At 51.0% G+C, this 58,043-nt stretch overlaps 2 protein-coding genes across 5 annotated transcripts; one reads left to right on the top strand and one right to left on the bottom strand.

The window, feature by feature from the left end:
- Positions 1–5,815: 5,815 nt before the first annotated feature.
- On the bottom strand, positions 5,816–50,862 carry NOD2 (nucleotide binding oligomerization domain containing 2). 4 transcript variants are annotated; one of them, XM_081031653.1, is made up of 14 exons: positions 50,777–50,862; positions 48,412–48,578; positions 41,906–42,084; positions 34,978–35,444; positions 28,246–28,351; positions 23,742–25,554; positions 20,016–20,099; positions 19,723–19,806; positions 17,190–17,273; positions 15,185–15,268; positions 14,633–14,716; positions 12,946–13,029; positions 8,969–9,052; positions 5,816–7,409 (listed from the first exon to the last, which is right to left on the bottom strand). In XM_081031653.1, exons 3-14 carry the CDS (start codon positions 42,012–42,014, stop codon positions 7,193–7,195), a joined length of 3,300 nt encoding a protein of 1,099 aa, XP_080887779.1. In that variant the 5' UTR covers positions 42,015–42,084; positions 48,412–48,578; positions 50,777–50,862; the 3' UTR covers positions 5,816–7,192. The 4 variants fall into 4 exon arrangements, with proteins under 4 accessions (XP_080887779.1, XP_080887781.1, XP_080887780.1 ...); XM_081031655.1 differs by having other exon boundaries at positions 5,816–7,166; XM_081031654.1 differs by lacking the exons at positions 48,412–48,578; positions 50,777–50,862 and adding an exon at positions 36,296–36,445 and having other exon boundaries at positions 41,906–42,005.
- Positions 45,937–54,262, top strand: SNX20 (sorting nexin 20). The gene is made up of 4 exons (XM_081031657.1): positions 45,937–46,107; positions 49,212–49,356; positions 50,811–50,962; positions 52,192–54,262. The coding sequence occupies exons 2-4, from the start codon at positions 49,221–49,223 to the stop codon at positions 52,858–52,860; spliced, it is 957 nt and encodes a 318-aa protein (XP_080887783.1). The 5' UTR covers positions 45,937–46,107; positions 49,212–49,220; the 3' UTR covers positions 52,861–54,262.
- The last annotated feature ends 3,781 nt before the right edge of the window (positions 54,263–58,043 follow it).

Genomic DNA, 58,043 nt, shown 5'->3' with positions numbered 1-58,043 from the left:
GAGACCCAGAATAGTGGTATGGTGCTTTTATTTGCAGCCCTTAATGGGGCAGCCTCTCATTTTACAGACGGGAGATGAAGGTCCAAGGAAGAAAAACAATTTGTCCCCACTCACCCAGGAGATGAGCTGAGACCCTGCGTCTCCTGATTTCAAGCCAGCGCTCTTTCCACCTCTGTGTAAACAGATTCTCCAGCCGAAATGCCCATTCTCTCTGCCTTCCAAATCCTTCTTCATTTAAGGCCCAGCCAAAGTCCACCCTCTTTGAAGGGTCTTTGCTGATGGCTCCAGGCCCCTCTTAATCACCTCTGCCTACGCCCACAGCCTGTTCCACTCATCCTGGCTCTGGTTCACACGACTGATGATTGCGTTATGGGGCAGGTCACCAAGAAACATAGCAGCTATAAGAGAGGCCACTCTTGGCCTCTGGCAAGGAAGGCAGACCTGAAAAGACTAATTACAAGGTCACTTAATTACCAAGGTTAGAGTGAGCCTCAGGAGAATGGCTCTGAGCACACAGAAAAGGGAGGGTGGGGGCACTCAGGGAAGTCCTGTTTGAGGAAGTCACCTTTGAGATGAAGAGGGAAAGATGACTGTCGTTGGGGAGTGAGGGGCAGCACTCTACACAAAGGGAACGGGCATCTGCGTGACATGTTGAAGGAACTGAAAGAGGCAGAGCACAGAAAGTGTGGGCACAAAGGGGCCAGTCAGGTCAGGCCCCAGGAGCCTGGCCAGGTACTGGTCCTCAACCCAAGAACAGTGGGAACCCTCTGAAGGGTTTTAAGCAGGATGGTCACCGTGATTCTAAACGGTCCGGTATAGTTCTCTTATTGCACACGGAAGAAGCTCTGTGAATTGAACGGAGTTCTCCCCACCATGAGCAGGGAAACTTCTGGTAGCCTGGTACAGGCCTATAACTTAGAGGAGCAACACCTAGTCAGGACTCAACACACCTCAGCAGTGCCGGTCATGGTCTATTAGACCCTGTCCCCTGCTTCCCAAATGGCACCACAGGCTACCTCCTACTTCCAGCATCACCAAAGTCAGTGTTTACGTCCTACTGTCCACTCGGCGTCTCCACGCCACACAGCCTAAAGTGAATTCCTAAGAGTCCTGCTCCACTGCAATCCTTCTTCTTCCCCACCTCCAAAAATGGCAACTTCCAGCTGTTCATCCAGCCTCCCAAGGCTACAGCCATTTCCCATCCCTCCTGTGAACAGGCACATCCAGAATGAACTCTAAACCATGGGCTACCTGGACCAGGCGGCCCCCAGGCAGGGGTACTGTACTGGTGCTGTCTCCATGCTTGCCCAGCGGCATCAGTGTTTCAACCACTGGGTGAGGTGAGACTCTGCCGTTCACAGATGCCCTTCTCTCTCAGGAGCGGAAACTCCAGGTACAACTGAATATTCTATCTGGGGCTGTCACTCCGGTCACCCAAAAGCTCTTTTTGATAAGATAAAAGGGATTACTTTAATCATCTTTCAACTCATCCATCTGAACTACAAATCCTGTGCTCTCCTGTGTGAGCTGTCTGCTGTTATTGATGGCAAATGATTGCTGAGGGATTTGAAAAACACACACATAGAGAAAAGGGGTCCAGTGTTCTTCATTGGGACCTTTGTGCTGCATCTGGAATCCCATGGTCCTGTGTCCCAGGAAAATTTCCTCCCTTAGGAAGGAGACACTAACGTTGTCAGGGAAAAGGTGATGTATTATTATAATCTGCCCTGACTTCTATTTTCTGCCCCCCTTAAGAAGGGTGAATTCGCCATTCATTCAGCAAATAGTCGAGAACCTACCATGTGCTGGGCACCAACTAGACGCTGAGGACACTGAAGGGAGCATGGCCCCTGCTCTCCTGTGCCATTCTAGGGGAAAGAAGAAACAAATGTACACCAAGTAGTACATGCTGAGAAGACAGTACTCAGCAGGGCACGGGAGAAAAGAATGGTTGGGGACTGCTATGTTAGGTGGATTATTCCAGGAAGGACTCCCTCCCTGAGGTGACATTTGAACAAAGACTTGTAGGAAATGAGGAAGCCAGCCCTGCCACCATCTAGGAAAGAGTGTTCCCTTAAAAGGAGCAGGTGCAAAGTTCTGGAAGCAGCAGTGTGCCTGGCATTGTCAAGGAATGGCCAAGAAGCAGTGTGGCTGGAGTGCAGAGAATGGGGGTGTGAGAGGCACAGGGGGGGCCAGGAAAAACACTGGAGTGGGCCAGGCCAGCATGAGACCTTAACTTTCACCCTGCGCCACATGGGAAATTCTGGAGAGTTGAGATCAGAGCAGGGGCTGGTCTGACTTTTGTTTTAATGAGCTCAGTTCGAGGGTCAAGGGCAGAAGCAGGGAGACCCGTCAGGAGACAGGTACAGCAATGCAGGCAAGGGTAGGCTCCAAAGGAGACCCTTGTTTCCCGGGGGTGCAGGAGAGCAGGTGAAGAGGAAGAGGGTGTGGTATGGAAGGTGTCAAGAAAGAAGTCGTTCCAAGTTAAAAAGGATGCAGCAAGCCTGAAAGGAAGGCTTTTCAGGGTGCTTGATAAGGGGAGGGGTAACGCTTACGTGATTGGACATGTGGATTTTTCTGTAAGTGATGACAGGTGGGGTTCAATTTAGAGCAAAACAGGGGATCCAACGATCTTGAATTGCCAGTCTGCACAGCTGCAGTTCCCCACCCCACCTCGTTCTCCAAGGGAAACTGCCCAGGCTGGTCCCCAATGTCATTCATGACCATGTTGTTCACCTGTAACCTGCCACTCAGGGCCCGAGGCTACGTGTACCCCCCATGTGCAGGCATTGCCAGGTGTGTGCCCAGGCTGATGTGTGCTGTCCCCACTGGACTGCAGCAATCCCGAGTGGGGAGGGAGGCATGAAGCTGAGTTGGTGCAATAATGAAATGATGCTGTTAGTCTCAACTCAGCTGGCTTGGAACCTGGTTCCACCTCCCACATTTCTGTGGTGTGTATTCATTTCAGCATCTGGCTTTAGCACTGTGAGGGGAAAAACACTCAGATTGTCTATTTTTTTCCTTCTAGGATGACGGTGCATATAATTAAAGTCTGAGGCTCTTCAAAAAATACTCCTGCTCTGATACCTTTTTTTCTGCACATAAGAATTATGTATTCTTAGCCACAAATGTGGAATCTGTCTGCTCCTGGATAAGCCACTGGTTCTAAGCACACACCTTTCACATAACCTCCCTATTAGAGAACTTGAAGATTAAGAGTCCTAGTTCACAAGTGACTTGCATCTAGAATGCTTCTGGTGGTTCTGCTGGATTTTCCAAAGTTAGGAAACGTCTCCTCCTCTGAGCCCCAACAGTACTCACATACCCAAATCTCAGTGACATTCTCACCTAGGCCTTCTTGAATAATAATCTCTCCCTGAGCGATGTCATCAGGCCCAAGGACCCCAGTCCCCTTTTGATGCTGACACCCATGCTATTTTATGTGGCGGTGATCTCTCCCACAGGCTCCAGACTCACGCCACAGCCTGATATCTTCACTTGACTTCTCCACCTAGCTGTCTCAGATTGCCCAATCCAAAACAGTCCCTTCCACGTCCAAACGCGTTTCCTACCTGTCTTTTCCAGTCTCCCAGTTTACTCAAATCAGAAATCTAGGAGTTGGGGCGGACAGGTGGCTCAGTTGGTTAGAGTGGGAGCTCTGGGCCAGGGGGCTGCTGGTTCGATTCCCACATTGGCCAGCGAGCTGCGCCCTCCACAACTAGAATGAAGTCAACGAGCTGCCACTCAGTTCCTGGAGCGTGGGCTCTCAACCAAAAGGTTGCCAGTTCGACTCCTCAACTCCCGCAAGGAATGGTGGGCTGCACCCCCTGCAACCAACAACGGTAACTTGACCTGGAGCTGAGCTACGCTCTGCACAACTAAGATTGAAAGGACAACAACTTGACTTGGAAAAGTCCTGGAAGTACATACTGTTCCCCAATAAAGTCCTGTTCCCCTTTAAAAAAAATCTAGGCATCATCCTTGATTCTTCCCTTTCCCACGTCCATCTCATCCAATCCATTTGTAAACCCTTGGGAATCTACCTCTAGAATGTCTCTGGAATCCATCTTCTTCTCTCCAACTCCCCTGGTGCCACCTTAGGCTGGCCAACTGCCTCTCACCTGCAATAGCTCCTGGATGGTCCTAGGTGACCTCCCCATTTCCTCTTCCTCTCTCCTCCACCCCTATTCATTCCTGTCCCTTCTCCACCCCAGAGCAAAAGAAATCTTCTTTAAAGGTAATTGGGCTGCATCCCCCTACTTAGAACTCGCTGATGGCTTGCCATTATTTTACAACCAAGACCAAGCTCTGACCACGACCAGCTAAGCCCTTCACCACTGACCCTACCTACGTGTTCAAACCCATCTGGCAACACTCTCCCCTCAGCTCGCCTCAAACCATATTAGTTTCCTGTAGCTGCTGTAATAAATTGCCACAAACTTGGTGGCTTAAAATGACGCAGATTTATTCTCTTATAGTCCTGGAGGCCAGGAGTGCAACATGGGTTAGAACCAAGGCGGCAGGAGGTCTGCACTCCCCACAGAGGTTCTAGGGGCAAACGCACCCTCCCCTTTTCCAGCTTCTAGAGCTGCATTCCTTGGTCCACAGGGCCCCTTCCTCCACCTTCAAAGCCCGCAGTATAGCGTCTTCCTTCTGTGGTCACATTGCTATCTATTCTGTATCTGCTTCTCTCTTACAACAGTACCTGTGGTGGCATGTAGGGTCTATCCAGATCATCTAAGATAATCAACCTCCTCATTGCAAGATCTCTCACTTCCTCACATCTTTAAAGTCCCTTTGGCCATACAAGGCAACGTTCACGGGTCCCAGGGATTAGGACCTGGATCTTTTAGGCGCCATTATTCAGCCTACCGCACAAACCCAGCTCTTCCCCATGACAGGGTGTCTGTACAGCTTGCTCCTGTGACTGGAATGCTCCCCTCCCCCATTCTTTGCACAATCAGCCCCTTTTCATTTTGGGGGCCGCAGCTCACTTGTCACCCACCTGCAGGTTTCCCTCTATCTTGGACCTTTGTTGATTTCCTCCTAACACTCACCAGTGGACCTTGTTTCATCTAGTTTCCAGTTGACTTGTTTTCTGCCTGCCTCTCCCTCTCCCCTCACAGTTCCTGCCATGAGAGCGGGAACCATGCCTGTTTTGTTCACCCACCGACTGTCCTAATGTAACTGGCTCAATCAATCATTGCTGACTGAAATGATGGAAGATGAATTGTAATCCAAGACAGCGTTCTTCAAAGGGGTTGCTCTTCCCTCCTCAGAGAAAGCAGGCCCATCTCCCCCTTCCTCCTGATGTCCTCTGTCAGAAACAATGGTCTGGACAGAGCCTAATGCCACCAACAACGAGAACCCACAGACACACTCACACGCAGGAGCCTGGGGAAATGCTGAAGCATGTAATGAGCCGGGCACACACGAAACCTTTCAAAGAAGTGGATTTCCCCTTTGGTAAGCAGCCACCTGAGCCCTTGCTCATTAAATGCAGACAAGAATTATTTGAACGAGGCCTACCCAGGAGGCTGCTGCCTGAGGAAAGCTGTTCCCAAATCTTCTCCATCCTTCTCCTGTGAAAAGACTCCTGGAGCCACTTAGAGTGAGCCGAGGAGGACCCAGGGGCCTTTCTCATTTGCAGGGGCCTTTCGGCCAGTGCTCTGAGGTTCCCACACAGCTTAGAACAGCACGCTGGGTTGGACTCTTCAAGCCGAAGCCAAATCTCTTTTGATGGCAAGCCTATTTCGAAGAATTGCTTTTGCCTTAAACAATACATTATCTGGTCAAAAACATCATTTTCCCGCTTCCAGTAGAAAATCATGCTTTAATATTTGACAAGTTGCAGGCACACTAAAAAATGTTTGGTCACAACAAGGACAGCTTTGGTGACTCAACAGTTTTCTCCTCTGAGATCATTTATGGCATAAAATGTATGGTTATGGTGTTTTCTTTATAAAAACATAAACTTAGGAGAATAAAACAAAGCAGTTTATAAATATTAACCAGTTTTCACAAATAATAATGTTGAAAATAATAACACTTGCACAGCCCTGACAGTTTACAAAGGCTACCACATGCATCCTTTTGAAAAATCCAGAAAAACATTTGCCTTATAAGGAAGGGCCTTTGATTTTGCCCCTGTAAACTTTTGATGTATAACTTTATATCCTAAAGCATTCTGGCACACACACACACACACACACACACGGAACCATTTCTTATGAATATATTGGAAATCTGCTGTCAGAGTCCAACTCACAGGCACCAACCAGAAACCTAGCAGGGCCATTCAAAATTCTGGTGCAGATTAATTTTTAAAAGCTGCATTGGGATGGGGAGTTGTTTCCAGGCTTAACTGAAGAGTAATTGACTTCACTGGAAGTAACAGTCCACGTGTGACACCAGCTGTCGGGGGTCATGTTAGTCTGGCAAATCTAGACTATCTCAGGGCCTAAATGGCTGTCACGTGTGCCCTCCTAATACTGTCTTCAGTACCAGAAAGGAGAACAGGGTAAATTGTAGGCCCTCCCACCCTGGGGGGTAGGCAGAGGGTAGCTTCAAAAGAAGTGTCAAAGCTGAGAAGACGGATATTTGGATATTCCCAATCCTCACCCACAGAGGAAGTGCCAGGAGGAACAGAGGAACCAGGTGTGGGAACAGCCTGGATGGTTGAGACTGGGCCGGTTTCTTCCTGTTTATCCCCTCTCATTGTGAGAGGAGTGGGAAGAGGCCATTCAAGTGGATTCATGTCTCTACACCTGAATTGGCACTCAGCAGTCCTCGTGGACCGCACTGACACGTCACCTCAGCTGCAGGCCGGCCCCCTGACATAGAGGGGCTGCTCCTTTTCTGCAGCTCCTCGGATTGAACCGAGGGAAGAACTTGATGGCAGAAGTAGGCCTTGGAAACGTCTGTCCTGAAGGACACTGATGCTCCTCCCTGTGCCAGAACCAAGGTGACCTACTGAGTGTGCCCTGGGCAGGACGGGGCTCTGGCAGGACAGGCCACTGCCACAGGTTATCCAACTTCTGGGGTCCAAACCCACATCCTGCGCACAAACAGAGAGCACGCTGGCCTGAAGACATCAAAGCAAGAGTCTGGTGTCTCTGTGGCTGAGCTTCTCAATTTCCTCGGGAGAAAAAGTGTTTCCTCGGAGCCTTTATGGGGATAAAACGAAGAGAGGCTAGAGTGAGGACGGAACCATAGCAGTGCTTTCCAAGGGGCAGTCGCGACATTCCAAAGCCACAGCTTGATGGCCTGTAGCTCCCCTGGGAGGGAAGTCTGTGCTGGCTCTACCTTCGGTCAGCCAGGAGGGCTCGTGAATCACTGTGCATGATGAAACAGGGCTCGGTGACTCTGCACGGGGAGTCCACACAGCACCCAGCCAGCCGGCCAATTCCCTAAGACCGGAGATTCTTTTTAAGGCAACAGCAGAATCTGTCAGGAATGCAGTGAGCAAGTCCTGGTGGCCCGCCCCAAGCGCCACCAACAGGCAGCAAATAACATCAGAACACTTAAAATATCAGCCTGATGCTGGCTGGCTCCCCCCAGACACTGAAGGTGACATTTCTTAGGACTATGCAACGGTTTGAAAAAAAAAAAAAAAACAACTCACGCTGTGCCCAGGACCCGAGGACCTCCCAGGAAACGTGTATTACACAATCATATAGCAGAAAATGTCTCTATCACAGGGCAGATTTTTACAAGTCTTTATTTTTAACTTCATCATTCAATATCTATGGTTACTGCTGCCTTGACAGGTTTTGTGACAGAGGGACAAGTCTGCATATTTAAAGCAGAGTCACAAGCTCCCAGGGATGAGACAGTAATACATACAGCAGCCCAAGGGGCCTGGTCCTGGACAACAGACTCGGCAAGGACCAGCCAGCCAGGGCCGGTTTGCCCCACAGAATGGGGTCAGTCCTTCCTCTCTACTCCGCTTAATTAGGGGCATTTTCAATGGGGGTCCAGAGCTGCCAGCTTTTTTGAGAAAACCCTGAAATATAGATTTTTTTTATGGGAGGAACCTCCTAGCTTTAAAATACAGATGGACCCCAACTTGCAATGGTTTGACACGATTTTTCAACTCTACAATGGTGCAAAAGCGATATGCACTCAGTAGAAACCACAATTTGGATTTTGTCTTTTCCTGGGCTAGCGATACGCAGTATGGTAACGCTCTTCTAACCCCGGGACAATGGTGCCCGCTGTAGGCTACTGTACGTGTTCTGAGCACATTTAGGCAAGGCTCAGCTATGATGTTCGGTAGATTAGGTGTATTAAATGCACATTTTCAACTTAGGACGGGCTTATCAGGACTTAATCCCATCATAAGTTGAGGAGCTTCTATCAGTACTGGCTTCTAACTCCGTGCCTGAAACATATATAGTGGCATTCCCTCACCACATGTTAAACCAGGGCAAACCTTTCTACTTCCTCTCTGAGTGATAAAGATATCCCAGGAAAGGAGAATAAACTTTCGAAGTGGTGACTCAATGGTTTTTTCAAATACATGGAGGAATATGGTTTTAAAATATAAGGTCTTGGGTAGACTGTGCAGTAGTTCCCACCCTGTGTGACTTCCACCCAGAGCTACACGGGGTCTAACCCGTCAGCCAACACCTGTGACAGCAGCTGCAATGCCCAGAAGGACAGCAGCTGAGTTCTTTTCTCTGTTTCACTCTTCAACCGACCTGCCGTTCCTACACTATTGCCTGGAACAGAGAGGTTTCTGAATAAATACTCGTGATCTTAAAATAAAAGGATTGGTCCCTGGGCTCAGAGACGTGAAGACATCTTTCCCAGAGAAAGAACTAGACCTGTCACAAGCAGAATGCCACTGAATGTCAGAGCCAAAAGGGATCTTAGAAATTCTCAAGTTCCTCTCTCCCCTCACCCCATTTTACAGATTAGAAAACTGGGGCTCAGAGACGTAAAGAGGTCTGCCCAGGGGCCTTACCAGACTTCCAGGATGGTGTCATTCCTTGCTAGGGCCTGCAGGAGGGCTTCTGCTCCAAGGTAGGTGACGCAGTTGTTGGACAGCCTGGAGAGGAAAACAGAATGATGAGCTTCAAGAATGCCCAGGTCTCCTCTTGGGCCAGACCAATTAAAGGAGGCTTTTGGAGTTGGCCTGCCTCCTGAAGCCCACCTGTCCCCTTGCCATGTCCCTCTCCTGTTGAGATTCCCAATGAGCTCATCTCATCAACAAAAGCTCAATACCTAAAGTGAAATGCACCCCTCTCTCTTCAGATCACCAGATTCATTTACCTAATGAAGTAGCTACTCCCTTAGAAGGTGCTAGAACACGGTAGTTAAAGATGTGCATTTTAATGGCAGACTTCCTGGGTCCAAATCCAACTTACACCACTTCCTTTTTGATCTCAAGTAAATTAGTCCCAATTTCCTCATCTGTAAAATGGACCTAAAAGAGTACCCACCTAATGGAGATAAGGATTAAACAAACAATGGTTTATCCTAACCGACTTGGCATCATGCTTACCTGATAGGAAACAACCAATGAACAGTAAGTAACATTTTCACCTGTGAGGGCCTTGGGGTGCATAGGGACATGGATTAGAGAAAACTTGAGGCTGGGAATGGGCAGGGGACATGGTACAATGTCAGGGACATCGACGGAAGAGCAATGTGCCCCCCATGCTGTTCCTTTGCTCATACTTGGCCTTCTAGATAATCTCCACTACTTGCCTTCCACCTCCTCCACAACTTCCGGAACTTACTATTCCGGAAGTAAGGCAATACTATTAATAATAACAGCCAAGAAAAAAATAAATTTTTAATGAAACAAAAAACTAGGAAAAAATGAAAAAGAATTTTTTTAAAAAAGAAAAAATAGTAACAGCCAATATTGGTGGAGTTTAGTATGTGCCAGGTCATTACCATCTCAGTGCATGCTCGTGAGGGACCCCCTCATTATCCCATTTAATGTCCAATCATTATTCCCATTTACACTTGGGACAACTGAGGCACTCATCCAAGGAGCAACAGCCAGTAATGGTGGAGCTGGGGTTGAAACCCAGACTGTCAGGTTCCAGATCCTGAACACTTGGCACTTGGTTAAAAGAAGGATGTGGGCATCTTTTGTATAGTGAAACGGGGGCGGGGGAGTTGGAGTGATACAGTTCAGTGATGCTGAATTATAACTCTTGCCACGGCAGCCTGGGACAACTCCTGCTGCCATTGCCTGGCATCCCTTGGGGTCCACTGGGGTAAGTCTGTGACAATGAGGAAGGACAAATTTACCACATCCACACCTGGTCAATCATAAGCTACCGCCAAAGGCTCCCCTGTGTGCAAAGCCTGGTGGCCCAGCTCAGACAAATTGCAGCGTCACCGGAGCTTCCCAGCCCACTCTGGCCCACGTGATGAGTGGAAGTGTTTCCCCCAAACATTTGGCAACTGCCTGGGCCCTGCAAAGCAGCACACACAAGTGTTGCCAGAGTGGAAGGCAGGCTGGCAGCAAAGCAGGCACTCTCCCAGAGGCAGCTGTCTGCCTGTCTCTGAAGCGAGTGTTTTCCTCGGGCCGTATTTGCCAAGGAAGATGCCATACTCCTCCCTTAAAAGGAGCCATCTGGGGATGGCTTGGCGTCCTCTGGAACCATGGCGGCTGTGGCACAGTCCCAGAAAGCGCCGACACAAGCCTGTGATGGTCGCTAGCTGGGCCCTGCTCACGTCCACCATCCCTCTCCCGCGGCGTGGGCCACTGCCTACCAAGTCCACCGCCAGGGGTCCCCTGTCTCTTGCCCTCCAGTTCTCGCCCCCCTCACCAGCTTTCTCCACTGCCATCGGCCTGATCCAAATCTCCTTCATCTCTCGCCTGGAAGACCATGGGAGCCTCCTGACTGGTCTCCCCGCTTCCATCTCACACCTTCCCCTCTCTTCTACGCAGAGCAGCAAGCGTGATCGTTCTATGATGTAAATCAGATCACATTTCTGTCCTCATTGGAACCCTCCAAAGGCTTCTCAGTGCCCTTAGAATAAAATCCCAAACCCTCCCCATGACTCTGAGGCCTCTGTGTCCCGTTCCCCCCCCCTCTGTCCACTCCCCCGCCATGCCAGTACAGTCATCGCACAGGCCCTCCTCTGTCCTCAAAGCCATCAAGCTTGTTTCTGCTGGATGGCCTTTGCACTCGCCATTCTGACTACCAGAGAACTCAGCAGGGACCTTGTTATTCAGGTTCCAACTCAGATGCCACCTTCTCAGAGAGCAGCAACCTCACCCTCTCCAGATTCTCCATGTCGTATCTCCCTCTGAAATTTGCTTTAGAGCCCCGTATTAACTCACAGAAGTGACCTTGTTATTTGTTTACTTGTTCATTATCTGTCTCTCCCATTAGAAGCTAAGAGTTATGTGAGCAGGGGTCCACCCTGTCCTATTCATCACTCTGTCCTCAGTGCCTTAACCAGTGCCTGGCACAGAGGGGGTACCTCAAGAAATGTATACATAGATGGATGGATGGATGGATTGGTGGATGGATGGATGGATGGATGGATGGATGGATGGATGGATGGTGAGTGGGTGGTGGATGGAAGGGTGGGTGGTGGGTGGTGGATGGATGGATGGTGGATGGTGGACGGTGGATGGATGAATGGTGGATGGGTGGATGGGTGGTGGATGGATGGATGGTGGATGGTGGATGGTGGATGGTGGATGGATGGATGGATGGATGGGTGGTGGATGGATGGATGGTGGATGGTGGATGGTGGATGGATGGATGGTAGATGGTGGATGGTGGGTGGATGGATGGATGGATGGATGGATGGATGGGTGGTGGATGGATGGATGGGTGGTGGATGGATGGATGGATGGTGGATGGTGGATGGATGGATGGATGGATGGATGGATGGATGGATGGATGGATGGATAGATGGATTGGTGGATGGATGGATGGATGGATGGATTGGTGGATGGATGGGTGGATGGATGGATGGATGGATGGATGGATGGATGGATGGAAGGGTGGGTGGTGGATGGAAGGGTGGGTGGTGGGTGGTGGATGGATGGATGGTGGATGGTGGATGGTGGATGGATGGATGGATGGATGGTGGATGGATGGATGGATGGATGGACTGGTGGATGGATGGATGGATTGGTGGATGGATGGATGGATGGATGGATGGATGGATGGAAGGGTGGGTGGTGGATGGAAGGGTGGGTGGTGGGTGGTGGATGTATGGATGGTGGATGGTGGATGGATGGATGGATGGATGGATGGATGGGTGGACGGCAAATATATGGATGGAAGCACACACAAATAAAGCAAGCATGCCTATCTGCACAACACAAGAGGAACCACTGAAGACGACCATCAGCAGTTGTCTTGCCTGAGCCAGAGATGGTCCCTGGAGATGGGGTGGGTCACTTCCTGTACGCCCCACAGAAGATGCGGTCAGCAAGCCGCCCATATTCTCTCAGCTTTCACCTCTAACTCTGAGGGCTGCTTGCTGGGAAGACCTCCACTCTCTGCCTGAGACCGTGCTACTGACCCTGGGAGTATGCTGTGCCATGTTCAGAGCAAAGAGGAAGTGCCAGAAAATTCGTATCCCCACAAGCACACGTCAACCTACGAAGGACAGGCAGATAGTGGGTAAATGCTCCACTGTCTCACAGCAGCACGATTGAGACCCAGTTGTCCTCAGTGATAAGTGGCGTGATAATACCGCCTTTATTGGTTACCTTCCCTTCCTCGCCTCACCTCACTGCCCACTCACCAGTGTTTGCCGGGACCACCTCCCAAGTACACAATTTGCACTGCAACCCCTGTCTGCATTTGGAGAAAACCCAACAATCCCAGCCATTTTCTGCCAGGCTACCCAGTGTGAATTAGCCAGGCTGGGAAGTTGCCCAGGTCTCTGATTCAGAAACACCACCCCCCACGCTGTCAGTACTGTCCCAGCTCCTGCTTACTGGCTCCTTACTTCAGGACTTTCAAGCTTGAATTTCTCTTAAGTCCTTCGGCAAGGAAACACACACCTTCATCCTGGAGACGGTTCTCCTCCAGGCTGGCAAGAACAAGAAAGAAGACCAAGTTGATACGATAACATTTATCATAGACAATGATGTCAATAAGATGAACCACATGACCCCCATTTAGTAAATCCAACATCTGAAAATCCACATTTACAAATAAAGGAAGGACAGAGAAGGCAGGGTGTGAGGGTCTCCATTCCAGGGACATTTGGGGGAGAGAATTCGCCTCAAAGCTCTTTAAGAAGTTCCCGCATGTCCTGGTAACTCAATATCCATGTTCCCTTTCTTTCTTATCAGTGGAAGCCGAATTTCATCTGGGGGCAGCCATGTGCTTGGTGAAGAAATGACACCCTGCACTGCAGCTATGGTTGGCCAAGAGACACCCACCTGGCCGTGAACACCTACGGGAATTTGAGAGATGGGGCTCCTGGGAATGCTCTCTCAAGGGGAGAGACACAGCTGGCCTGTGCCTTGTGTCCTTCCTGGATATTCAGACTGAATCCTGGAATACAGACGTAACATGGAGAGTGCTGCAGCCATCTTGTGGTCCTGAGGCAACCAACCCTCAGGATGAAGCCATTGACTGAGGATGTGACGAAACAGAGGGAGTCCCAACCCCCGCTGGCTTCGTGTAGCCGCCATACCAGCCTATGCTGCCTAGCTCCAGAAGGCTTGTACATGAAAAATACATCCTTTACAGTGGTTTAAGCCACTGTCGATGGAGGTTTTTCCCTCAACTTTCCCTCAAAATGTAGTCATAACTGATACACTCACAGTGAGGCAGTCAGTCCTCTAACGAGAACTTCCAAGAGGTAAAACCCAATCAGGATATAATCAATGGTACACTGGCAGAGCCAGTGAGCCCCGCCAACAGCCAAGGCCCATCCACCATATCCATCTTGTGACAATGCTCAGAGGCTTCAGTGCCCTTCTGCTTCCTGGAAAAATCAGCATTTTATCTTCCAGATGTAATCTGGAACTGCCCAGAACATGTCATAAGAAGACAGACTGGTGGCATCTAAAGGACAGGAAACTTGGAATCAGTTTTAGGTCAACAGTGTACGAATAAGTAGGACTCGTGGTTCATCTTTTAACTTCCGCCAAACTCCACTCCACTTTCCAAGGTGACCCTGACTCTACTATGGAGTGTTCTGAGGCACTCCCAGTCACTCTGAAAGGAGAAAACATTAGTAGCCAGAGTATCAGTCATAGTTAACCAGTAGTCATTGTAATAAACATATGAAGCTCTTTCCAGGAATTACCTCATTTAACTCTTACAAAAGTGTTTTACAGATAGAACCGTCCATACCCTAATTTTATATGGAAGAAACCTGAGATTCAGATTGTTATTGAACTCGCCTAAGATCGCAGTGAAACCCAGCCCACGTGTTTCCAGATTCTGTATTCTCAACCACTAGGCCATATGGAGGCAGTAAACAAATAAAAAGAAGGAGCACCTATATGCCAGGCTCGATAAACTTCATCCCACCCAGGACGTTTCAAGGCAAACACAATGACCCAATCACTCAATCATACATCTTTGTCATATCCACACAACTGCTTCCATGGATGAAGTCAGGGCATGAAGAAAGGCTGTTATCTGTCTCCCCAGAGCAGGGACTCCCCCAGACTCACCAGAGTTCCTCCAATGCCACATTCTTTTCCAACATCAATGCTAAGGCTTGAGCACCCACACTGCCAATGTTGTTCCCCACCAGGCTGGATAGAAACAAAGAACAAAAACGTGTCAGAGCAGGGAGGGACCTTAGAAAGACGAACCACACAGTCCCACTGCCTCGTCTGATCCCTTTCAGACATCACCAATTGATTATCATGCTCTTTTCCATCAAGCCCAAGCAGCCTTAGAATCCTTCCCAACGTGGTGTACTGGGCAGTCACTATTAATGGATTAGAGTTGGTCCTTGAGATAAAATGTATTTGATCCAGCCCAAGATCTTCAACTTACAGACAGGAAATCAAGACCCTTGAGAGGAGAAGAGACATCTCCCAAGTCAACCAGAAATACTTAAGTGTCCTAACTCCAAATGCAATGGTGTTTCTTTCTCATCCCACTGCCTAACATAGGGGGATAAAAATGAACTTCAAAGACCATCAAAATTGGCATAGGCTCCTTCCTCCTCATACCAGCTCCCCCATGACAACTGCAGGACCGACATTGATGCTTACCTGAGCCACCTCAAGCTCTGGTGATCACCCAAGGCTTCGGCCAAGGCCTGGGCCCCCTTGTCACCCACCTTGTTGCCCCAGAACCTGAAAAGGCCAACAGATAGTATCAGTGAGTACCTGCTATGTGTTCTAGATGTGCACATGCAATGCCCCTCCTCTCTATGGCCCCAGGCAGACAGGCAGGAACCCCCAACCCCAGAAAGGTCTAGTGGGCTCCTAGGTCCCCACTGAGTGGACCTGCCTCCATCTTTTTGGAGGGATGGCCAAACATCACTCAAATTTTTCAGCTGCTTTAAATCAGACTTACAGAACAGCAAAAGCAACCCTCCCCCCCATCAAGTACCCTTGGGGACAGGGAACTCACTCCCAATGGCAATTCACATGATTGTGACATTTAGATCAGATCTGCCTTCTGCTAATGGCACCCACAAGTCCTTAACTACCCTGTGGAACCACCCAGAACAAGTCTAACTCCCCTTCCACAAGCCAGCTCTTTATCTCATGCTCCTTCTTCACATTCCCGGTGTCTTTATGGTGCCTACCTTCTGCACCTCCTGGGCCATCCTCCTCAGACTCACTATAATTTGGAAACATCCTTTTTCAAAGGTGGAGCCCAGCTCACCCCTTATGACCCGGCTACTTGACACATGGGAAGTTAGCCTGGACATGTACGTGCACAAGTGAGCAAAGACAGCTGAACTAGGATGTTCACTGCACTTTGATTCATTAGGTAAATATTTATTGAGCTCTGGCAATATGCCCTGGGGCATAGGACACTGCACTAGCAAAAACGCTGGAAACCACCTCAGTGTGCGCCCACGTGAAACCAGTAAACTATTAGATTACGACGACGTCCAACCAGTGGAATACAAGGCAGCTGTTCTTTAAGAAATGAGGTCACATGAGGTGAAAAGATGCCTATAACACATTGTTGAGAAAAAGTGCAAGTTACAGAACAGTTTGTATCATATGATAGTGGGGGGGGGGGTTGTAGCACAGGGTCTGGCCCTGGCAGGTGCCTGAATAAACGTGTGTTGAAACATAAATACCCCAGATGCGCCAGATGTGACCTCAAACAGCAAAGAGCTCAGTGGGGCTCTGGCCACCCTTGTTCCAGACTCTGCTGCTTGTAGCACAGCTTAGAAGAGGTGCTGGTACCTCTGAAAACACAGTTGCACTTCTGGCTCAAACTGTGGGCAAGTTGCTGCCTGTGAGATGGGTTGGGACACTGGGGCCCTAAGGTTATTCTCTCTTCCTACAGTCTTGAGCTCTAAAACCCCCAGTTCTTGTCAAATGCACCCCAGTTGACACCAGGCCAGGACAGGGCAGGAGCAGGGCTGCAGGGGAGAGCACAATGCAACCCAGTGGGGGTGGGAATGGGGAGGCACGTGTCGCTCTGCCCAGCAAACAGGAAGCCCCACTCTGGGGCCCTGGGGCCCTCCTGGCCTGTGACTGACTCCTCTCTCCTCCCTGGCAAGACTGGCATGGCCCCCCAGCAAGCAAGAGCTCTGAAGGACCCGGTGAAGCCCCTCCCATCCCGGTTTAGTGGTCAGCCTTCCCCACTTCCTGTCTTTCCTAGGTCCTCACCGGGCTGCACATCTTCTGGGGAGCTTTTTAAAATTACTGATTCCTGGGCGCTAGAGATTTCATTTAATGAGTCTGGGCTGGGGCCAGGCAATGGTGTTCTTCAGAAACTCCCAAGTGGTTCCAAGGTACAGACAGAGGTGAGAACCAGAGCCCTAGGACCTGCGAGGACCATCGGGCTTCCTGCCACCAAATCGTGGGCACTGCCCTCCCCCAACCCTAGCATCCTGAACTTCCTGTTTATCAAGTGAAAAGCCAGTGATGAGGCACGCAAGGGCCACCCACTCTCTCCCTGCCTCGCCCTCCCCACTGGAGACTGTGCTGCCCCTGGGGCATTCTGGCTGAAGAGTTTCCCCTGCCCCTACATCCCCATAAGCCCCCAATCCCTCCATGCAGCCTCGGGCCCCAAAATCCAACCTACCCCAGGAACTGTAGGGAAGCGTTGGCCCTGAGCCCCTGGGCCAGCACCTGGGCTCCCACAGCAGTGATGTAGTTATTCCCCAGCCTAGAAGGGAAGACAGAGGAGGCTGAGAAAGAGGGCAGGACATGAGGACCGGGCAGTGCCCTGAGGCCTGGGTCTGGTGGGGGAAGTGTGGCCTGGACAGAGACACCTAGACAAACGCTTTGGGGACCTCTGTGCAGGAGGCAGGAGCCAGCCCTGCAGACGCAATCTGTGCTGTCCGAGCTCGGGAGCTTATGCCATGGGTCCTGCGACTTCATTTTATACCAGCCTATGGAAAAGAGGTAGTGCTGTTTTGCAAAGCAGTGTGACAGGTATGGGCAGGGCCTACAGTAGGCAGCGGTCCTGAAAGGTGGTTTCCCAGAGAAGCAAGGGTGACTCATTGTCACACCTTTTTCCTCCTGTCTCAGCCATCTGCTGGTGCCAGGCAGGTGTGTCCCCTGCAGCCTTCCCCATCCACCACCCTTGCTTCCAGTAGCACCCACCCTTTTCCAACGAGCCTGGGGCAGGCCCAGGGCTGGGAGAGAGGAGACGATCCTGCTAAGCCTTCAGCAGGGTTCAGGGAGGGGATTTCAGCAAAATCCAGACACTTCAGAGAGTTTCAGAGAGGCCCCCAGAACTCTCACCCACAAACTCAGGCTTCCTGGAGTAATAAGACACTTTCATCTTTTCAAAGAACTTTCATACACTTTAAGCCACTCCGACTCACAACGATCCTATAGGCCAGGTGTTATTATAACCCCTTTGAGAAGGGATGTGGTAGCCTCTCAGGTTGTGTAACTAGGGGCCCCAGCTCTGTGCTGGGAAATCTAGTGTCACCTCTGCACCAACGCCCGCTGCCCACAGCCTGCTCCCAACCAGGGACTGCGAGACACGAGACTCCTCTGCTGGGCAAGCATGCCTGGAGGACTCCCACAGCCTTCCCTATGCTCTCAGAATGGCAGTGAAGGCTAAGAAGCGTCCTCCCAACCCTCCTTTCTTCCCGTCCTCTCTCCCTCCCTCAGGTCAGACCTGGGCTGCATGTGACGACTCTCCCAGCCTCCCCCAGCTCCCTTCCCCATTTCCTCTCATAGGCATTTTCCTAATAAACTGGCTGTACACCTAGTCCTTCCTTGGAAGACTGGACTACATGGATAAACATGCTGAGAACTTAGGTGACTTCCCCACGATCTGTCACTCTCCACATAAAGCCCTTGCTGTCTTGCATATGTGTACTGGAGGTGCCAAAAAAATGTATGCAAGTGGACACTTTGGTCAGTGTTGCTCAAGCAGTAGTTCGCCATAATCAGAAGTGTCTGGATGCTGACAGTAACCACTTTGAGCACCTCTTATAATTACAGAGGTCAAACGTAGTCATCATTTGAATTCATCGGTATATATTGAGTATTACAATTTTAATATCGTTTTCCTTTTTAAAAATGTGTATACATTTTTTGGCACCCCCGGTATATTAACTCACTGAATCATCACAACAGCCTGGGAGATAGCTATTATTACTACCTCCATCTTACAGAAGGGTAAACAGAGGTACACAGGAGGCTGACCCACGGTCACCCAGATAATGAGGATCAAATCTCAGGGATCTTGGGTTCAAACCTCGGTCGGTCTGGCTCTAGAGCCCCAGGCTCTCAACTCCAATGCTCTGTTAGCCAGACACCCAGGCCAGGAGCCTTCCGCGTCCCCACAGTCACTCTCAGATCTGTGAGTGTGCTGGGACAGCAGGGGGTGGCAGCAGAAGAGAATCCTTTGTACAGAATGGCACCTCTGGTGTTGGCCTCAGTAGCCCTGCCTGAGACGGACCGACATGGTCAACAATTGAAAAACGGCAGCTCCCATCCCCAAAGCCAGCCCAGCAGGTAGAAAGAACAGATGGAAGCAACTCCTCGCTTTGTCTTCTTTTATTGCCTTGTCAATCAGGAGGCAAGAATATCTCAGAGAGAAAGAGAAGGCAGGTCAAGCTGGGGACCAGCTGGAGGGTGATTTAATGGTATCAGGTGGTGTCCGAGAGACTCCAGTTGGAGCCAGGAGGGTTGGGAGCAGCAGAAATACAGACTGCCCAGACTGGAGAGCAAATCCTACACCCACCAAGTAGCTGAAAGGAACTTCTGGGAGCTTTTTGGTAACTGGGGGCCACAGCTATGGTGGCAAGTGATTCCTCCGTCCCGCAGTAGGTGCTCAGAGTATAGCAGGAAACTCAGGAACCCAGAGAGCTTGTGACACTCAGACGCAGGGAAGGAAAAGGGCTTGGAAATCCCCTTTAGCCCAGGGGGTTAAAGGTCAAAGGGCAGGAAGCCCTCGGCAGAACGGGTCCAGAGTTTGCTAGGGAGGTCACAGCATTACCAAACCCTGTTCAAAAGGGGCCCCTGCCCTGTATTCCTCCAGGAGATCACAAGCCTGGTATGGGCTGAGCCAGGGCCGAGACCAGCCTATACTGACTGAGCTGACAGAGAGCAAAAAAGCCGGTTTGCAGGGAACTAGGAAGTCCGAGGCTCACCTCAATGCCAAGAAGTTCCGCCGGTACTCGAGAAGCCTGGCCATGGAGTATGCACAGCCGTCCGTCAATTTGTTGTTGAACAGACTAGAAAGTTCCGAGAGGAGACATGGAGACAAGGCACAGTGGACAGCGACCACCCCAACCCTCAGGACAGGAGTCAGCCTGCACCCTTCAGCCATGCAAACACCCCGCCCAGCCCATCACTTGCTCACAGCTGCTCCCAGGGGTCACGGCCTGGAGGGGCCTGGGGCTGCAAGGCCCAAGTTCATGGCCCAGCCCGACTTACTACTTACGCTAACTTCTGCAGCTGCTCACAGTGAAGGGCGTGTTCTATGAGCTTGCAGATGCCCCGATCTGAGATATTATTATCTCGCAGGCTAAAAAAAGACCAAATAAATACATTTAAAACAAAGCTCATGAGCGAGGGGGAAAAAAAAAATGAACAAAACCCCAAGAGACTTGCACTCATCCCCAGAGTGACAGCACCTGTGCTTCCAGGAAACGCTGCAAGGATGGAGAGCCTCAGAAAAGTGGAGACTCCCCCCATTCCTGTGCTATGTGGGGGACCGTGCAGGAAGTGGGGACCCAGAGTGCCAGCTAAAGAACACTGGAATCCCCAGGAAGTCACTGGCCTAATCTGGGGCACTGTTTCCAGCTGTGTGAAAGGGAAATGGGAATCAGAGCAGCCTCGTGGAAGGTTCCAAGGCGGGAAGGAGCATGGGAAAGGCACAGCAAGAAGGAGAGAGGCTACCCCTGGGGGCGGTGGTGGTGACCACCTACCAGGTGAGCACGTGGCAGTCCACGTGGAAAAGAGTGGCCCAAACATTGGGAACCCAGCGTGCAGCCTGTGGTTAGCAAGGCCCTGCGTCCAGCCCTTCACTCCAATGACACAGGCCCCTCTGACACGTCTCTTGGGTCAGTGTTTCCAAAACTCACCTGATCACAAGATCTTCTGAAAGTGTCTCTAAAGTACGGACTCCCAGGCCCCTCCCCTGGAGCTGGCAATTCCACCCGTGCAGGGGGGGCCCAGGGATCTGTGTATTTTGATAACTGCGTGTATGATTCTTCACCTTCAAATTTGGGAGGACCCGACCTAAATATTAATAGCTCAATCTCAGGAATCTGTCAGCAGAAGCTCTGATCCTGAGCTTTCACTCACCCCCTACCTGCTATAAGTAAGCCCTGAGGATTTAAAGAGACAGTGCGCATAAAGCTCTGTGAGCACCTGGCTCGCAGGTATGGAGGTCTGACACACGGGCGGGCGCTGTCCTAAGCACGTCCTGATAGTAACGGTATTCAACCCTCCCAAGCCCATGGAGTAGGCAGAGAGCAAGAAACTGAGGCACAGACAAGTGAAGTAACTTTGCCACAGTTGCACAGTGCCTCAAAGAGCTGGACCTACATGGTCTGCCTGCAGAGCCCGCTCTTAACCACATTGTACGGCCTCTCCCCGGGTGCTTTTAGACTGCGGGTCACGAAGCCGTTGGTGAGTCGCGAAACCAACTTGCAAGGTCACAAGTAGCAGTTTTGAAATAGAAGAAGAACAGAAAAGAAAGAGAGAGCAGAGTGTGTCCGGGTTAATAACTGACAGTCATTTTGTGCAGCTTTTGTTTCAGTTTTACTTGAATGTGCTCTTTCTCTCTCTCTCTCTCTCTCTCTCTCTCTCTCTCTCTCTCTCTCTCTCTCTCTCTCTCCTTCTCTCTCTCTCTCTCTCTCTCTCTCTCTCTCTCTCTCCTTCTCTCTCTCTCTCTCTCTCTCTCTCTCTCTCTCTCTTTCTCACACACACACATACACACACACACACACACACACACACGACACACACACACAGGAAATGCCCACGCAGCAACCTCACGGTTGTTCCCCTCCCCACAGGGGTGGCATTTTCTATACTATGTGTGTGTAGGGTAAGAAGCAGTAGAACTTGGTCAAGAACTTTAATGGCTAAGGGAACATCAAGCTGGTTCCCACCAACCAGCAGTGTCCACTGTGTGGTCTCTGGACCACTTGCCTCAGAATCACTAGGGATGTTTGTTTACAATATAGATTCCAGGGCCCCCACCCCAGACCTAGAAATTGGGAACCACTTCGGACAGGCCCAAGAATCAGCATTGCCACAGCCCCTTTGCCCCAGGGCCACAGGAGCTAGAAGGAAACCAGCCTCACCTTCCTCTGAAACTAGAGACAGGCCCCCAGCCTCTACTCAGCCCTTCCACTCACTGCGGGAGTCACGTGCTTTCCTCACGGAGGGGAGAGGAAATTCCTTTTAGGAATGGATCTGAGGATGGAGCTACAAGGACAACCCAGGCCAGTCATTCCTGACCTCTTGGGGTCTAAGGGCCGCTTGAAGAGCTAGAAAAATCCAGGAAAATGCATGTTCATATTTGTATCAGGAAAACAGCTCCCACACACTGGTCTAGAAATTCCTGAGTGAAAAAATCCAGGATTCCTCCTTGCTAGGGAAATAGAGTATTGCACTGGCCACTTCCATTCACCGAGCCAAATGCCCTCTCCACTTGTCTGCCTGGCTCTCAGGCCTGGAGGAGCTGATTCCCAGGGATGACTTGAGCAGGTACCCTGCTCTGGCTCCCTGCTGGAGGGGTGAGGGTTTATTCCCCAGATCCCACCTTTCCAGGTTGCTGCCACCTCAGTTGCTGTCAGGCAACCAGCTAATGACTACTCTTTCCCCTGCCCCTCAGGCCTAAGGAGGACGCCACCCCCTCCCCACTCCATCCCTACGGTCCTAGCCCCAGGACCTTGCACCAGCTCTTTCTGCTCTTCCTAAATCCTGCCCCCAAGCCTTTGTAAACAGTCCCTTTATTAAACTCTCCTCGAATCAACCAATTTAAGTATCATCTATTTCCTCCTGATATATTAATATTTATCATATATATTATATGTAATACACATATTAACCCGATATGATATGTTGTGTTATCATATCCTATTTATAAATGTAGGACCACAAACCCTATGTAAGGGATAACAAAAGTCACAGCACAGTTTCTACTAAATATCTATGTGTTTGCTTCACAGAGAAAAAAACTCTTGCTGCTTTGGCCTAGAGAAAGTATGTCATCCTAATATATTCAAAGAGAGATTTGTTCCTTGGTTAGGGTCAAATAAAGTTGTCTGAAAGGCTGTGAGTAGATTTTCCCTTTAAGCTACAACTTCTGCTTTCCTAAAGGATATAAATAGGGTGCAGGACATCCCCTTTCAAGGCTGAAAGAGAAGTTGGGGAGGCTGCAATGCGCTGGCTTCCTGACCTGGGCACACCCTGTGCCCTCACCTGGCCCCACACTTGGAGAGAGGCCCATGGTTGCCAAGGCATCAACGTTCCCAAGGGAAAGCCTCACGTCTTCAGCCCTGGGGCTGAAAGTAGGGTGGGCAACACCAAAACCTCATTTGGACACAGCGCTACGTAAGGAGAACTCTGCAGCCACTGTCTCTCTCTGGGGTCCTGAGAGTCTCAGCTGGGTGGGATTTTAAAGTTTCTGATGGAGCACAAGTCACTTCTGATTTGGGGCAGTTCCTAATAAGGACACGTATGACACAAAACTTTGTATGTGTCTTCATTGTTGTCATGGAGCCTCTGAAGGTTGCTCAATTCACTTGTGGGGAGGAGGGAGTTATATTCAGAAAGATGTGATTTGTGACTCCCAGCTCTGCCATTTCCTATGTGACCCTGGACAAGTTAGTTGGTTAATCTGAGCCTCAAATCTAGGACAATGGGGATAAGAATGTCCCTGCTGTAGCCCAGGGTGATTGTGGAGATTAAAAGAGGTAATTCAGGAAAGGGTGTAGCACAGTGCCTGTCACATAGGACGTCCTATGAAATATGGCTATCATTATCATATATTTAAACTAAGGCTCGGACTGGGGAAGGGAACCGGCCGGGGCTGCACAGAAGGGGTGTCAAGGCTGGGGCTGGGCCTGACTGCCTGGACGCCAGCACGGCGTTCCCACACCTGCACCTCAGTGGTGCGTTCCCATCATGCCCCGCACCCAGCAATACTCACTAAAGAGCCTTGCAGACGCTGAGGCAAGGCAGCAGCTGCTCCACGCCGATGTCACCCACAGAGTTATGGTCCAGCTGCAAAGCCACAGGCCACCGGAGGTGCCGTAGCACGAAGGCCAGGGCGGCACACTCAGCAGGGCCCACACTGCAAAATGTCAGCTTGAGATGCCCCACGTTCAGCCTGCGCACAGCCTCCCGTGCCAGCCGCACTTCCTGCATCTCATACAGGCTCCGGATGAGCCAGACGAAGCCCGGCATGGCGTGCATGCTCTTGGCCTCACCCGGCACGGCCGGGGGGATGGAGTGGAAGTGCTTGTGGAGGCTGTGGGCTAGACACCTCCGGGCACAGTCCCGGCGCCTGAGCAGGGCCTTGTCAGACGCCTGGCACTCGGCCAGCAGGCTCCGGTGCTCCTGGGACAACAGCCCTGCCAGGAAGGCCGCTGTGATTTGGAGGTTGTGTGGCTCAGCCTCCTGCAGCAAAACTGCCACGCTGTCCTCCTTGCACCGCGAGCCCGGCACACACAGTGTGGGCAGCAGCCTTGCCAGCAGCGAGTTCGCTGGCTGGTCACAGTTGAAGAGGTATCTGAGTGAGGACGGTGGCATGTCAGCACTGAGCGCGAGGTAGAGCGCGGCAAAAAAGCACTGGAAAGTGATGTGCAGGAATTCCAGGGGCGCCGTGCTGTCGGGCACAGCCCTTTGGGCACGGACCAGGAAGCCAAGAGAAATGTCCTCGCTGTCGACATGTGCTGCCTGGAGCTGCTTGGCTGAGAACACGTAGCAACACATGCCCAGGCCCCAGAGAGCCAGTCGGCCGAGGTGCAGGAGCGTGGGAAGCCTGCCTCGCAGCAGGCCGGCTCCCAGATGGTGAGGGGCTGAGTCTGGTGGCGAGGTGTGCAGCAGAAAATGCTGCAGGATCAGCAGGTACATATCTGTGGTGGTCGTGGGGGACCCCCCACCCTGCAGCAACAGTTCCTGGTGGCATTTGGACACCATCCACGAGAAGACGGGAAGGTGGCACAAACCATGCAGGGCTGAGGTCGCTTTGAGTAGGCTGATGAGGCGGTCGGCCACCCCTGGGTCGCGATGGCGCTTCCTCAGGTACAGTTCAATGCCATCTTCCGAGAAGCCCTTGAGCGTGAGCTCCAGGCGCACGTACTTCCGGAGGCATGCCGACACTGCGTCCGGACGGCTGGTCAACACCTTGCGGGCATTCTTTAGCAGGTTGCCCTGGAGAAGGTTGAAGAGCAGATTCTGGACCGACGTGGGGTGGGTTGGAGAGCAGTGACGCTCACGATCCGTGAACCTGAACTTGAACTCATCAAAGCCATCGAAGGTTAAGAGGACGCGGTCGGGGTGCTCAAGGAGGAACTGGAAGACGTCCCGTTGGCCAAGGTCAGGCCAACAGCAGTGTTCAAAGAGCAGTGCCTGCATGGACAGAGGTTTTGCCACACACTGCAGCTGCCGGCAGCTGAACGGGAAGACGAAGAGAAAATCCTGGAAGTCCCGCCCCGCAGCCCACAGCAGGTGCAGCTGCTGCAGGAGTGTGCTCTTGCCGCTGCCCGCCTCACCCACCACCAGCACGGTGTCGGCATCTTTGTTGAGGCCCTGGGAGCTGAAGAGCCCCTGCAGGCCCAGGGTGACAGGGCAATGCTGTGGGGGTCCAGCCATGCCCACCTCTGTCCGGATCTCCAGAACATTCTCTGTGTATATTTCCTCTAGGCAAAGACTCTCGGCCCCATCATAGGTGCTCAGGAAGCGTGACTGAGCAGAGACCGTGGTCCTCAGCTTGGACATGTACTTTTTACACGCGGCATCTAGAAGACACAGGAAGAAACCAACGAAGTGGAATGGGGGGAATATGGGACCTGAGCAGAGAGAAGGCTGCACGAGTGTGATGTTATGGGTGGGAGAGAACGGACAGCGGGCTCTGTACTCACAGGCTGTGGGCTTTGCGATGGTCACGTAACCTTGCCAAGCCTCAGTTTCCTGCCCTGTGAAGTGGAGAGCGGGTGGTCCCTACCATCTGAGGTTTTTACATGGACCAATTAAGAGAATGCCTGTCAAGTACTTCATCAGCGTCCAACACAAAGTAAGTGCTCAAAAGACGTTAGCGCGTGCCATTCCTATTACTGACATCGGGAAGAGCTGCAGATTAGAAGGAGCACTGGGCTGGCTCAGAAGACCTGCACCCTGATCTCTGTCCCCCTATCCTGACTAAGCGGCATTAGGTCTGTCCCTTCACCATTCAGCCTCAGGTTCGTCTTTCTGAAGGGAAACAGAAGGTGTAAGGGCATAACACCCAGTTTCTGAAGTCAGGCACACCTGGGTCCACCACTAGCTTGGGCAAGCCACTTACCACCTACAGTAGTCTTATCTGCAAAACTGGGGGCAATCCATATTTTGAAGGATTGTTTCAGGAGGAAAGGAGATAAAATCGAGTTTAAAAGAATGTCTGATACATGGTCAATTTTCAAAAACCAGTGTTTGTTATCACTGTTATTTATGGGTGTGATGGGCAGAACAATGCCCCCCAAAGATGTCCAGGTCCTAGTCGTCAGGCTCGCAGCGCGTGTGGTCTTACTTGCGAAAGGGATAAGGCAGATGTGACGGGGCGATGTCACACCATGGTGTGACAATACACGATCATCCTGGATTATCTGGGGGGCCCAGCCCTGGATGGCCTCAGGGTCAGTGGGAAGCCTGGGTCGAGCCCTGGGACAAGGTTTCCTGATGTATGTCCACTTCCACAGGCTCTTCATGCCACGCCCTGCTGTCCCCAGTGTAGCGTATGTCCACAGGGCTGCTGCATTCCTTTATAATATCAACCTGAGCAAATCACTTCTTCTGTCAGGTTAGTTCCCCTTTCAGGAAATGGGGAAGTAGTGGTCTATAGCCCATGGTGGTGGGACCTCAGAGCACGCTTCACCCCATCACGGCCTCCCTGCCCCCAACCAAGCTCTGAGCCATCTGTTCTCAACCCAAAGGCCAACAAGTAAGTTTCACAGAGCGCTCTGAGCACATCGGAGCTATATTTAGTCATGTAAAGGAGATACCCTGTGTCTGTGTTTCCTCTTCTATTCCCAGAACCGGTGATCATTGCTCTTACTGCCCTCTGGATATGCCAGGAGCACTGAACACAGACCACAAGATACATTTGCTCCTAATACCTGATTTCCAATGCAGGTTTTCCAGCCATCACCAACGATATCAAAATTCTCCAGGAAAAATAAAATGATCTCTCATTTTAAAAAGAAACAAGCACATACATGTCAGTCATCACCTTTAGGATCATCCCCTTGGGGAACCATGACCATGGCGTGGTGTGACAATACATGTCGGCCAGCTTGCTTAATGATATCAACAGCAAACATTACCCAAGGGCTAAGCGGGCACTGGCCCTGTGCTGTATGTCCCCTGACGTGCACTGATGTCTGTGCTCTGTTCTCAGCTGAGAGGGGACACACCCAGGTGCCAAGCACGGGCTTTCAGCCATCCCTCCCACGGGCATGCTTGCCACCCAGAAGGCAGGGCCCCAGGTGACAAATCCATCTGCCAGCCCCACGCACAGTTCAGTGACCCTCGGTGCCAATGAGCTTTCCCTGTGGTGATGTGGGAACAAGACTCAAAGAGCGCCAGGCTCGCGTCCTGTCTTTACAACTGATGCTCTCTTCCCCCCCAAAATGGGAAAGTGAGGGTGGAGACAGTCTAAAACCAGGCCTACCCTCCTTTACCTCCTCCCTTGCCCTCTGCCCCAGCTTTCACATTGGTTAAGCAGAGAAAACCACACCTGCTTCTCAGGGAACAGAGATTGTTAAGTAAAAGCACATGGCAGGATGCCGGGGGTGTTTGTTCAAGCTGTGCTATCTGAGCCTCTCCTATGTCTGAGTTGGGTTGGTGGCCATGTGCAGTGAGAGATACCCTGTTATCTAAATCCATGTGGTTTTTGACTTTCTGATAGTGAGTAGCTAAATTGCTGAGCTCAAGAGATAGCTGCCCTTCGTAAGGGGTATACATGTCTAATCACTGTGCTGTACACCTGAAACTCATATCGTATTGTCTGTCAACTGTCATTGGAAAATAAATTTAAAAAGAGATACCAGCCCTACCTCAAAGTATGTTCACATCTTTTCGGTACAGCTGAGAGCTTGGCTAGTAAGGAACACCGTAGTCAGCCCCTCAATACCCAGCCACTCCAGCAATCATTCTGCAGTGCCAGAAGTAGTAAAAGCTAACCCTGAAATGCACGTTCATCCTGTTAGTCTTCCCAATGGCCCAATGAGACAGTGGTGGCATTGTCCTTCAAATGAGGAAAGTGAGTCTTAGGCTGGCACAGCCAGTGAGGGGGATTCTAAAGGACGCGTCTCACTCTGAAGTTTGTGCTCTTAACCAAGAGTCTGCACAGCCTTTCCTTCCTTTTCTGATGAACTGAGAACACACACACACAGACACACACACACACACACACACACACACACAGAGACACACACACACAGACACACACATACCTTCAAAAGGCAGGGCCTTCAGGACTGGTAATTCTTCAACATGTTGTAGAAGGAAGGGGGCCAACCCATTCGCCTTCACCATGGCAAGGTCAAGGAGCCTTCTGGCCTGTGGGGAAGGCAAAAGTCATTATTTTTCCAGAAAGGCTGATGGAGACGTGTGGGAAGGTTTCTACCAATTATTGCAATTTCATAGGCATCTCTCTTCCAGCATAGTAAAAGGCCAGAAAAACAAACAAACAAAAAGGCTGAGTTTAAAGAAGTTGGTACAGTATTGGGTGGTGAAATGAACACTTGAACACATACATCCAATCTGGTTCCCTCTCGAAACTTGCTAAAAGAGTGAATAACAAGAAAGAAAGAGAGAGAGAGAGAGAGAGAGAGAGAGAGAGAGAAAGAAAAGAAAAGAGAAAGAAAGAGAGAGAGAGAGAGAGAAAGAAAGAAAGAAAGAAAGAAAGAAAGAAAGAAAGAAAGAAAGAAAGAAAGAAAGAAAGAAAGAAAGAAAAGAAAAAAAAAGACCATAAATCTCAAACCTACAAGGACAGGAAAAACAATTTTGGAAACTGGAAATCATTTGGAGAAAGGTGATTTGATCAAGTCTTATGGCTTGAAATACCATCTCTGCACCTGACACCCCCACATTCATCTCCAAGTTGAGCTGCTCCCCTGAAACTTGGACGTGCACATCTAACTGCCTACCTGCCATCTCTACTTAGATGTCTCATAAACACCTCCAACTTCCACATATCCAAAACTAGACCCATAATCTACTCACATGCGCCAAACCTACAGCTTTCCTCGGTTTAGCTAATGTCAATTTCAACCTTCCAGTTGTTCAGCCCCAAAGTTTGGGAGTCACTCTTGATGCCTCTCTGCAATCCAACAGCAAAACCTGTGGGCTCCACCTTCAAAATGTACCATATAATGCAAGCCACAAATGCAAGACACGTGTAATTTTAAATCTTCTAACAGCCACATTTTTAAAAGTAAAAAGAAAATAATAGATAAAATTAATTTTAATCATGTATTTTATTTAACCCAATATATCTAAAAGATTACCATTTCAACATGTCATCGAGCTAAAAATATCAGTGAGGTATTTTGCATTCGTTTTTCATACTAAGCATTGGAAACCTAGCGTGTGTTGTGCATGGACTCATCACGTTTCAAGTGCTCAGTAGCCACCTGTGGCCAAGTGTTGCCCACGTTGGACATGGAGCTATAGAGCCCCACCACTTCTCATCACCTCCTCTACTACCATGCTGGTCCAAGCCACCAGCGTTGCTCCCCTGGGAAATTATGAAGGCCAGCTAACTGGTCTCCCTGCTTCTATCCCCATCCCTACCTTCTATTCTCAACACCATAGTCAAGTGTAATTCTTTAAAAATAAACATGCTTTATTAGTATTTCCTATTCAGACCATACCAATCCTGTTACAAACATGCCAACAGTTCCCGTGTTTTTTCAGCGTAAAAGCCCAGGTTCAGCTGTAACCAACAAGGCCCTAAACAGACAAAAGTGTCTGTAATCATCTGGACCCCGGTTCCTTCTCTGGCCTCACCTCTTACTCTGCTTCACCTTTCTTATTCCACTCAATACACTGGCCTCAGGCTTTCTGAAAACAGCAAGCAGGCTTGCATCTCAGGGATTTTGCCCTAGCTGTCTCCCTGCCTGGAAAGACCTTCCGCCAGCTATCCACATGACCAATTCCCTCACCTCCTGCAAGTTTTTGCTCAAAGTACACTTTCTCAGCGACAACTCTCTGACCATACTCTTTAAAACTGCAATCACTTATCCTCTGCCCTCTGTAACTGTCAACCCCCAGACCCACTCTACCTGTTTTCTACAGTTTATACCACCTTCCAACATACTCTGTCATTTGTTTCCTTTTGCTTAGTGTCTATCTCCCCCACTGGAATTTAAGCATCTCCAAAACAAAGATTTGTGTCCATTTTGTTCACTGATGTATTTCCAACACCTAGAAGAGTGCTGGCATAGAATAGGCACTCAAGGACTTGCCAAATGAATGAATAATGACAGATTTAGAAGAACCCAGAAACCCAAGTCCTAAGCAATGGGCAGGTTGAAAATCACACAATGTACATCTCAGAATTTGTAAAGGTCTCTGGAACCAGGAACCTCTGGAACCAAAGGAAATCATTAAATTAAGTAAGGCTGATACAAAGTGGTTTATAAACAGATCTCTGGTTCCCCTTACCCACTCCAACCCACCAGCAATTGTCCCTGCCCTTCCTCTGCTAAGTGTGAAGATTTATATTCTGGAAAGGCTAAAACAAGGTTTCTGGACTATGATGGAGGTGGGTATCACACCCCAAACAAAAGGTTTAAATGACCATGTGCAATGCTGAGACTTCTCCCCACCACTGTCGCCGCCCAGCCCTCTCACTCACAGGATGCCCACAACTCTGGCAGGCAGGTCTGTGAAGTCTACACTGGGAACTTGGCCAACCCAGGAGGAAAATACTGAAGATACAAACTCTACCATTTCTCAAAATGTCTATAGTGGAAATTGAGGTAGACAAGTTTCAACTGCATGCTCTGAGTAAAACTTTCCAGTGAGTTTTAAAGTACTCTATTTCAGGCATGAACAGACAACCAAGGATTAGCATATGCCCAAAGAAAGCACAGAGGCCAAGTAAGTGGGAGAGGGGAAAGCAACTTGTAGGATAAAAAGATTATGCAGAGTGAACCACCCTCCCAAAAAAGCCACCCTATCATTATGCTCTTTCAGTAAGAGAAGATATCATGTCCATGAAACAAGAACAGGATGCTGTAATAAGGAACATTCAAAAATACCTCTTGAAAATTAAAAGAATGATGACAAAAATGAAAAATTCAAGGTTTAAACATACAATTGAGCATATCACACAGGAAGTAGAGCAAAAGGACACAGAGATGGAAAATAAACAAAAAGTAGAAGAAAATTAGAGGATCTCTCCAGGAGTTCTAAAATTGAAATAGTAGTAGTTCCACAAGCAAGAATAAAGAAAATAGAAAGAAACTAATGAAGAAAAACTTCCAGAACATAAAGATGAGTTTCCAGCTTCAAAGCGTCTCTTGGGTGCCAGCACAACGGAAGAACACTAACGCACCTAACTGTAAAATTTCAGAATGTTAGGGACCAAAAAAAAAAAAATTGTACAGGCTTTCAGAAAGAGTTATAAAATGGTTTTGGAGTTCTTCCAGCCATTCTTCTCTGGAAGAGAGAAGATAAGGGAATAACACTCAAAATTCTGAAGAAGGATGATGACGAACCCAACATTTTATACCTAGCCAAGCTAGCAACCAAATACAAGGGAACTTTTAGACAGGTAAGAGCTTAGAAATTTAAACTGCCATACATTCATTCTAAAGAATTGACCAGAAGATTTACCTACCAAAATAGAGCAAACCAAGAAAAAGGAAGACATACTGTTCATGATACAGGAGGACTATGAAGGGAAGTCTCAGGATGACGGTTCTGTACTACAAGTAGAGTGCCACCAGTCCAGCTAGAGTAAAGCAATGTGACTGAAGGCTCAGAGACGTTGAGGGCAGTTATTTTCTTGATGTCCATGTTCTAATCTTTATCCATATTTGCTGGTCTGCACCACAAGCTAGTATCATTCTTTCCCTCAACCCCTGCTGCCTGGGTCAACTGAGGACACTCATTTCTCCCCACAGAGTGTTTATCCCTATTCCTGGGAACTAGAAGAGCCTCTGACATGCTTACAACTAACCACACAGAATAGCCCACTTCCTCTGGCCAAATTCCTGCTGGACATACAGCTCCATGACCCACACCTGCCCTACCAGGTCTCTCAGCTGTGTCGAATCCTATAGTTCCCAGGACTCACTCATTACCTTGCCCACTGACTTCCCAGAAGGGAACCTTCTAAACTCCCAGGCTTCCCTGCTCATGGGAGCCTTCATCCAAAAAGGAAAGGCAATACTGCCCTTTCCTGACACAGCTATGTTTGTGTTTACTACTCCATTTTTATCTCAAAACAAAACAATACATTGTTTGGAGATTTCTTTCATAAGGTACTAAACCTATAAAGAAAAGCAAAGAAATGATTAATACAAAAGTCAGGCTCATGGTTACCACTAGTAGTTACAATTGAGGAAGGATACAGGTACTGGCAACATTCTATTTCTTCATGGGGGTGATGGGAACATACATGTTTATACCATAACATATGAAATTACACACTTTTCTATAGGCATGGTACCTTTCCTAAGTTAAAAATGTTGTGAAGGAGCCAAGCTATTAGTCTGATACCCTGGCCCTACCAATTTCAGCAGTTGTGTGAGTCAGATGGGCAGCTGGTGCTATAGCTGGTATTCTAGCCTCGAGTGTGCTAATGACTGTTAGGCCCAGCTGAGCACATTTACTACACAAAGCCCCCATATTTCATGACAGAGAAAGAACAACACAATCTTTGGAGACAAACAGGCCCGAATTCAAATTCCAGCTGCACCACTTCCTAGATGGGAAATTTCGGCAATTTCTTCATTGTTAAGAAACAGTCTAACCAAACAACCCCCTTGGAAGGTAGCAGAGCGGCTTAAATGAGATAATAAATTAAAAGGGGCTGAGCACAGAGCCTGCACATAGTAGACACTCACTCAGCAAAGAGTAGCAATGGTTATTTTAGGGACTTAATTCTTTAACTTGCATTGTGTTTCATTCCACAGCATTTTTCAGGCCCCAAACTGCAATCCATGACAACCTCCTCTTTATAGGAAATTAATAAGGTCAGTTTATAAGAGTATACAAGGCAGTCCTGGATTGGGAGATATGTTAGTTGCACATACCACGAGTACCACCCACACTGTCAATCAGAAACTCGGCCACTGAGGAAAGACCACCAAGTTAGAGAATCAAGGCCAGAGCTCAAAGAAGGCTCAGAGAGAGCTGGATTCTAGAACTTTGAACCTCAGACAGCCCAGTCCCTTTGAAACCTGCTATAATCCTCATATTTCTTGTCTGCCATCCTTTCCCCACGTTGGTTCGGTTCAAGCCCTCAATGTGTTTGCTGTCTCCTAGATCTTTCTTCAGATGGATTCTTAGCTCATTAAAATACAGCCTTTCTTCTTTCCTAAAATAACCATTTAAGGTTATAAATTTCCCTCTATGTTCTGCTTTAGCTATATCCCATAAGTTCTTATAAATCCTATTCTCATTATGATTTGGTTCTGAATATTATCTGATTTCCATCGTGACTTCTTCTTTGACTCATGAGCTATCCTTCAGGCAATCCAAGAGCACCCTCTATTCATGACCTGTCTCTTCTGGGCCCTTGGGTTCTCGGCCGCCTTCTCTAACCCCCTTAAGAGCATCCAGACCAGACCACACTGTGGAACACTCAGTCAAAGATGACAAGACACACACCTGTAACTTCCCCTATGGGCTGATTCAAAACCCAAACAGATCACAAAAGACCAAGGTAGGTACAATCACCAACCTGTCTGTATCATCCCCACAGGTCTAGGCTCAAGGAGATCGTGCCCAGTGTACAACTGTAGGTTTCACGTGCACTAACGAGAGGGGACCACATTATGTCTGCCCAGTAAGTACTTGATCACCTTGAGGCAGCTTTGAAACTACCTCGAAGACAGACTGGCTTATTCCACCAGGCTCAACCTATGTTTACCTAAACTCACTTGGACACCAAGTACTTTTTTTTTAAATAGACAAAAATAAAAACTAGAAAGTCCCCCCCACTGTGATACATTTCCAATTCATTCATTCAATAATTCATGTGTTTCGTCAGCAAATACTTGTTGAGTGCCTACTATGTACAAGGCATTCTGAGCACAATAAGCTTTAAGACAGAGCCTGGCACACAGTGGGCATCTAAATAGATTCTAGCTGAATAAATTAATGATGAATGAAAGAGTCAAGGCACTAGGCCCAGCACTGGCCCTCTTATCAACTGCTATGCGCTCACTCAAGCCACTTTTCTGGGCCTCACTTTCCCAATCTATACAATGAGATGTTAATGACTTCCATCTGCATCACAGGACGTTTAGGGGGGTGGGGAATAAAACAGAGAGTTTCAAAAATGCCCAATAGATATCTTTGTGTTCTTGTGGAATGGCATTTTCAAAGGCACTTACATTCCTACTCCGAGTGTGTATGATGCAATGCAATTTCCTATCAGAAATCCGAGGTGGGCATTTAAACTCTATTAGTGCACAGCGTGCTATGTTATTAAATGCAGATTTAATTTAATGAATATGTATGATCTGTTAAGCTGTTAATTGAAAGCAGACAGCAATAAAAGTGTACAGTATAAAATATCATGATAGCAGAATTGATAGCAGCCAATGGTAATACGAATGAGTGCTCAGTATGCGTCTGACACGGTTCTAAGTGTTACCCAAATCAACTCATTGAATTCTCCCAAGAACCTGACCGGCTTTACAGATGAGGCAGGAGAGATTAAGGGTGGAAAGTTTCCAAGGAAAGGCCTACAGTCACGCAGAGCAGGCCTGAGTCTGTCATTTTCGGGGAATCGGCCCTTGGCCACCAGGCAACATTTCCTATCTTTAGAAGTGGTGTAATAACAAAATCCAGAGCAACTTTGACCTGCCCGGCTACTGTTCTGGGGGCATTCCCAGGGCTCACGATTCCCCATAGAACCGACTTCATGAAGACAGCTTCGCCCTGGTGACTAAGCAGCACCCCTTTCCTGTGAACTCTGATTACCCAAGACGGAAATATCTCACCCGCTGGGATGACGTGAAGATGGGCAGCCTGATTTCGTCACATTCATACAGGCTGATGAAACCCCGCTCCTTTGCCAGGTCCAGCACACCCTCCACGTGGCTGTGGAGTCTCCTGACAATGGCCGGCCGATGACTCCGCAGGTCCTGGGCTGGGTGGGGTGAGTGGGGGTCCCAGTGGTCATGTAGCTTGGGGGACTGGCAGTCAGCCTGGGCCTCCTGCACAGCCGCGATGAGTTGTTCACAGCCCCAGGCACCCTTATTCCAGACAGTGTCCAGGAGACGCCTGGCCAAGTGGGAGAGGGGCTGGCCCAGGAGGCTGAGGCCTTCATAGTCCTCCCAGGAGAGAACTTCCCAGGACAGCAGCCAGTCCAGGATGCTCTCAAAGCCCTCCAGGGACCCCGAGACCAGCAGTTCCACCAGCTGGCTCCTCTGCGCCTGGAAAGCCTCCTGTGCACACATTTCACAGCCTGGGGAGAGAGTGAGGTCAGTGCATGACTTCTCCAGAAGCAGGCAGGGGTGAGGTGGGGGTGGGGGCAGTGGAGGGGGCTGGCCAGCTCCACCCCAAGTCCAAGCTGACCATGGTTCTGTCCTCAGACATTACCCAATCCAAGCTCCCCATGATATAGATGCACAAACTGAGGCCCAGAGAAGGCAAGAAACTGGCTCAGCGTCCCACAGAGAGTTTGAAGCAAGGAGTTAAATCAAGACCGCTGGTTTCCATATCCGTGCTTCATCCTTGGCTTAAGAAGTTTAAAAAGGTTTGAGCTAATATTAAGAGCAATGTCTCCCAAGGGATCCGGGAATTCTCTTTGAGGCAGTGGGACAGGGCTCTTTCATGCTGGCTGGATTCAGGCCACAGCAGCTCTCTCTTCGATGGCTAATGTTCATTAAGCGCATCCAAATTGCCAGGCACCATTCTAAGTGCTCTCCTGTGTGAATTCATTTACCCTCCCAATCACTCTGAAGTACAGCCATAATAAGCCCCATTTTACAGATGAAAAAACTGAGGTGCGGGGAGGCTAGGTGACTTGTACAAGGGTTCACAACTAGATAAGGTGGAGCTAGGATTTGAACCCAAGCAGTGCAACTCCAGAAGCGTGCCTTTCATTCCCTTATATTTTGGGGTTTCCCACAGGGGCCTGGAGCCCATGCCTGTGTGGGTAGCCCTCTGTAACCCCAAGGGGCAGACCCACAATGTTGCTATAAAGAGGCAAAGTGAAAGGCATGGTTCAAAACTTAGTTTCAAAGCTCATGGGCACACAAACCCCAAGCAACACCCCCACTGCCCCAGGATCTCACCTCCCTCCTACTCCCTTACCACATCACATGTTGTCGCCTCTGGACTCAGCCCTTAGCCTCTGGATTCTGGTAAGTGAGGGGAACAGATCTCTCTGAGCTTCAAGCTCTAGGAGGGTCCCCAAGCAACAGAATCTCTCAGCAGAGTCCCGTCTGCAATTGTCACAGGGTCCTGGAGCATGGGTTGGTGTAGCACCCAGAGAAAATGAAAGTGAAAGGGTGTGGGCATGGAAAAAGAAGAGGTATGCTTGCTTCCTTTTATAAAACAGGGGCATTCCCAGACAAAGGAGCAGACGCCAAAGAGCTTGGGGATTTTGCACGTTTCCTATGAGTTGTTTATGTGTCTCCCTCCCTTCTTGGCCCAAGTTGAAGCCTGGGTCTTACTCATTCTGGCATCTCTAAACTTGGCACAGGGTAGAGGCCTGAAGAGGCACAGTGAGAATGTTCATGAATCAAAAATTCACGGAGGGAGGGGAAGGGCTAGAACATTCTGTGCCTGTCCTCATATAGCAGCCAAGACAAGGGAAAGGAGAAAACTCAAAATGCTGCCGACACAGGCTGAAGCCTTGTGCCTGCCCGAGGAGGAAACTGAGGCAGCGAGGTTGCCTGTGTGTCTGGCAGCTTGGAAGGAAGGGTATCCCTAGTACAGAGGCCACAGCAAACCAGGAGCTAAAACAGGCCTGTCTGGCCAAACAGGCCTCCTCCCTGTGTCCACTTCCTGTGTCCACTTCCAAACAGCCGTGGAGAGGGCAGAGGTGGGACGGAGGGAAGGGGAGAATAGCAAGGGGCAGGAAGTGCTCTGGGCTTGGCCCTGGAGGGGTTCTCAGCTGTGGAAAACACCAGCCCCCCAGCACCCATGCCCAGATCCTGGGGAAATGAACCTCCCACCCCTCCCACATGGAACAGCCCAGAAGTAGGGTCAGCACTTTCCTTCTGACCCAACACGTGGAGGGCACGTGGGCAGCCAGGAATGAATGAAGTTGAAAAGCTGAGACAGGACAATGCCTGCTCCTGTCTGTCACCCAGGCGATGCCCAAGGATGGACAGCTGTACTCCCCGTACATCCGGAGAGCCTGGACCACCCTCTCCCTCATCAGAGCTCGGCAGGCATGGTAGGTCATCTTGGGAGGCCTGGAGCAGGAAAGGCAAGGCCAAGTGACAGGACTGACAGGCCCAGATCTGCCAGGGGAAGCTCCCAAAGGAAGAGCCGGAGGCCAGAGTCGGCCAAGCAGCTGCCCAGAACTAGGTAACTCTTGGCAATACTGACACAAAGCCTCATGGGAGACCCCATGGAACCTAAGACACACCCACCAATGAGCTCATCCACCAGGACGAGCTCTGAGTCAGCAGGGCCCTTCCTGAGCACACGACACTGAATCTGGGGCAGCTGACCGATGCTCGGGCTTCAGGTGAAATCTCAGCCTGCTGGGCCCCTGCAGGCAGAAGAGGGAGGGAGGCCCTGGGACCCCCAGCTTCTGAACTGTTCTGGCTCTTGGCTGGGCCCAAGCTTCCTCTGGGGCACTGGATCCATCCCCCCACCTCCTCCCCCCCAACCCCCAGAGTCATCCTCTAGTCTGGCCGCCTTCACCAAGCTTCTCTCTAAGAGAGTTTCCCACCAGCACGCAAACAGACTGCAACTTCATCCCAAAAGTAAAGCCCTCCCTCCACACCCACTGCCCTCTGGCTCCAATCCCATTTCTCTGCCCCTTCACAGCAGGACTCCTTGTCTGTTGTCTGTACTGCTGTCCCCAACGCCTCTCCTCCAAGCCCTTCCAATCCGTCTTCCCTAATCCCCAATTGCTTTTGTCACAGATACCAGTGACCTCTGCATGCCTTGATTGTCAGCCCTCAGCTCGCTTGCTCTGTCAAAGGCATCTGTCCTCATTGCCCCCCTCCTCCTTGAAGCACCTTCCTCATTGCCACCAGGACACCCCAACTCTCCAACTTTTCCTCCCATCTCCCTGGCTGCTCTTTCTGACTCCTTGGTCGGTTCCTCATGCTGGGAGCCCCGGAGCTCCCTGGTTGGACTTCTTTTCTCCATACCACTCTCTCCCTAAGGGGACTCACCAGCTCTTATAGCTTTAAATGCCAGGTATGTGGTGATGTCATCCAAAATGTTATTTCCAGCTCCAATCTCTCTACTAAACTTTTCCCAAGTGCCTCCTGGACGTCCACGCATGGATGCTAATGGACATCTCCAGCTCAACAAGCTTCAAATCAAACTCCAAATCTTCCCGTAAACAGCTCCCGTCTCAGTCGATGGCAGCTGCAAACTTCCAGGTGCTCAGGCCAAACTCCACCCCACCACCCGCGTCACCCTTGACGCCCCCTTTCTCTTGCATCCCTAATTCTCTCCACACTACTATCTTCAAAATATATCCCAAATCTGAAAATCTGACATTTTCACCACCTCTGTGCCCTGGGTATAAGCTCCCACGGCCTCTCCCCAGAATGACAGCAGTGGTCCCCTCACTGGTTCCCCTTCTGCTCTCACCCCCTATAGCCTATTGTCCCGTCCACAGCCAGGTGAACCTGCTAACCCCTAAGTCAGAGCAGGTGACAGCTCTGCTCAAAGCCCTCCAGTGGCTCTCTCGGCACTCAGAGTGAAAACCAAAGCCCTCCCAGTGGCCTCCTAGGCCCATGCAATGGACCCCGCCCCCCACCCTTTACCTCGTTGTACTCCTTTCCCACTCATCCCACACTGGTTCTTCACCCACCCTGCTCCAGCCACACTGTCCCCCTCCTTGTTCCTAGAACAAGACATACCTGCTCCTGCCTGTCATGCTTCTGCCTGAGGACCTTGGTACGTGCTCATCCCTATGTGGGCACACTGTCCTTTCCCCCAGATATTCCCAAAGCTCCACCCCGCACCTCCTTCAAGGCCTTGCTCAGTTGTCACCGTCTCAGAGAGGCCATGCCTGACTATGTACAAAATACACCTCATCCTTCTCACCTGCTTTACTTCTCACCACCTGATGTATCATGTATTCACTTATTTGACTGCTGTCTGACTCCTCTCTATAATACGAATTCCATGCGGGCAGGGAATTTTGCCGGATTTTTTTTATTGCTCTAGCCCCAGTGTCTCACCCAGTGCATTGATAAAGAGTGTTTGAATGAATAAAAGAATGAATTTACTTTGCATGGTTCCAGGAGGCAGAAGTGGAACCAAGGGATGGAATCTGCAAGCCACAGATTTTAGCTAGTTGAAATGAGAGCTGCAGGCCACTGAACAGCACCTCGTAAGGGAGTTGAACATCACTGAGCATACACAGCAGAGGGGTCCTGCACTGGGTGGGAGGTAGTGGGTGAGATGGGGTCCTTTCCAGCCTCAGATTGGCAAAGGGGACTTGAGTGACCGATAAACTTAGAGGCAGGAGAGCAGAGGTGATGGAAATGTCACTCTGGTCTTCACCAAGGGACCAGGGGAAAGGTGACAGGGCAGGTAATTCCCCTCTGTGGAATAAGGACCCTGTGGCCAGGGAATAACCCATGAGGAGACCAAGGCCATGACAGGGAGAAGCCCAAGGGCTCAGGAAGAGGGTGAGAAACCAGAGCCAACACAGAGCTAGGGATCCAGCGGTGGGAGGCCCTCTCTGAGGGGACTCGGGGGGCTTTTTAGTGCTGGAAAGCAAGTAGGACCAGTTAGCTGGCCCCCAACATGAGGAGCAAAGAAGAAGACCAATGGCACAGAGGGTGTGCGCTGGGCAGACCTGGTATGGGCCTGTCTATAGGGATGGGGATGAGCCATCCAAGAGTCACAGGCTGCAGGAAGGGTGAGAGGTCATCCAGACAGTTTCTCACTTGCACCCACCTATTCACAGGCATGGTAAGATGGGGAAACTGAGGCCCGGAGAGAGGAAGGGACTCACGGAGAGCAGGCCCCTCTGCGACCTGAAGCCTGGCCTCCTCATTCCCAGGTCAGCCCTGTGCCTCAGGGATTCGCATCCTGCTGCCTCTCCCTCCACACTCCCCACCACCTGAAAATCACTGCCTCTCTCCAGACCTCAAAGGCTCCTGGGGCCCCCAGAACCGCCCCCAAGCCGTCCCATCTTCTGTAGTCACAGCCCTCCAGGGGGCTCCCTAACTTCGAGACGCCCTCTTTCTGTCTACCTTCCATCTGGATCCCTGGGCCCCCCAAGGGGAAACCGAGGCACCCTCTCCCTACGCCCACCGGCCAGGACAGCTCCGAAGCCAGGAGTCCCGGGGGTGGGACCCTCCTCGGCGCCCGCCGTCTCACGAGCTGCGCCCGGGAGCACTCACCTCGGCCGGAGCCGCAGGCGCCCGGATTCCTCCGCACCGTCGGAGGCACGACTCTCGGCTAAGACCCGGCCTGGGAGGCTCCGGAGCGGGATCCGTCCCCGCGTGATCCCGCCCCGCTCTCGGCCCCGCCCACCTGCCAGCCAGCCAGGTCCCTCCTGTCCTGCGCTCCCTCCCGCAGCACCCGGGCGGCCAGGAGCTCTCCTTAGACGGGAGCGAGCGCGGGCAGGGAGGGGCGGGGCTGCCTGCAGGGCTGTGTGACCCAGGCCAAGTGTATCCCCCTTTCTGGACCACCTTTCAACTGGAGGGAACCTGAGAGTCTCTCAGAACAAGTCTCCCTCCCAACTAACTCTCTCTCTCTCTCTCTCTCTCTCTCTCTCTCTCTCTCTCTCTCTCTCTCTCTCTCTCTTTCTAACACACACACACACACACACACACACACACACGCACACACAAGGCATCCTGTGAAATGAAAACCTAGCAAAGCTCTGGGTGCCTGAATCACCCACACACCCTTTGATGGGTCAGTAAGCCCAAAGTCATCTAAAGCCGGATTATTATGATGTCCCAGAGCAGTGCTTTTCCGGAATGTTATGGGTTACATGTCCGCTGAGAGCAGACAGGGCATTTAAAGTAATTCTTGTTTTTCTTTTTCTTTTGATCGTTCTGTTTAAGCTGAGGTGAGACGTCTCAGTTTAATACAAACAGGGCTCCAACGCCTCTCTAACACTGACTGCCTAGTCTACTGGGCTCTGAGTAATACCCAACTAGAATTTAACAGCACTGTTTTGTTTCCATTCGATTGAATTTATTGTATGATTTCTGAGCAAGTGACACCTTCCATTGAAGGTATTAATATCAATGTTCCTTTTAAAACACTTGTATTTGGTAGTTTTTAAATGTGAAGTCAATTTAAAGAACTGACATTCACATAGTGCTTATTATGGACCAGGTTTTACATACATTAACTCAGGTAATCCAATCTCCGGGGTATTGACTGTCATTGTCCGCAATGTATAGCTAAAGAAACCAAGGCACAGAAAAGTTAATCGGTCCAAGTAGTGACACCAGTGCCACGATTTGCCCCCCAGCACCTGGCAATACTCTAACCACCATCCCACACTGCCTCCAGGTAATTACCTACACAAGTAGCACGCAGTGGACTGGGGTTGGGAAATGCTGTGTTAGAAGGACTGCAACTACCCCAGGGAAATCATTCCATATGGGGTACAGATCTGTCTACGGGCATGCTCACCACCTCTTCTCTATAACAGTGAAAAGCTGGAAGCCTTCTAAATGCACAATCACAGGTTACTTAAGAAAACTGCCGGGGCCACTGGAAAACGTAGCCAACTCATCTTCTCTCTCATACCTCCCATCCAACCCGGGAGCAAGTTTTCCAGCTGGACCTTCAAAATGCATCTGGAACGCAGCCACTTCTTACTAGATGCACCATGACTACCTGGGTCCCATGTCTCCATCGTGTCTCAGCTGGGTTCTGGCAAGAGCTCCTAGCCGTCCTCCAGGATTCCAGCAGCAGCCATAGTGAGTCTGCGTAAAAAAGAAAAAAAAAGGGTCAATTATGGGTCTCTCCTCTGCTGAAACCCCTGCAATGACTCCCACCTCAGAACCAAAGGCAAGGAAGATCCTGAGGATTGCTATTTGCACGCAGCACCCTCTTGGGGCCCGTCCTCACTCTCGCCATTGTGCACTATCTGCTCGAGCCCACTGGCCTCCTGGCTGCTCCTGGAGTAGGGCAGACCTGCCACCTCCTCTGGGCCTGCTGTTCCCTCTGCCTGGAATGCTCTTCCTCTAGACACCTCCATGGCTCCCTCCTTCCCTCCTTTCAGGTCTCTGCTGAAATGTGACTTTCTCAAGGAGGTCTTCCCTGACCATTCCCTGTCTAATTGCAACCCCCTCCCCTGCACCCTTCTCCCTGCTTAATTATTTTTCTCCATAACACTTATCTGCACACAACATACTATGTATTTACTTATTTATTGTCTTTGGTGTCAGTCTCTCACCCAAAAGAACATGATATCTTTTCAAGTTAGTGTTTTCTTTTTCTTTAGATAAATACTTAGAAGGGGAATTGCTGGGTCATATGGTAGAAGAACCTTTGAGACTTTCAAAAGGCTTGTGTGTGGACTTCCAATGGTAGAAAAATAAGATGGACTTGGCTGGGTTTTGTGTCTCCTACAAACACCTCACCGGTTTGGCTTTTCTTTGCACCGTTTCGCAGGCACACCTGCGAGTGATTAATTCTTGTCAAACTGACCAAAAATAGTATGTTGGTTTTGGAGTCTTAAGCCCGTCCGACGCCCAGAGCACTGGTGAGTGGTAGTTTATGGGGTTTGGTTACTTGCCCAATGGTGTGAGGGGGATCCTTAGTTTGCTTTCATGTTACAGTTAGGGAAATTGAAATTCAGAGAGGGGTGGTGGCCTGTCTAGGACACACAGTGAGTCAGGGCTGAGCTGGAGCCACAGCCCCCATCACCACTTTCTGCATGCCCCACTCACTCATTCATTCATTCATTCATTCATTCATTCATTCGCACAGCAATTAGTGAGCACCCACCATATGGTGGCAGGTGCTGCAGTAGGTGCTGGGGGCAGAGTGCTGACACAGACAAAGTCTCTGCCATCATGGTTTTGAGAACTGCAATAAACAAGTAAACAAACACAACAAGGATAGGACTTGACAGAAGGGCTCGGGGAAGGCCATTCAAGAGTCAGACAACCAAACTGCTCCCTGAGGATGAGAAAAGTCAGCCGTGGAAGGAACCGTGGGAAGGGCATTGCTGGCTGAAGGAACTGCGAGGGCAAAGCCTGTGAGTGCAGCACGTCTAAGGACAGAAAGCAGCCTGGATGGCTGCTGTGTGTAAGTGATGCTGGAAGGGGTGCCAAACAAGTAGGAGGGGAGCCAGCAGCAGACCAGGGAGCCTCAGGTGGGGCTCTGACTTTGCTCCAAATGCCGTGAGATGCCACCACAGGGTCCAGGCCATTTGAATTCCAGAAGAGTTTGAATTCTAGAAGAGACACCGACACTCTGAGATGCCAGCATTTCCTTTCCTGTCTCCCCAGGACCCCTTGGTGGCCCCTCTTCACCATCTACATTGGTTCCAGTACTACAGTGGGGACTGCTCACTCCTATGTCCCCCCACAATGACAGTGAGGCCTTGCCTGTCCTACTAGAGCTCTGTGCTAAGAGAAAAGCCAGCACTGGGCAGATGCGTAAACATGGCATCTTCCAGTCACTCTGCTCCAGCTAGGTTCTTCCTTCACAGGCCAGACACCCGTGTGTGTCCGGGGCTTTCCAACGAGTGTCCCTTGCCCCCAGAACAGGAAGCAGTGGCTTCCACGCTCTCTCCCCGATGGTGGCTGGTGACTGGGTCAGAAGTTCTGAGGGCTGCCAAAAAGGCCTCTGTGTCTGGCCCTGGCATCTTGAAGATGCCAGGCCCAGGCAGAGAGTGAGAGAGAAAATTGGAAAGCTGCAGGGTGGGCCCCAAAGAAAGGAAGGGAGACAGAGTTCCAGCCTCGCTCCCCACAGAGCCCATGTCCCCTCCCTACACCAGGCCACCTGCAGGGCAGTACAGCCACAGAAGAATGAGATAAGGCCCCTGAACTCAAGGGGCTCACCGGCTAGCAGCACGCTTCAGGCCCCCCCACCCCTTGAGCTAAACAGACCCTGATGTGTGTGGATATTCTGTCTGTAACCGCAATGGCACACTGCACAGCCGCGGACGGCCATTCCAATACACAAAGCCAGGAGGTAAACATGGGGGGGATAAAGCTTTGCACCCCGACCTCACACCACATACAACCATCTACTTGCATGGTAGCCCCGGATGAGACAAGCAAACTGAAAGCTTTTTAATTAATCACAATTGCCAGCACTTGTACAGTGCTTACTGTCTGCCCGTATGGCTCCAAGCGCTCTGCCCATCTTACCTCATCTTAAGCCTCGCCAGGGCCTGTGTGAAGTTGCAGAAGTAACGATAAAAAACCAATAAAGGAGAAATCCCTCGGACCTGGAGGTGTGACCCATGGTTGCATACTTTGAAGCTGGCAGCTTCTATTCATCAAAATACTCCATTAAGAAAGTGTAAACGCAAACCACAAGATGGAAAAGGAGACTGAGAGGTACATATACCCCAATGAATACATAAAGAACACCGAGAGACCGTTACGAAAATAATCCAGTCAAATAAGGAGCACTGGACTTGAACAGACACCTCACCAATGAGGATATAAAGATGGCAACAAGCCCATGAAAAGACACTCAGCATCACTAGTCGTGAGGGAAATGCAACTGAAAACCATGACAAGATATCACTGCACACCCGTAAAATGGCTCAGATGAAAGATACTGGCCACATCAAGTGTCAGCATCTAGGACTCAGGCACTGTCGGTGGGGATGTAAAGTGACACAGCTACTCAGGAAAACGGTTTGCCACAATCTAGTACAGGGGCAGTGATTAGACTCAGTTTCACCTCAAATAAACCTGTGCACTTGTGTACATGTGTAAGAGAGTTCCCAGCAGCATGGATCATGATGGCCCAAACCAGAAATAACCCAAATGGGCATCAATGGACGGAAAAAAGAGAAGTAATATAAATAATGATGTATTCAAATAATGGCGCCATACAACAATAAAAATGAAAGAACTCCAGCTGCACACACAAAAAATAGATGACTCTTATTCACATAAATGTTGAATGAAAGCAACAAGACCCCAAAGCATGAAAACACAGTGTGCATGCTTCAGCTTGTAGAGAATTCAAAAATGAGTAAAATGAAACTCTATTGTTTGGGGGTCTGTTCATAGGTGGTAAAATTATGAAGAAAAGCAAGGAAGTGACCCCTTCAGAAGCAGGACTGTGGTCACCTCTAATGGGGAGAGGGGGACCCTCTGGAAGAGACATGGTGGACTTCTGAGGGTCTACTGTTTATCTTGTCCCCACCTCCTGCCCCCAAAGCCACGACACTGGTGGCCAGGAATCACATCACTGCCCAGAGGTGTGGTTTCTCTGGTGCTTACTGTCAGGAGCCTGAGACACAGCTTTGCCCAGAGAAAGGCACCTAGTGAGAGGCACCACCTCCCTCCACAACCCACACTGGTTCTGGTCCCACCAGCTTCGTGCTCCTAGCCTCAGTTTCCCCATCTGTTTATAGGTCATGATGGCCCCCGATAGGTCTAGCTCACAGGATAGGGTAATGAACACTGCAGACCTTTGAGAGCTAATGTCCAAATGCCAGAGATAGTCAAGGACTCTAAGGGACAGCGAAGCCCAGCTGGGTCCCTCAGGGCTGTGGGTTCAGCCCCGCCCTTTATGGCCAGGCAGCCTCAGGATGTTTGTCACTTGGGTTCAATATACCATCTTTCACCAACCAATGGGCTGCGGAGACCAGGAGCAGGTCACACAGCCTACTTCCTATTTTCAAATGGGGAACTTAGAGAAACAGCAACCACTCGACTGTTCCCCGGAGCTTAGAACAGAGCTGAAGGGGACCGTGTGACACGCCTCCAGGACCCCTGGATGCCCACAGGCCCAGAAGCTTCAGGACAGAGGTCAGTGTTTGATCCCAAGCTTAGTGGGCATCTGCCCACCTGTGGCCTGAGCCCTGGTCTCCTCGACCCACTCTTAGTACCTGTTGGGGGAAGGGTGGGCCAGAGAAGGGTTGGTGACAGCCTCTATACGTGGGGCTTCTCTTAGCACATTGGGGCCGAGCAGGGAGCAGCTCCTCAACCCCCTATCGGCTCAAATCTTTTTGAAGCACCACTGCTTCTGCAGTCCCTCTTGAACCTGGGGAACCACACTTGTGTTTCTTAAAAAGTGATGCCAGAAAACCCCTGTGTCAGTATTAGTCTTGGGGGCTTGTGCAAAATGCAGAGGCCAGGGCCCGCCCCCAGACCTGGCAGATGGCACTCTCTGACGTTGGGAGCCAGAAAATGTGCTTTATTCAAGTCCCCCCGCCCCAGAAGATTCTGATGCACTCTCACATTTGGGAGTGTGCCCATCCAAGATCTTCTGACCTCCAGGTCGGGTCAGGGTGCTTTATTTTACTCCACTGGGGTCTCCCCACAGTGGACAGTCCTCTTCAGCCCCCTCAGAAAGGCTACATGCGCTCCGGAGGTGGCCCTGTGTGCCCATCAGAAGGACTGGACACGGCAGGCAGCCCTTTGAGGAAGGAGTGAGCCTCAGGGCGCCGGGGGGTGAAGGAGCAGTATGACTGCATGTGGAGGGTGGAGGGGGCTGGGAAGACATCCTGCCTCCTGGGTCAAGGACAGGCCCCCCCACGCCAACAGCACCAGCACTGGCAGTATTCAGTTGTAAAGTCTGGAATCTCTGCTATGCAGGGTGTGGAGAGGGAGGGAATGGTCCCCAGATCCCCATGTGTAGCTGTCCCCAAAGAGCTTTTGCAGTGACAGGACTGCTTTCCCCATTTCACAGATGAGGACACTGAGGCCAAGTGAGGAACGGGAAGCTGCCTAAGACTGTGTCAATGCAGCAACACTCGACTTTTTCTTTCCTGTTGCCCTTTAATGGGTGACTGCCAGCCCATCCCATAAAAGGAAAGGGAAGGGCACTGGCCGTGTTCGCTGGATTTGATTTTTAGTCTAAGCCCTGGGTTCATGCTCAGCTTTCCCAAGTCTTTACTAAAATGTCCAGCCAAGGCCATCATTCCTGGAGTCTCACAGGGTCTCCAGGCAAACAGCACCCTGCTTCTGACCTGGCACCAGCTGCCTGATCGGGACAGCAGGGCTGGAAGGGCTTGGATCACTGAGGCCAGTGCCACTCACCATCACCCATTTTACAGATGAACCAACTGAGGCAGGAACCTAGGAGCACTCACAGGAAACATTGGGCCTCAAGAATCCATGCTACCAGGAATCCATTAGATAAGAGAGTATGTAGGCACCTCTCTGTCTTGCCTGGGCACCTACCACAAAATAAGGAACCCACCCTAGCCACCCGTCATCTTGCCAGCAGGACAGACTTCTCAGATGGAGAAACCAAGGCCTGCAGATATTAAATAACGGGTGGTCGGGACAGAAGGTATGACTCCTCAAGGGGAGACGAGAGATAAACTAGGTATGCAAGCTCTAGTATGCTCAAGCATCTGCAGCCCTGAGACAGCCCTGCCCCTGCCTCAGTTTCCCATCCGTAGAAGGGGAGGTTAGATGGAGGGTCCCTGAGAGCTACCCAGTGGACAACTGCACGGAGTCAGCTGGAGAATGCCACAGGGTTCCTTTCACCAGACACAGCAAGAGCTGCCCCACAGAAGCATGGGTTCCTGGCCCCAGCTGACCTCACCGCTCCCCAGGCCAGGCCAGCTCCAGGTGGCCTTCACCCCTGGAATGGTGACAGGCTCTAGCCACAGCCAGGGACACAGATGGGACTGTCTAGGCCACGGGCAGCACAGGGAGCAGGCAGACCAGAGTTCAAGTCCCAGCTCCACTCCTGTGTTCTACTTGCAGCTCCCTCAGATCCTGTTAAGAAGGAGGTAAGGTCACTTGTGGCCTTTTATTTTGAATTTCTGTGCCTAAGTGGTACCCCAGCTACTTGTTCCATCTGAGCTAATGTTTTAATGGTCCCTTTTTCTAATTTGTCTCAGACGTAAAATTCTATTCCAACTTGCCCCTTGATTTAGAGTCATTCATTTCTCAAATATTTCTCAAAGCATTTATCATGGGTCAGACAACAAGAGGGGCTACTTTACTGTGCCTGGTGTGTGCGGGGCCCTGAGCTGTCGCTTCACATGGGACACCAGCCTCATAAAGCTGGGTTCTATCATTATGTCCCTTTTACAGGAAACTGAGGCACAGAGAAGTTAAGTAACTCGCCAGGCACCAAGTCACCTGTTCACTTACCTGGGTCACAGACAGAGTGACCCCAGGGCTCCTGCTGCCTGCCCTCCCCTGAGCAGGGTGGAGAGGCTTCTGAAGTCAGGCCAGTTTGCTCTTGTGTCCTGTCCATCACCAACGAGCTTGATTGTGGGCAACCCTAAGTCTCAGTTCCTTTATCACAAAATGGAGATCTGGAATGAGACAGTGAGTGTTGAGTGTATAGTGTGGCATTTGTCCCAAGCATTTGGTTTTGCTCGCTGAGCACTCTCACCATCCATGTACGACCTTGGGCTAACCCTCAGTTTCCTCATCTGCTACTGGGAGTATGATAGATGTTAAATAGACTGTGGATGTGAGGGACCCAGGTGCATATGAAGTGGTTTTGAGAAGCAGTCAGCAAATGTCTGCTCAATAAGAAAAAGAGAGAGATGGGAAAGCTAGATACCAGTGTCCCTGCTCTGGACATAGAGTGTCCACTGACACGTCCTAGAAAATGAAGTGTGGGGACGGTTTTCTGGACAAGCCAGCGTCTTTCTCCCAAGTAACCACTGAAGCCATCACCTTTGCTGAAGTCAGCATATTGAATATTCAGAGCAACTAGATATTCTGAGGACCCTAACAATGAAAGAAAGATCTGCTCAGCCTCGGATGGACCAGTGCGGCAAAGGGCCAGACCCCGACTGCGTCTGGCAGTCGGGTAGAAGGCTAGGTGGGCAGTGGGGGGCTCCGCAGTGGGGACCATGGCATGGGTCCCAGGCATCCCAGGACCCCCATAAACCCCACCACGAGTGGGCAGTCACTGTCCTCTCTTGTCCCCCTGACAGCCTTGGAGCATGGCAAGTGCCAAGCACCCTGGGAGCCCTGGATGGACAGGACCTGTAGCCCCGTGCACTGCAGAGACCAAGAGCAAGCAGGAGGCGTCAGCCACTGGCCCAGACCCCCCACATCCAGGACCTGAAGAGGACTCAGGTGTGCTGCAGGCGTGGGGCTTGGTTGGGAGAACAGAGGTTTGAAGTGATTTGAAATACACGTGCGTGTACTTCAGCAGATGGCACAGGACAGTGGCGCAGCTCTCTTAGCTTGGGTTATCCCAAATAAACACTGACCCAGGGATTGGGGGCAAGTGGTTTATCTGCGAGATGATCTCAGGAGGAATGGCAGGGCAGTGGGAAAGCGAGGAAAGGAAGGGCAGGAAGCCACACAGGGAAAGGATGAACAGACTACCACTGTGGACAACTGGGGCTCTGTCCCCACGGGGGTGCCCTGGGGCCCTGTATGGAACATCCCTCAGAGTTATCCCGTCTGAGAAGGAGGCCAGGCTATGAGCCAGCAGTCCCACCCTTTATCGGCTGAGGAGTTCCCTACAACACGCAGCTGAGGGCCCTCGAAGGACCTCAGGGCCAGAGTCAGAGGAAGCCCGTGGGATGGTCCAGAGCAGTGAGAGCCAAGACATCTGCTCTAGCGCCATCTCCTGGAACAAATCTCCACTCAGTCATTGACTCACTGTCACAATCATTCTAGATGTGCCCATTGAACCCATGCTCTGGCCCTCGCGCTGTGCAGGGCTCTTGGGAAACAGGGACACATCAATTACCATGCTGGCCTCCAAGTTTAGAGATGCCACAGAAAAGGAAGGCTACAGGGACAAGGTGCGTGGCTCTTATTCTAATGCCAAGGGGCCGTTGAAGTGACTTGAGGGCTGGGTCTTGAAGGACACATTGGAGAAGGGCTCCTGGGACCCATATCCCTTGAAATGAATGCACGATGACTTGTGCATTTCTGGTGGGGAAGGACTCCAATCTCTCCCAGGATTCTCAGAATGGCCCAGGGCTCAAGTGAGTTTTAAGAAACACTGTGTTAGTTTTCCAGGCAGGGATGAGGAGGATTGCCCCAAAGGCAGGAGTGGCATGTACAAGAAAAAGCATGGAATGTGGGCCATGAGGTGAGAGGCTAGGGAGGCGCCAGCCAGGCTGAGCCTGGAGCCCAGCACCCTAACAGCTCCTGCTACCACCCATTGAGCAAGCTCAGGAGGCCCCACGGCAGGCAGCCCCGGAATCGGTGTTGTAGGCAGTGCAGACAAGAGCACGCCATCGTCCCTGCTTGTCAGGGTCATGGGGTTTCACAATGGCCAACTTGTAGGCCAAAGGCAGACATCGCGACACAAACACACCGCATTTCACAACTGAAATCACTTAGGGATGATGGGCTCTTGTTGTCAGTGTCAGGATGGATCCAGCCAGGTTGGGTACCGGGCAGGACCGATGCCCAGTGGAGCCTATAAATGGTGGGCTGGTGGGGGGGGGGTATTCACAGCTCTTCTGGGTTCTGATGTCCCATCCCAGACAGACCCAGCCATCTCCCCAGGCCCTTGACCCCCAAGTGCACTGACCTGGTGCAAGTCCTCAAAGATGGTGTCCTTCCAGATGCCGACAGCAGTCCGAGCCCCAACTCCAGTATGACCACGCGGGAGCTGCAGGAGTACTGGAGAAATGAGAAGTGCTGCTGGAAGCCCATCAAACTGCTCTTCGAGATTGCCTCGGCCCGCATCGAGGAGAGGAAAGACTCCAAGTTTGTGGTAAGCTGCGATCAGGAAATGACGACACATCTCACACTGCCTCCCTCTGGGCCCTGGGCAAGTTCTGTAGGGCCTCAGCTTTCCCAACCATGAAATGGGTTCACAAACTTTAACTCACAGAGTTCTTCTGGAGAAAACAGTCAAAAAGCAAGATGTCCCGCTCAGCGTTGTGCTAGGTACTATGGATGAGGTAGCCCAGTTCCATCCCATGATAGCCAGTATTAGTCATCTGTATCCCTTCTTCTCCGTTTTTGCCATGTCCCTGTATCACTTATATTATGATTTACCTAATCTTTTCCTTTGCATTGGATCACTTACAAAACAAAAAACACTAACTATAATAATTTCAAAGAAAAATACCTTAAATGGAAACCAGCACCACGTGGCATACGAGAAGGTGATCATAAAAGCAAACACAAGGAAAGCTAAGTACTATTAAATTCTAACTGGTCACTGGTGCAAAAGCCCTGTGCTTGGGGGCTGTCTCTTCGTCACAATGGAATTGCAGCCTGTAGTGGGGGAAACGTTAGACACTCCACCTTTCTTAGGGCTGAAATTATCACAATAGCTGACACTGCGTACTGACTGCATTTGGTGGTTTTAGTGCATGAACTCATTTAATCCTCACCCAGTAAGGGTCTATTACTGCCCTCGTTTTACGGATGAGAAAAGCGAGGTGCACAGAGGTTAAATTACCTACCTACAACCACACAGCTAGACCGTGCTGGGGCTGGAATTGTAACCCAGGCAGTCTGTACCCTGAATGACTCTTCTCCTGAAAGAGAACTGAAAAGGAATACCTTTCTTACTATATAACATTGCTGCCAGCATAACACCTGAAACCATCTCCCAAGTGTGGAGCATTCGGGGAAACACAGGTCTAACCCAGGCTCCCCCCTTCAGGAACCGAGGCCCAGTTTTGACGGTGTAAAGCCAAGAGCGCCCCGGGGGGGCCCCCTGCCTGGCTCCTTCCTGTGCTCCTTCTCCCCCAGATGCCTTCTTGTCACCGAGCTTGTTATTCTTGGGTTGACTGTTGTCATCCACTTTTACCGCTCAGCGATGCCGATGGCAATTTAACACAGAACTGCACATAACCACCACCCATTTCCCGGGTGTGCCTTACGTTCCGATCACCATTGTTTTCACTTGCCGGGCTCGCTCTGCCGGTGCACACCCTCCGTTCGGAGGCAGTCAAAGGCTGTGTCTCTCTCTCTCGGTGTGCACTGCAGATGTACCAAATCGTCGTCATCCAGACAGGCAGTTTCGACAGCACCAAAGCCATCCTAGAACGGCGCTATTCAGACTTTGAGGGGCTGCAGAGAAAGCTCCTGAAGTCGTTCGGGGAAGAGATGGAAGATGTCGCCTTCCCCAGGAAGCGCCTGATGGGCAACTTCACCCAGGAGATGATCTCCGCGCGCCAGCGGGCCCTCGGGGAGTACCTGCGCCTGCTGTACGCCACGCGCGGCGTGCGCCGCTCCCGCGACTTCCTCGACTTCCTGACGCGGCCCGAGCTGCAGGAGGCCTTCGGCTGCCTGCGGGCGGGGCGCTACGCCGCGGCCCTGCACCTCCTGGCGCACGCGCTGCCGCTGCTGGAGAAGCTGACGGCCCACTGCCCGGCGCTGCGGGTGCCCGCGCTCGGCGCCGCGCTGCTGTGTCACCGGGAGCTCGAGCGCCCCCTGGAGGCCCTCGCGGCCGGCGAGAGGGCGCTCGCGTGCCTGGGGCCCCGCGAGGGACACCGCTACTACGTCCCCCTGCTGGACGCCGTGATGCGCCTGGCCTACGCGCTGGGCAAGGACTTCGTGTCGCTGCAGGAGAGACTGGAGGAGTGCCGGCTCCGGAGGCCCACCTCCCGGGGCCTCACCCTGAAGGAGCTGGCCGTCCGCGAATACCTGTGCTGAGATGCTCTGGCAGGCGAGCCGGACGTGGGATGGCTGTTGCTCTGAAGGCTGCTTGGGATCCATTTGGGGAAGAGCCACTCTGGGCTCTAATTTGTCGGTCACCTGGGACAAGCTCCTTCTCGGGCCCTCCATTTCCCCATCCGCGTTGGACAGAGGTGTTCCCAGGCATCTTGGCCCCCTGCCTGTGTCTTATGTCCCTCAGATGCCAGGCCCACTTCATCTCAAAACCACACACCCAGCTGCCCGCACGCTGGAGCCTAAGATTCATGTCACCGATGTTTCTGTAGGTCACTGGAGGAAAGGTTTGCACAGCACACTATGGATACAGCAAACAGCTCCCTCCAGCTGTCCCGGGGCCTTCTCTCTGCTCCTTCCCCCTCCAAGTTGCTCCCGAAGCAAACAGCAGCTATTCCCACCGATTATCCTAAGTGTTGTGGCCTCCCTCTTAGCATGTAGACCCAACTCAAAAAACCAAAGCTCACCGCCTACTCCTCAAAGCCAGCTTTGCCCCTGGGGTGGGGTGTCTGTCATCCTCGGAAGGACGGGAGGACCCTGGGCTAGAAGCAATCGTGTCATAAGAGTCTATGATACAAGGCATTTTTTACAAGGGCGGTTGCCAACAATTTCTCTAGTTCCGATGCTATAACTCATTGCCTAGGGGTAGATTTTCATGTATAAGGCAACTGTCCCTAGAATGGCCTCCCTGGGCTGTGTAGACATAGCCCTGAAGGGAGCTGGGAGAGAATACTCAGCCGGACGTCTGGGCAGAAAAGAGATTGAAGGCTCACCACGTCCCGATTTGACTCACAATGTCTTGGAAGCCCGCTGATGGGTTGGGGTAACACTGAGTGAAATCAGCTGTGAGGAAGGGACACCAAAGGCCCCAAAGTGAAGTGGGGTCTGGCCCTTTGACCTGGGTTCCACACCACGCCTGAAGCAGATGGCACAGGCTGGTTTGGCCCCAATATGTATTTGTGGCTGGAAGTCCCTGAAGACCCAAACCATTGGGCTGAGCTTAGCAGGGGGTACTGAAGAGTCTGTGAGTCGGGAACTTGAACGTGAGGCTCCATGTTTGTCTGTGCGGGGAGCTGGCTCAGCCATGGGATCACCGGAGCCTGAGGACAAGCATTCACTAAACCGCACCAGAGCGTGTTCAACAGCGATCCCGTGTGGCCACACATCAGGCTCCCCCAGAGGTTAGAAACAGGCTGACGCCCTGGGACAAAGAAAGCCTTCAAGTCTCTCCATTTGCTCCAGGGGAAGGACTCTTCGAGTGGGAAATATTGGGCTCCTTGAAAATTAGTGTTGAACGGGAAAATAAAAGTGCTACAACTCTATTTGTAACGGTGAAGAGCATACTGATTTTACAAGTTATTTGGTCATATAAAATGCTGTCAACTATAAGACTCATCAAATATTCACTAAGAATGAAAAAATGCTCAACATGGGGAGTTTCTTAGGAGATTTGGGCAACAAGCAAAGAGTTAGCGCTCCCCCACGTAAGGGTCAGCGTGAAATAATCCTGCTGTGTGGAGAAGGACAGCAAGGAAACACGTGAATGAAACTGGGGGCAGGGTGGAGAGTGGGGAATCTCCTGTGAGCATTTGAACTGCAAGGTTTGGGGTCTGAGTACACACAGCATGGGTCAAACTACTTCATACAGAGAGGTCATGGCCAAGTGGTCTCAGCTGGAGGGGTTCTGGTTACCTGGCACGACAAAAGCAGACTCTCTCCAAAGGGAGTCAACATCTACCCAGGCCAACAGAGAGGGTAAGAGGCCACTGAGTACAGAGGTGCTCAAATGTGGGGGGAAATGTGCATCTCAAAATCACACATATATGGTGTATGTGTGTGTGCTAGAGAGAATGTTTTCAAAAACTATACAGCGTAGAAGGGACCTACAAAATCATATTGGGGCATTCCCCATCAGGACCCCTAAGGCAGGGCTGGCTCCCCACATCATGTACAGGGAATGGAATTATTCTAACACCCTGAAAAGAGACTGCCCGCAAAGGATGGCATCGGGGCTTCCACCTTGCCTCTTCCTGGGGACACTCCATGCGGCCCTCCCAGGGCTTCAGACCAGTGCTTCTGTGGCCACACACAGTCTTCATCCACTGCAGATGTCGGATGGCCTGGGAGGGCCCTCGACGGCCATCTCCTCCTGGCATCTCCCATTTGCTGCAGAAGTCAGAGACCCATTCATTTCTTGGGTTCCTAGAACAAGTCCTTCCACTCCTCAAGCCCCCTCCTCCAGGAAGCTTTCCCTGTGGCCCCCCGGGAACCAGGAGCAGCAACATCACCTGTTAGAGATGCCGAATTTCAGGCCCTACCCCAGACCGAATCAGGATCTGCCTGTTAACAAGACTCCCTCCTCCTCCTTCACAAGGGATGCCTGTGAGGCTCAGTTTGGGAAGCTCTGTGTTTAACTGACTTGAAGGTGGCTCAATGAGCATCGTCCACAGAGCCTGGGCCGTCTCCCCACGAGGCCCAGGGAGCTGCAGGTGGGAGCGCCACACCAGCCTCACCCACACCTGGCAACCGCTCTGGGCACTCCCCCCGAGCCTGGGAGCTCCTTGAGATGAAGGCTCCAGCAGCCGCTCCCCCCTGCCAGTGTAACACCAAGCCCGGTGGTCCCGCTGGACCAGACGAGGCATCCTGTGCCTGGGACGCCGGCAGGCACCACCACCCACCCCCCTCAAGCCAGGATGGGAAAAATGACACTGACAGTGACAGCCTGAGCGCTAAGAACCAGAATGCCCAGCACTGTCAGAGCCCTACTGTGTGCCCAGGGCTCCCCTCACCACTGCCCATCCAGCTCTGCTTGGGAGACCCTTATCCCATTTAACAGACAGGACACAGACACCCTGAGAGGTCAAGTGACTTGCCCAAGGTCACACAGCCAACAATGGGCACAGCAAGAAATTCAGCGTGGGCCAGAGTGACCCCAAGCTTGTGCTTCCTCACAGAGCCCCACGCTGAAGGAACAGGAGGAGAGGGCTGGTCTTCTCATCCTAGGGGCCCTTAAAGGGCATTTCACTTGTCTATTTACAAGTGGGGAAACTGAGGCCTGGAAAGGTGACTTACTTAAGGTCACATAGTGAGACAGGGCAACTCCAGGACCAGAACTGGGGGACCCACATGAAACAGAATAATCCCAGGCTTGAATTCCAAGGGCCCAGGCAGACCTGGGGGTGCAGAGTCAGAACTGAGGCCAGGGCACAGGCTGGTAGCCTGTCCAGCCAGGAGGCTCAGCTCGGGGGGGACTCCAGCCCCCAATACCTAGGCACCCTTAGCTCTGTGACTTTCCCGTAGCTGCAGCTCTGCCTTGCAGCAGCAAAACCAGGTCCAGTTCTACCTACTGGGAGAATGGCCTCACATGTGTCCTCAGCCAGCTCCTCCTGGGCTCCTCCACACACTTCCTGTCCTTCATGAAGCAACCACAGAGTGGCCATCCTTCCAGAACCCTCCTTCCTGCTCAGTCCCACTCCTCCCTCCCGTACCCAACAACGTCACCACCTGTTCCACCATCCTTGCCATTTCCTTCTAGTAGTCTCCTTTTACTCATGGAAATGTATTTGGAAAAAGAAACTTCCTATTACAGCCCTAAATGGAAAATCAGAATCACTTACTATAGTTAGAAGGTAGCTGTAAAAATAAACACAACGAAACCTATCCCTGATCAGCCTCACAGGCCTTTGCGGCAGGCCTTGAACATGAGGCTGCCAGAGGTCCTTATGAAAAGAGAGGGACAGAGACAAGTGTTAGAGATTTGTTATCACCAAGCTGAGACTTCTCTTTAGTTTTTTTCAGAAGGACTGGAAAACACTGGGAAAGGAAGTTTCTAATCCTATGGCCTGAATCACCCGATGTCCGTATGTCATCACTACCACGTGGGGTCTCCCTCCCTGCCCCTGGCCCTGGCCTCCTGGTCCCCAAACCCTGTATTCAACTAGGCTTGTTCTCTAGCCCCTCAGTCACGGACCTGGGTTTGCCTTTGATTGACATCCTGAGCTTTCAACATAATTGACAGGTGGTACCCAGGCTGCAGCTCCTCCCTCCTGTCGACTGTGACACAGAGTAGCTATCTTACCTGATATCAAGTAAGACCCCCAAATAGAGGGAGAGTTCTGGGTTGGCCAAAGCCTGAACCTGTGGCATGTCTTCTAGTTCCTGTCACTGTACCGCCTGTTAAGAGCAGGAAAGTGCCCCTCCCGCCAGGCCCTGCACAGAGCCCCACCCTCCCTGTCAGCACCCTAATGGGGCCTCTCACCAGCTTTATCCACCCATCTGTGCATGTCCTCGGTTTCTCAGTAAGCAACGATTAATGGTGCTCCTGCAAAGAGCGGAGGACACAGCAGCAAACAGGACAGACCTGGTCTCTGCCCTCATTGAGGTGATGTTAGAAGGGAGCCACTCTCAGAGCAAACAGAAGCTGGGGCACAATGGTCTCCCTCAGCCAGATGGTCCGGGGAGGCTCCTCAGGGCAGGGGGTGTTTAAGGGCGTTACAGGGGAGGTTAAGCCCGTGGCCCCAGCGCGTGGGAAGGGGAGAGTTTTAGGCAGAAGGAGAGCAGAAACACAGCCCTGACGCAGCAACAGCAACGTCCTCTGTCCCTGGGGACACAGAGCCAGGCCCAGACCCAGAAAGGAGGCAGCCCCGCGCTGGCTGTGCCCACTGAGAGGAAGCTTCCAGGTGCTGACAGACGCCTGGTGAACCACGTCTGTGCCTTTGCCCATCTCCAGTACCGGGCTCATGGCAAAGCGAAGGGTTGGACAGCCTGCGTTTAGGGCACGCAGACCCTTTTGGATACAAGTGATGGAAAGCTGGGTTCATTTGACAAGGGAGGACTTTATTATCGGAAGAGTCTTGCTTGAAGCCAGTTGGATCCAAAGACTCATCCACCTCGCTCTCGTTCTCACTTTCGTTTTCTCTGTATCAGTTCCGCTTTCCTCAGCTTTGCCTTCTCCCCCTCCTCCTGGGAACGGGATGGCTGTAGCAGCTCCAGGCTCACATGCTCCCTTCTCAGCAACCCCAGAGAACCCTCCAGGGCTCTTGCAAAGCTTTCCTCTGTAGGATATGCAGGAAACAACACCCAGTCCTTTCCCCGAGAAGCTCAGGCGAGGCAGACCCGCGCCCCACAGAGCAGCAACCACACCTAGCTCGCCAAGCCTGCAGCAGAAA

The sequence above is a fragment of the Rhinolophus hipposideros genome (genome assembly GCF_964194185.1).
Source record: "Rhinolophus hipposideros genome assembly, chromosome: 21".
In the NCBI taxonomy this organism is placed as follows: Eukaryota; Metazoa; Chordata; class Mammalia; order Chiroptera; family Rhinolophidae; genus Rhinolophus; species Rhinolophus hipposideros.
Note: the sequence above shows the minus strand (reverse complement) of the source record. Positions and strands in the feature narration are given on the sequence as shown.

What these genes read in the sequence shown, in the direction of transcription:
- NOD2 (XM_081031653.1), bottom strand. Translation starts at nt 42,014, where the DNA reads ATGGAGACATGGGACCCAGGTAGTCATGGTGCATCTAGTAAGAAGTGG. An exon ending in AGCGTCTGCAAGGCTCTTTA is followed by an intron (nt 20,100 to 23,741) that starts GTGAGTATTGCT and finishes GTCTTTTTTTAG; the next exon opens with CCTGCGAGATAATAATATCT. An exon ending in GACACCATCCTGGAAGTCTG is followed by an intron (nt 7,410 to 8,968) that starts GTAAGGCCCCTG and finishes CTCCGGTCTTAG; the next exon opens with GGAATTGGCCGGCTGGCTGG.
- SNX20 (XM_081031657.1), top strand. Translation starts at nt 49,221, where the DNA reads ATGGCAAGTGCCAAGCACCCTGGGAGCCCTGGATGGACAGGACCTGTA. An exon ending in AGGACCTGAAGAGGACTCAG is followed by an intron (nt 49,357 to 50,810) that starts GTGTGCTGCAGG and finishes GTGTCCTTCCAG; the next exon opens with ATGCCGACAGCAGTCCGAGC. An exon ending in GGAAAGACTCCAAGTTTGTG is followed by an intron (nt 50,963 to 52,191) that starts GTAAGCTGCGAT and finishes TGTGCACTGCAG; the next exon opens with ATGTACCAAATCGTCGTCAT.